A 72089-nucleotide genomic window follows, 5' to 3' on the forward strand; every position below is an offset into this window, starting at 1 on the left:
CACACATTAGTTATGAGCAGTGTTGGGAATAACGCCGTTATAAATAACGCCGTTACATAACGGCGTTATTTTTTTTCAGTAACGGGGTATTCTAACTAATTATTTTTTCCGGCGTTACTGATGGTCAAAAGCAGTGCGTTACTTACTCTGAATATATTGAAGAAACTACCAGCCGTAGTGAGTCTACTCTGCTCTGTTTATTTGTCATCCAAGACTTGGGGTGCGTTCAGGTTCAAGAATAGCGCACGTGTTTTGTTTTGTGCTTTTTCTTAGCAAAGATATACCACACAGGACGTGCTGGCAATCTGTATCTTTAATAGCACATATAACTTCAACATTAACACAAACGTATGGCTCTCGGCAGGCCGTGTCTCTAACTCACTCCCACATCATGTAAGCAAAACAATATTGGCGCCGTGTGCACTTTAGGGTGCTTCGGATAATTCTGTATCAGAATATTACAGCACGTACTTCTTATGACTCCAGGCTGTTTGTCCCTGCTCATTCAATTAGACAATGCTTTCCAAAGCTTGCTAACGTATCTGTTTTTGCTACACCTGAATACGAGCCTTGTTCCCATCCCCCACTGTCAGCCAGCAAGAATGCTGCCTCCATCTTGAGGACGGCAGACGCTTTGAGGGTGACGGGAGGAGTAGGGGACGAGGCTACCTGAATGCACCACCTGGATAGATTCGACGGAAGTGATTGTGATTGGCTGAGAGTTAGTCATGTGTCATGGTAAGCCAATCAGAGCCGGTGATTTCACACACAAACCGGAACAGCACGTGCGGCAAACACACACACGCAAAACAAATGCATAGGGATATGATGGCAGAGCATTCAGAGGAAAATTTGTCCTTTACGAGGTGGAGATATAAACACTATTTCAAGTCAAAATACTTGAAGTACAGAAGGCTATGTCTACTTGACCAGTTGGTTGTGAGAGTTAGATTTAATTGATTAAACTCACTTTATATTGTTTACTGATGATTGTTATTTTATTATATTGTTTACTGTTTATTTTTGTTGTACTTCAAGTGTAGGATAAATCTGTTGCTGGTGAGGTGCAATAAATATTACAAGGTTCTATAACACAACTACCTGTCTGTTCTTCTCTATTCAACTGACTCGAATACTGCTCAGAAAATTTCAAATTCTTAGACATACAACAACTTCTTTTTAAAGTAACGGAAATAATTACTTTCCCTGGTAACTAGTTACTTTTACTATAGAGTAATTCAGTTACTAACTCTGTTACTTTTTGGAAGAAGTAGTGAGTAACTATAACTAATTACTTTGTTAAAGTAACGTGCCCAACACTGGTTATGAGTTATGTCAACTTAAACAATTAATTGAAGCCAGAAAAGAGCTACAGTTATATATTTTGGACGTTGACATTTATTAAACTCCATACAGGACTTGAATTACAGTAATAACAGTTATAGGTCATTCTCCGAGTAAAACTGTAAAACATTGCCTTTTTTTACGTTCAGTACGTATGTTACGTCATACGACAGAAGAAAAAAAAAGTTTTTTTGGATGGATGGGCCATGTTTTAAAACCTCATTGAAACGCACATCACCAAAACATGGAAATCAAGCAAATCCGTGCAGCGCGGTGGCTCCGCCAAGGGGGTACAATTTTTGACGAGGGTAAATATATTGGCACGATACCGCCGAGAGTACTAAATACAATGGACGAAGATCGTGGCGAAAAGTATAGCTGTCCTTAGCAGCCTAATTTAGAATTCAACCTCAAGAATGATCGGAAACAAAAAAACGCTCATTTTCAACTTGTTATTATAAATATTTTTGTGAGTTAATTTTATTGCTGACACTGCGTTTCGGGGTCATCAACATGTTGTGCCCCCACTGCCCCAAAAGTCAAACTTCGCCTATGTTAATGTCCCGTACCCAGCAAGAAGTGTTCATGTAGGTTACAGGGTGACCCCAAAAAAAGTTTACACAGCCATAATACAACTTAAATGCCATGTTTATTCATCTTAGAATTACAATTTAATCACAAATTATACATTATTATAAAGAACATGTACAGTACACTCTATTTTTCAATGTGTCCTCCCTTAAGTGTCACAACAGCCTCCAGGCGCCTGCGGAATGCTTGACAGGTCTTCTTTATGTAGGATGCTGTCATCTTTTCCCAAGATCTAACAATGGACCTCTCCAAGGCTGCCACAGAAGTTTGTGGCTTCTTACAGGCACTGTCCTCCACAGTTGCCCATATGCTATAATCCAGGGGATTGAGATCTGGACTCTGGGGTGGCCACATATCACCTTGTCAATCAACTTTTTGGTCCGCACAGATCGGCACTTCCAGACCCAGGTTTTCGTGAGGCTGTTCCAGTATCTTTCAGCTTCTTTTTAACTTTGTAGACTGCACATCTGGATATTCTCAGATTTGCTGCAATCTCAGTAGGTGTCAGACCGGCATGCAGCAATTCAGGTACAGCTAAAGTTTTCTTCATTTTCAGCAGAAGCACAGGAATTGTAGAGACGAGAGCTTACCAGCTGCATTGAGTGACCTTAATGAATCACTTAAGCATGACAAACTATTTAGATATGTTTCAATGGCTTTTAAACATGCAGTCAACTGAGTGTAAACTTTTTTTGGGGTCACCCTGTATGTTACACATGCCCTTGCTCATTGGGTGACATTAAAGTGCGGATGACACCAAAAAGCATGTTTATTTCATATTTCACACGTGTTTTATGCTCCTGAATGAAATGGACCACTTGGATGTGTGGAGAAGCAATCATTTTGTATATTCAAATTTTGAATCCCGCGCCATGAAAATGAGTGACTTCCGACTTCAGTCTCGGGTTTAGGACGAATGCGAATGTGACATCATTCGGGTCAGCATCTCACAATACAGCATTGCTTTATAGCATGCAGAGGGATTGCGGATTCAGCTGATTTTGCGGATTAATTCCTTTATTTTTTGCATCACGCCAGCCAAACGGCTGCAGAAAATTGTTGCTGTACCAGGGAGAGGCGTGTGAGCCTTTTTGGGTTTCAAAAAGTTCCCGCTCACTGCGGATATTGGCCAAAACAAGCCTTACTACTGTCGGACCATTGGGCTTACGAGGAAGGAAACATCCTATTTTGTATTATGTCAAATACTGGGATCATGGCACACATTTTATTACGGAGGTGGCTTGCATTTTGTTGCTGATTGGCCAGAATCTGGCAGCTTGTTTGCACCCTCCCCCCCTCCATACTCGGCTTATTGCCCTCTTTGTGTGCCCGATGTTCTGTCAAATTTTCAACCCCATCAGAAATTGCAACTTTGTGTTATAAATGGCTGCGAATACAGCGATTACAAAGTAAACACTACAAACTTTCTTTAAATAAAGGACTATTTACTTACGTTTGATCATGGACTGAGACATAGAGAAGTTCTCGTCAGACATATCCTGCCATGTTAGCTGCAAAACAACTGCAAGTCGCTCTCTGTTTAAGTCTTCGCCGTGTAGTAAAGCATTATTTTACGCAATACTCGTGGTGACCATGTGGCATCTACACACTCCTCTGATGTCGGCCGGTTTGTCCGGTGGTACTCTCCAGCTGTTTCCCCGGCGAGCTCTCCTGTACGTAGCAGGGCACCGAGCTATAACTTGCTCGCCGCCGGGCAGTTTGCCAATCGGCGATCCCCATCAACCGCCCTGCCGCCGTGTTACATGTTCCAAGCTAGCTTTGTGTGATTTTTCGCTTCGAAAAGCGAAAATAACACTTTGAGACGCCACTCTGTTCGGGTTAGCATGTCGGCTAGCTGTCACGCCTCTTGGTTTGTTTACATTCTCCGAAGCCGGGGCAAGGAAATGACAAAAGCCTGACTAACTACAGTGGCATAAAATTATAAGAATATTGTTCGGGAGGTGCGACAGTAAAGGTGAAGTCGACAGTTTTGACCATTATGGAGTAATTTTGCCATGTTGTACTGAATAAATGCATTGTGGTGACCCATTATTGTGTGACATAATTCACCCATGGAACTTGTGTCCACACACACGCACTGACCAAAAGAAAATACAACATGTCGCCAACATGCCGCCTCATCCGCCCCCTTCAAAGAGGAGGGATATTAGGTTTTTTTTCAGCCAGCAGCAGCCACTATAAGTAATGTAAAAAGACGTCAATGTTATGCAGGTGGGAAACACCCCACTAATTTTTCTCCTGAAATTTTGCTACAACCTGCATCAGAGTTTGCATAACATTAAACTGTGTGAATTTGCTAACCTGCAAAACTCGAGTAGGAAGCTGCTTAGAGAGAAGTGTCCTCTACTTTTGTATGTATTTTTGCTGTTAACGTTAATTAAACTGTGAGAAATGTAGTGAACCGAGGTTTACCCTCCTTCTACCCAATTTTCATTTTTGTTCTGTTTATGTGGGTTAAAGCAACACTTGGTAACTTTTCAGTTTTGGTCATTTTTAGCGACGCTGGTGGACATATGCGGTAGTTTTTTGAAGACTGCATTTCCCATGAGGACCTGCGCATGAGCGCATAGTGTCTTCCTATGAGGGGCGTAACAGAAAATAATTGAGAAGCACTGGTATAACTCAATACAGATTTATTTTGCAATGATGTGTTAGCCTATAAATTAATTAGGATAATATTCGTGAGAATTGTAGCCCTGGCCCGTTTTTACCCAATCTGTTTGGTCTTATTAATGTCCCGTCCCTAGCAAAAAGTGTACATGCATGTTATGCTGTTATATCGTTCCTACCAATGTTGAGCCCAAACCTACACCCTTGGCTAGATGTCTACTCTGTTTGACTGGGAGAGGTACTGAAATATTAGTTATTTACTCCCAGTCTTCAAAGTTTAAATAAACTCTGTCTATCATTGTCCATGGGAGGCAATGAGTTAAAGGTGAAAGGAAAAAGAATAACACACATAAGCGGATTTTAAGGGGGGCCAGGCCCCCCTGGTGGCCAAAAAGTGTCATTGCATTTCCTATATATATATATATATATATATATATATATATATATATATATATATATATATATATATATATATATATATATATATATATATATATATATATATATATATATATATATATATTAAAAGTTGTAAAGCAATAAAACTGCAACAAAAATGGATGAAATGAGCAAAAAATTATTATTTTAGAGCACCTTAGACAGTCATTTGCTTTGCATATAATTAAAAAAAAAAAAGAATACATATATGTGTGTGTGTGTGTGTGTGTGAGAAAAAATATTTTTTTAAATGATTTTTTTCTTTGATTGAAAATATATTTTTTTTTTGATTGAAGAAACTTTTTTGATTGAAGACACTTTTTTGGGGGATTGAATGATTTAGACACAAATGTCCTAAGAAACTTTTTTGGGGGATTGAATGATTTAGACACAAATGTCCTAATCATAATATGGCCCAACCACAAAAAGGATTGCTTCAAGCAAAGAAAACTTTTTCAAGGAAAAATTAAGTTTTCAAATGCAAATTTTTCAATCTCAAATATTTTTTTGCATTCAAAACTTTTTCCTATGATTCAATTTTTTTTTGATTGAAGTGATTTTTCTTTTTGAAAATCTTTTTTTGAAGCAACTTAGTTTTTGATTGAATAATAGAGAAAAATGTCCCAGCCAAAATGTGACCCAAACACAAATCGACATTACTTCAATCAAAAAGTTGCTTCAATCCAAGAAAAAAAAAAAAAAAAAGAAAGAAAAAATTGACTTAAATAAAAAAAATAATAATAATAATAATAATAAAATTAAAACATATCTAAGAAAAATAGCTTTCACATGCAGTTTTTTGAGTTTCAAACACATTTTTTTTTTTATTAAACAACTGTTTTTGGTTGAAAATATATAGTTTAATTGAAGCAACTTTTTTTTTTTTTTTTTTTAATTGAAGCAACTTTTTTGGGGGATTGAACAATAAAGACACAAATCTACCTCCATATGGCTCAGCCCAGGGGATATAATTTTTGACTGGGGTAACTACATTGGCACGACACCGGCGGGTGTACCAAATTCAATGGATGACGATCTTGGCGAAAAGTATTGCCTAAGCAGCCTGATTTAGGGGCAGTTTTATGGTGACTCTGCGACACAAAGACGCAATGACTGAGTTGCGGAGTCACCTCGCGTGCATATGGTGTCGGCGAAGACGAAAAATTCTGAATCCTGCCTCCAAAGTGGAAGAATCCAATTACGGGGGGTTGAGGGGGGCTTCCTCGGCGTGCATATCAAAGGCTCCTGCGGCGCGAGACCGCGCTGTCAACGTCAGCACTCGTACACGTCACACTGGGCGTGCGCAGCGGTGCTACTAAATATTAAAAACAGCAAATATGGTGGAATGTCGGCTTTAATTTTCTGTTTTAATAATATTTTCAAATTAAATATGTTGAACGTTTCAATTTTTGTGCCTTTTCGAACAAAAGAAAAATGACATTGCTTCGAGTGGGCGGGGATATTTTTTTCCGGGCTAAGGGAGCTTGTTGGGGTCAAAGTGCATCATTCTCTGGTGCACAGTAAATCTGCACTGCCCCCTAAGGGCCTGGCATGTATACTACATCGTTTTCATGCGGAATTGCGACATTGTTCAAATGGAGACGCAAATGCACATTTGAAATTTTTCGTATTCTCGGAGAGTCACCATGTAAACGGCCCCTTAGAATCCCCCTCAAGAATGATGGGAGACAAAAAATGCTCATTGTCAACTTATTATTATAAATATTCTTGTGAGTTAATTTTATTGCTGACGGTGCGTTTTGGGGTCATCAACATGTTGTGCCCCCCGTGCCCCAAAAGTCAATCTCCACCAAAGATTACACATCACAATTACAATACAATACAGCATATGTGTGTAATATTTACATGAATACATTATATTTTAATAATATAAAAATTCCATAGAGGATCACATTTGGAGGGGTGGCGGTCTCCATGGAAAGGGAGGGTATAATATCTATGGGAGTTGTTTATTATTTTGCAATTGTGCACGATAGCTAGTCGAAATGTAAATAAGTTTTTGGAAGTGGGTTGAAGTTAAAGCTAGAGGCGACCGTTTCGCCTTTAAGAGTTAAGAAACTTGAAACCTTGTTTGCGCAACAATCAGTGCAGCTCCCAGCCGCCAAAGTGTCTAGACTAGCACATGATGGTAGTCAGCCAATGGCTCCAGCGCTCTCCTCGGGGGCCCCGCGTGTGTGTGCGTGCGTGCGCGCGCGTGTGTGTGTACGTGAGCGAGAGAGAGAGAGAGAGAAGGGGGGGGGTGAAGGGGGAGTGAAAAAAGAGAGAAACGGGGAAAGAAAGCGAGCTGGCTTGCTTGCACTTTGATTCAGCTCTGAGAAGAGAAGCAGGAATGCGCTTCTTCGTCCTGGGGATCGATCGCATGGATCCGTTGTTGGGATTGTAAAGAAAAAGAAAAAGGAAGAAAGTGGCGTCTCATGAGGGCTCGGATGTTCATATCGAGTTTAATGTTTGGGGATTTAATTATTGCCTCTGTGCCCGGCTGTAAGAAACCAACCAGAAAGTGGCCAAACTATTGCAGTCTGCGACTTTTGGAACTACTTTGTTCTCAATGATGGACTCCAGGTCTTCTGCGGTGTTCCTTGCTGACTTGTAAAGATCTTCCTCACTTAATTCCCCCCCGTTGCATTCTTTTCGGAATGTGGCGTTTGGCCGTTAATGTTTTTGTCGCGAGCAGTGCGCGGTTTGTCTAATGTTGCCGTTTGGCCAGCCGTGCTCGTCGGTCGGCTGTGCATGCCTTGCACGGCGTTTCGCTCACTTCTCCATGTTGAGTGTGTGTAAGGTTGGGACAGTAACCCAAGTAAGCGAGTAACCCCCACCCCCCACCCCGAATAGATAGTCAAGTTGTCGTATGTTCAGGACGAAACGCTCAGGTCTTGTGCGGCGACTCTGGAGAAGTCGTTTGATTCCAGATAAAGAGGGGCACGATGGAAATGGCCAAAGTGGCGAGGGATGCAGAGACGATTTGTTTCCGAACAACCCGCAGAAGATTCCAAAAACGGAGTTCCGACCGGTGACCCCCAGCGGGTCTTTCGTCGGTGACCCGGTGGACGGAGGCGCCCTAGGAGTGGTGGACCAAGATGGGGGGACGCAGGACCAAGGGGGTCCCCGCTCCTTGCAGGACAGCGACTCCAGGACGGTGACGTGCTGCTTATTTAAAGAACGGGACCACTCCGAGCTCAGGGCTCTAGAAGCGGCCCCGGAGAGCGGGGACCCCGGGTCGTGCCACTTGGCGTTCCGGGGCCTTGGCCAGCGGGACGCTGGCTCTCCGGAGGCGGGCCACGAGGCGATGCCGCGCACCGTGCTGGAGCAAGAACTCAAGTCGGCCGCGCACTCGCTTTTAAAAAAACTCAAGGAGAAGGCGCTGGATACTTTACTGGAGGCGGTGGAGTCTAGAGGCGGCCTCCCCAGCGACTGCGTACTGGTGTCTCGGACCGAGCTGAGGCTGGCCGGCCATGTGGCGTCCCCGCAGCTGCTTGTTTGTAAACTGTACCGCTGGTCCGATCTCCGGCACCCGGCCCAGCTCAAACCGCTCTGTGAGTGTAAAAGCTATTGGGGCCCGGACAGTCCAACTGTATGCTGCAACCCTTATCACTACAGTCGCCTATGTGGGCCAGGTAAGAACTCCGCGTATCACAGCCCAATCGCATATAGCAGTGGTTCTTGATATGATTATTACCGTATTGGCCCGAATATAAGACGGCCCCCTCTTTTTCAAGACAAGTTTGAAAAAATACTTTTTTTTGAACACCAAATTAATTTTTATACAGAAAATAATTAGAGTACATCTGAAACAAATGATTATAACAATATATTTGAGAACAAAGCATGTTATTTCGCCCCAAATCGTAATATCTGAACATTTAAATATGTAAACTAAAGTGCAATCACATTCGTGAATGAATGGCTTCTGGTTTTTGAAATGTAAATAAACCAATCTATTGTGGTAAAAGAACAAAATTGCAATAACTGCATTTACCATCAAAGTTGGGTCTAACTGTAACTAGTCTTGAAACAAATCTGAATAAGGGAAAACATTGCAATAAATTAATGCAAACTGGTTAAACTTGAGAGTAGCTGAGAACTGTCATGACAGAACATCGCTTCAATGATATCTGGCGCCATCTAGCGTCGTGAATGGGTATAACGTCTAGACCATGAATATAAGACGACTCCCTCTTTTTCAGTCTTATTTCATTGCAAAAAACACCATCTTATATTCGGGCCAATACGTTACTATTACACCAAGTAAAACCTACACAACTACTACCATAACGACCAACATTAACTCACTGCCCGCCATTTACAACAATAGATCAATAGAAGAATATCAGTGCCGTTGACACCACTAGAAGTCCAATCTGTTTCGACTGGGATAGGCCAGCAGCGAATAATCACTGCTAGCCTCTCCCGGCCAAAATGGATTTAACGTCTAGTGTTGCCATTTGCAGACAATGAGTTAAAACACAATAGCGTAGTAGGCCTAACTGTTCTTAAATAACAGGACAGAGTTTACTCCCTAAAGTCGAATGAAATGTTGGTGTAAGCAACTGTAAAATCCTGCATGGTGCTTAAATATAGGACACTGAAGGAAAAAATAGTTTATGAAATGCTTTTACTTGTTAAATAAAAATGATGTTATTAAGACAAGTGTATTACACTGTAAAGATAAATACTGCTGAACAATATTAATATACGCTAATGGAAGCAAAATGTTTCGCAAAATTTGAAAGTATATTGTAATTCAGTGATTCTTTTGTGTACCACTAGAGGGAGCCCATTTGTAGTACAGAATCACTGGTCCGAAGCTGTATTTCCGCCAATAGTTATTGAACTATGGAACATATTTTACATCGGGGGGAAAAAAGTTTCATGGCACACCGCCAAACATAAAGTGCACACAGAGGTTAATTGCTATCTAGAACTGGAGCATATGACTGCGGTACCTCACTTTACATAGCCAGCATGGCAAGATGAACTATGATCATACAATATCTATCTTCAATATATTATTTTCACACCAGTTTAAGGTAAATGGAATATTTCGCACACTTGATGATCCCTCTTGGAACCCTGGTTGGAAATTTCTTATCCTGACTACCGACTCTTATTTCTTCTATACCATTGTAGCACTTTTAATAAAAAACTGATTAATCACCTCTTTTGTACAATTATGTTGCCTTTAAGGAAAGGATTTGTACTTGAACATTAGTCGCACCAGCCTGTGGCATATTGATCTCACAATGACAAAAGAAGTTTACATTTTGGTAGCCATGCACTAATATCTGGGACTTGTAGTTCAGTTGTTAAATTGTTATTTTTCCTGTATTTTATCTTTCAATTTAAAGTAAATATATTTAAACAGCCACAGATGTGATAAAAATTGTAATGAACACTCTTGGGCCGTTGGTGCTGGTATCATAGGGCTGAATTATGGCCACATTCAACTTGGGTAGCAGGAAGCATGTAGTTTGGCTAAAAATCTAACGCCGGGCCACTTGACCCTGCTGACGCCATGACAACGCACACTATCATGTGCAGAGATGCAAGTGTCAGTATTTCTGTCTTCTCTCTGGCACAGGAGGTGGATTTTCCATAACATCCACATTTACAAGCCAGCTGGCTGCGTTCGGCTCTTCAAAGGCATGCGTGCAACAATATCAGATTAAACGCAGCTCTGATGTAGTGCACACAAAAGCATCATTGGTTGTTTTTTATTTGAGTAGAATGCTTTAGACAAACGTGGGAATGAGTTTTTTCTCCTGTTGTTGTGATGTTTCTCACCGCTAAAAATGGGAGATGGATTTCACATTACACATTTCAGGACCCAGGCTCGTAGTAGACATAGCTCACATGCATTCATGCGTGGCCCGATAGCGATGGTATTTCTTTCATGCTATTCAAGGCCTGAGTTTCGAATCAAGATCTTAATCACTTGCTTGGATGTTGAAATGGTTGAGTCAGATATGTCGTATTTGGAGGTAAGTTTTCAGGAAATTGTTATACAACTGAAAGGTCAAACTAAAGAAAAAATAAGTAATTTTAAATCAGTGTTTTAACTGGTAACCTCTATTTTGTTGGCTGAGAGACTACATTGGACTGAATCAAACACCTCCCTTTTATTTGGCCAGCCATTGTACATTTCTAATGAGATCCGTTTCAAGTTGCGCCTTTAAAAGCCCTTTTGTCCCAAAGAGGTCCCCTCATGCTATTTAGGTGGAGGAGTGGTGATAATATAAAGTTTGCATACTGCTGGCGCCAGACTGACTTCAGTGTATCTGAGTGACTGAGTTCAGGTCGTGGCAATTACTGCCGCCACTCTTAAAGGACCAGCAACTATTATGCTTTTCTCCTTCCCCCTTTCCCTGCAGGCAAGGTCATAGTGCGCTTGGAGACTTTTCTTTCCTCTCCTGCCCTCCTTGTGCAAAGAGCTCGTCTTTTTTCCCTCTTTACATAAGATAAAACCACCCTGTCTGAAATAAACGAAGCTGAAAAGCACACATTTACTTTCGATTAACGCAACCGCTCTGTGTAAGGTTATGTTAAACACTTCATTAGCATATTAGCGCGCCAACAATTTTTGCACAAGTTGTAGGTTGCCTTTTTAAAGCTTAAAATGGTCTTTAGGGCTGCAACTAACGATTATATTTATAGTCAATTAATCGGACGATTAATTAAACAAGTGCTTGATTAATTGGATAAATGTCACTTTTTTCAAATACCTTCATAATTTAACTTGAAGTTGTTTTAGGCCTGTTTTAAGTAACAGTGAAGACAAAATGGATGACTATTTCCTTCAAAAATAATATTTTATTACATCTTCCCGACTTAACTGTAGTCTACAAGTGTAGGCCTAATATTTTAAGTACATAAGACTTGTTTGTTTTTGATAAAGGCTCTGAGTATAAACCATCAAAATAATTTTTCGGTACACAAATCAGACAAAAGTCCTGTTCATTCAAAAAAAAAAAAAAAAGTGCTGCTGACTTTTTTCTTCTTGTGGGCAAAGTGCTGATATAAATTGTGTCAATGCCCCATTTATTTTCTTTAAACAAACTAAACAAGTAAGTTAAATAAGGAGGAGGCAGGCTGTAATGAATAAGTTTTCTTTATCAAACAGTTGTTCATAAATACAATCCAAATCCAATTTCAAAGCCCACTCTCTTGTATGACAATTTACAGTTTGAATGGGATATGAATGGGTTTATGTGGGTGGTTTATTTAAAATGAAATGACACAACTTTACTATCTAACAATAACTCAATTGCTGATATGCTTCTCCAAAATACAATACGAACGGACACTTAAGACACTGATTAGCATAGTCGCTAACTAGCTTAGCGCTCCGTGCTAAGTAGTAGTGTCTCATCGACAGAGATGGAGGCACACTGGATCTAACAATACATAAGGCAATCTAACTCTTGGCACTTTGGAATAGTATTGATTCAGCAACCCATCCTGAAGGTAGTAGTGAACTCTCTCTCTCTCTTGTGTTAATCACTGGCATGCGTGCAGCCTCACATTACACACAAACAAGGACCCAAACGGGATTGCTCATAGCTGCTGGCAAAAATTGATCATCAAATGCGTTGGTGACTAATTTATCTATTTTAATCGATTAGTTGTTGCAGCCTTAAAAAATGTTAATTACAATTTCACATGCATTATTTATTGTTGCACCTAATGTTTGCGCAACCTTTGTTATACTCAGAAACAACATTAATTTCATTAATGGCTGTATTAGATTGTGAGTGTGTACTAATTAGGTGCAGAGTGAATGTTTCTGGTGCAAATGCAAAAAAAAAAAAAAAAAAACGCCAAGTAAACTTTTAGTCGTATTTTCCCAACAGGTGCTTATTTACGCCAAGTATCAATTACAGTATAAACTATGAGTATATTTTAGTCGTTTTACATAACATAAAAGGCTCTTAACATTTGCTTTACTTATTTTTTAAGGTTTTTAAACCCACTTTTAAAACCGTACACTTGTTTATACATAGGCAAGGGCAATGAATGACATGATAATATTCAAGCATAAGATTCAGATATTATTAAATCCCTAAGATATTGCTTTTTTTTTTTTTTTTGACATTATTTATTTATTATTTCAGAGTCACCCCCACCTCCATATTCAAGGCTCTCCCCTAATGAAGAATACAAGCCACTGGGTAAGTGACACTAGCGATCGCATTTTCACAAAGTGATCCGGTTTTTATCGCTAACTTTTTAAGAACATTTATCTACTATGACTTTGTAAAGTTGTTTCAATAGCATCTTTAATAGACCCTGAACTTAAAAGTGTTGGCCAGGGTCTGCTCCTTAAGAACTGGTTAAATATCCTTCCATCCATTTTTCAAAAAGACCAGATTGTTCTCAATGGTGTACAACGCGGAGTGAGTGCTGTCTGTTCTAAGGGCTTGGCTAGCACGAGAGCAGCTTCAACTGAGCTATCTGGAAGCACTTGTAGGAGGATGTCATCAGTTAAAGCCTGTTAGTAAGCCGGTGCTGTTATCTATTATGGGATGAAACTAATAGTCTTTAGTGGATGGGGAACATGATATTGACACTAGCAATGATGAATAGTACCAGGAGAACGCCTGTAGCAACATTGCAGGGAGCTTGATGCACCTAATGAGGGGGCTAATTCCTCTTTTTTCCCAACAGACCTGTCAGACTCCACATTGTCTTACACTGAAACGGAGGCAACCGGCTCACCAAACGTCACACCAGGGGAATTCTCAGGTGGGTGTGCTTCTCCAACTGGCGTCAGTTTCCAAATAAGGAGGTTATATTAGAAGATCTTTTCTGATGGAAGGTACTGAGGATCAGTGTTGGGCACGTTACTTTAAAAAAGTAATTAGTTATAGTTACTCACTACTTCTTCCAAAAAGTAACTGAGTTAGTAACTGAATTACTCAATAGTAAAAGTAACTAGTTACCAGGGAAAGTAATTATTTCCGTTACTTTAAAAAGAAGTTGTTGTATGTCAAAGAATTTGACATTTTCTGAGCAGTATCGAGTCAGTTGAATAGAGAAGAACAGACAGGTAGTTGTGTTATGGATCCCTGTAATATTTATTGCACCTCACCAGCAACAGATTTATCCTACACTTGAAGTGCAACAAAAATAAACAGTGTACAATGTTGTGAACAAACAATGTAATAAAATAACAATCAGCAGTAAACCATATAAAGTGAGTTTAATCAATTAAATCTAACTCTCACAACCTGAGACAACTGGTCAATTAGATATAGCCTACTGTACTTCAAGTATTTTGACTTGAAATAGTGTTTATATCTCCACCTCGTAATGGACAAATTTTCCTCTGAATGCTCTGCCGTCATATCCCTCTGCATCTGTTTTGCGTGTGTGTTTGCCGCACGCGCTGTTCAGGTTTGTGTGTGAAAACATCGGCTCTGATTGGCTTACCATGACACATTACTCTAACCCTCAGCCAATTACAATCACTTCCATCGCATCTATCCAGGTGGTGCATTCAGGTAGCCTCGTCCCGCTACTCCTCCCGTCACCCTCAAAGCGTCTGCTGTCCTCAAGATTGAAGCAGCATTCTTGCCGTCTGACAGTGGGGGATGCGAACGAGGCTAGTATTCAGGTGTAGCAAACACAGAAACGTTGGCAAGCTTTGGAAAGCATTGTCTAATTGAATGAGCAGGGACAAACAGCCTGGAGTCACAAGAAGTACGTGCTGTAATATTCTGATACAGAATTATCTGAGGCACCCTAAAATGCACACGGCGCCAATATTGTTTTGCTCACATGATGCGGGAGTGAGTTAGAGACACGGCCTGCCGAGAGCCGTACGTTTGTGTTAATGTTGAAGTTATATGTGATATTAAAGAAACAGTGCCAGCACGTCCTGTGTGGTATATCTTTGCTAAGAAAAAGCACAAAACAAAACACGTGCGCTATTCTCGAACCTGAGCGCACCCCAAGTCTTGGATGACAAATAAACAGAGCAGAGTAGACTCGCTACGACTGGTAGTTTCTTCAATTTATTCAGAGTAAGTAACGCACCGCTTTTGATCGTCAGTAACAGTAACGGTGTTGTAACGGCGGAAAAAATAATTAGTTAGAATACCCCGTTACTGAAAACTATAACGGCGTTATTCCCAACACTGCTCCAGATTAACAGAATAGGTCGGACTGTAAAAAGAAAATATAGCTATAGCGTAATGATAAAGAATTTGGTGTGCTAAGGATTTTTTTAGGGGGATGATGACTGTGGAGAATTTATTCATCTGTTATGTTTTGTAGGGGAGTGAAAAAATATCGAAATGGTGATATATCTTGATACTTTGTATCCCAAAAGATTATCGAGATATTGTTTTAAAAAGGTGTCAGTTGAAAAAAAAAAAAAAAATTGACGGTGCTCGACGCCCAATCCATTTAGATTGGGAACGTTGTTCGTTCATTCAAAACCAGAGCATTCACAGTCGTTCGGTCCGATTTACAGGTCACTTGCTTTTCATTTTAGGGCGTTTACAAGTCATTTCCTGTTGAGCTTGAGTCACTGCCTATAGACCCTACCCACCGACGTCACAAAATCACGTGATCGCTGTATTGTTCCGCCCCATTGTCCGTCATTTTCTGTCTGTATTATCAATGGTCTCAATTGATCGAGCAATTTATAATGCATTTCATGGAAGACCCGGTGCTTTCGGATGCCGTAAACTCACTTGGATGCGTTGCATAAAAGGCGTTATGTGGAAAAGCTTCAGTTTATCCATTCGCCAGACCCATATTTGATGCCTAAATCGATGTTTTTCGACCCGCTGTCTTCGCCGTCTTTGCCTGACATCTGCCAGCTACCCTGATATTTACAACTATCTTGTCCACACAAAATCGGCCTATTCTCACGAAAGTTTGAAAAACTTTAAGAGCTTGGAGGCTTATAAATACTTCGTTGCTGGTTGGGTGAAACAGGTCCTCGTCCACGAAAATTCGGCAGGAATCTATCTTGTGCTTGGAAAGGTGAGTTACGAAATTTTCAATTCAAAATCTTTTGTTCTTGCTAACATCCACTGTCAAGTCTAATGTATTTCATATCATTTGTCAATGGAGCTAGGGCTTTTAATGTTTATATGGTTTAGCGATAGCACTCTCACTACATACATACGTGTATGTTGTCGGCGATTAGCCTAGCAATGATCTTAATTGTGGTTGTCAGCCCAAAACCCTCTAAATATATATTAAATGCATCTTACCAGATATAAAATGACTACTACATAATCTGTGGTAATCGTTTGGAGCCCAGTTTTCTCGTCGAATTGCAGCAGCCCATCTCGCTCTCCTCACCGGGTCTCTCGGAATCCGGTAGAACTTCAAGTCTCTCCGTCTATCTTCTCTGTTATTGCAACCGACCGCCACACACGCCTTCACCATTTTGATTATTAATGTTAACGAGCAGAAAAACACGCCGTAAATAGGAGGAATGTACGTAGCCGTAACGGGTAAACACGATGTGTTGACGGACAATTGGGCGGCACCAGTCAGGAGGGCGGAGTTGTGACGTCACGTGGGTAGGGTCTATTCATTTGGGTGATTCCCACGTAGGGTTGCCACCTGTCCCTTAAAATAAGGAACGATCCGAAATTGGGAATTAAATGTTGCGTTCCGCATTGAACTAATACGGAATATAAATGAATAGATACATTTCTATGCATTTTAGGAGTTTTGGGGATGTCCCTTTTTTTCTCTGCCTGTACAGCTCTGGGCGCAAGGGGGGCGTCCCGTATTTCTTATTTCTGAAAGGTGGCAACCCTATTCCCAGGTCACTTCCTGTTTAACGCAAAATATACAGCAAGTGACCCATAAAATACCTCAAATCAACAGGAAGTAACTGAAAATCAACAGGTAAATGACCTTGAATGGCCCAAAATTACTCATTGCCTGGCATTGGCTGCCACTGACGGCCATAGACGTTCAATCCGTTTGAAGTGGGAGGGATGGCAGTGAATGTCATTCGCTGCCACCCTCCCAGTTCAAACGGATTGGACGTCTGTTAGTGATAAACTCATTCCAATTCACAGCAGAAGCTTGTTTTTCTGTTTATTAGTTTTTTTGTAAAATATCCTAGAATGATTTCCTGACCAATGTATCAAAAATTGTTGTATCGCTGTATCGTCAGATCATCGTTATTGTGAGCTTTGTATCTTATCGTATCGTATCGTGAGGTACCAAGAGGTTGCCACTCCTAATGTTTTGGTGATTGCAGTTTGTCAGTCGTGGAATCTCAGTTTTTTGTTTGTTTTTTTAATACAAATAATTCAGTTAATTAGGCACAAAGACTACAATTCAGAAATGTGTACTTGTTAAACAAATAATTTGATAGGGAGCCATAAAATTTCATCATAGGACTTACTGTTTTGTGTGGCGTGCAGAATTCCAAGTACTTTCTGTAACTATTTGCTAACTTTATTGCCGTGCCTACTATCCGTTTGTGCATTTTAACTCACATTTTGCAAACAAAGCATTATAGTTCTTTCAGGTCAGTTCTGTATATATTCCAGCTGTTGAGCGTGTCTGAATGAATGCACAAACCTACCAGGTTTCATTTTGGCCTTGTGTTTTATTCCTTCTCATTAAAAGCTATCAAGAGCATGAGCTGCTCAGATAAAGGTTTCATTGTAAGTAGCAGTTCCACAGGGCGTGCGGGCCTCCCCACCCTCTGTTTTTCTTTCAGAAATATTTGAGTGGGATAAAACGGTAATAAGAGCCGAGGCTCATTCAGAAACACACTCACGCGCACATACTTGTGCACATGCATGTGTGCAGACGTGCAAGAGTCAGTCTAGCGTGGCTGTCGTGGAAGGGAAGGTTCGGGGAAATCACTAAAGGAAGTAAGGAGAAACAGACAGACTGTCCTCTGATTTGAAATGAAACACTCCTTTCTGGTGGTGGCGTGAGCTCACAACCCCATCAGCCCACCCTACCCTAGGTACTAGTGCCACATCATGTAAACAGGGTAAGGGTGTAACGGTACATGTATTTGTATTGAATTGTTGGTACGTGGTGCTCGGTTCGGAACGGGGGTGTACCGAACGAGTTTCTGACGTAATGTAACCCTTACTTTTCGAGGCTGTGAGTCGATCGGGTTACAGCTTCTTTGTGTAGATTATATTTACTCCGTCTTCTCTACTGTAATGAGGACCAACACGGTACGACAGTATAACCCAGAAACGTCAACGGCGCGACAACGTGGCCGCCGCGAGAACGAAGTGAAACGCGGGCGTTAAGGTCAATCAGCCAATGCACACCAGTCGCAGTGCGGCCGCGTGTTAGACGCGTCCCAGAAGCGGCTCAACACGACGCACACGAAAAGAACGGCAGAGTTTATTATTTGACGCGAGACGCGACCCTCCTGCATCAATACTACTACCGGTAGCTAGGATCAGGCAGACCGGAAGTCACTCGTATAAAAATACGGTGGATCCGGTCGATTTTCAAACTAATATGCAATCGTAACCCACTTTTGAGTCCATCAGATCTCTTGAGTGGTGGATCAGGGCACAGTTGACTTGTCTTTGTTGATTTACTGCTGTCTTCTCTGCTATAATAATAAACAACACGGCCATGTGTTCAATACAAAACCTTCCTGCCACAACAAAGCAAGTAGGAACTAATATTCACATAGGAACTAAAGTTATACAACATAAAATATACAATATAAATGAATACTACATCACTTTTGTAAAATATAAACTCATAATAAAATAAATAATAGCCCATTTAAATAAAATCAATTGAAATTAGCTAAAACACCTGTAATTAAATAATAATAATAATACACAGATCCTGCTTACACAATTACATTTATTAATTTCTGTGTGGCGCTTTAACTTGAGAAAATCCACCAATAAAGCTTTTGAAAACCGTTCATAAGAAAAAAAAAAGATTCATTGAGAGAGACATTTCATTTGTAAAATACATGTTAAAATCTGTGTCATTGGGATTGCTTTTCTCGTTGGCACAGGACTTCTTTTTTCGTCTGTCTTTCAGAAAGAAAGCTGACCAATACGCGGGGTCTCAAAGGCACATTGTTGTTGGAGTATCTTTAAATACCTGCTACTTTTTGAGCAGAATTCTAGCTTTGTATAGGCTAATGTTCGTATTGTTGAAAGCACAAAGGTGTGTAATAAACTAGCACATTTATATTTTGCATTTTGTTTTCTTACTGTACCGAAAATAAACCGAACCGTGACCTCAAAACCGAGGTACGTACCGAACCGAGATTTTTGTGTACAGTTACACCCCTAAAACAGGGAGTACGGGCCCTCGTTTTGAGGGTTTGCAAAGGTGTGCATTTCCTGTTAGACGGCTCGAAGGTTTGAATAGCTGGTTACCTGGCAGTGAGGTTTTCCGTCAGAAAGGAAGCTCCACTGCTCCCCTTGTAGACTGCTGTCACCACCCAGTGTGGCCCACTGTGGCGACACTCCCTGAGTCAACAAATGAGGGACTTGTCAGAGCGTGCGCCGCAATTCCTCTGAGACTGCGGTGAGCAGGGACTTTCTAGTCATGCGAGGCTTTGGTTTCTTCCTACTGTGTTGTCGCTTGCACATGCCGCACTCGGGTGAGAGGCTGACCAGTGGACCAGACGGGGATGTTTTTTTTCCATGCTGTGCACTAATTATCGGAGCCACCCCAGCTCCTGTTGTGTGATTCAACTTTGCGAGTGAGGCTGACAGTGCGGTTTGTTTTTAACATACTGAATCAAGCAAGTTTCTCCCCATGAGTTAGTTTCAATTGAAGAGTCACTTAGAAATGTAACAAAAGGACTTAGAAGCAGAAATCAGTGCGCATTTTTAACTCGGCTCACTTCACGAGAACCAGCAGTTTACCACATAATGAGCAATTCTTCAAAAAAACAGGATTCCGGATATTTTTATAAACTTAACATATAGCAAAGAGAATAATTCCACGTGGTGTATCTCAATAATTAATGTGAAATAGACAGGCTAAACGAATTGACTCTATATGGGAATGCAGACTTTCTAACAGAGTGTAAAAAGACATATTTCCAGACAAATATACCATAACATAACTTGCTGGGATATGTTTTTTCCTTCTAGATGACTGAATCCTATACAGTGTTTAGGTGAAATTCTTTGCAAAGTTGTGCAGAGATAATCACTGCACACAAAAAAGTCTATTTTTTATGTTGTGTTTTATTTTGTTAATACTGTATGTTTTGGTGTAATGATTTTTTTTCTATGATATTCATCAAAAAACATGAAACTGGGCGAAGTTGGGGCAAAGTGATAGTATTTCTATTCATTTTGACAGTTAAGAGACCTAATAATGAAAAAATGTAACTCATATCTCATGCCCCATTGACTACGATTAATACGGTGTATATTTGTAGAGATGAATCTGCATGTTTTCAGATATGAGGCATCTAGTTCAACTTAGTTTAGTTTTTTTTGTGACCTAGATATGGTTACTTTCTTTTTCAGTGGCTATGAATTGTTTCAGTTAGTCACTACATGTAGAGCATAGAGAAACATTTTTAAAAAGATGCATTCTTCTGATAATCACAGAAAATGTTCAAATGTTTTTTGTTGTTGTTTTTTTTTCGTATTCAAAAAATCTTCAATACACTAAATCTTTGACCTGGTTCTCTATCTGCTTTGACACCAAAATACACGCCTCCCACACGCAAAATTACATAAAATCAGCCGCCCCCGGTAATTCTGCTGAAAGATTCAAACATAACCTCCCTGGTGAAGTTGATGATGTAAAATATCACGAAAAGACTCAAGGGACATTTCATAAATCAGCACTCAGATATACAAATTACACTGACATCCTTAACTTTAGTGCTTAATGCTCATCAACTTCTCAAATCTGACATTTGTGCTGTCTCCTACAAAGCACAACTTACTTTAAGCCCCAGCCTCGCCATGCGTTTTGTCAAGTCACCCTACATTTAGCATGTTGCTGACCTGGAAATCTCACTCCATGTGATCCGCCTCAAAACTCAGCTCGAGAGTGTGCATTGTGTCTGTATGGGAGCCAGACTTCAAACTCTGACAGGGGAACAAGTAAACACAAGTGGGTGGGGTGTAATATGTCGAATAATCAAGCGTGGTGTGCGGCCTGCGGCTACAGAAATGATCGATGTGCATTCTTCTGTGAAGCATAATTGTGCAAAAACACATTGGAAAATGGTTATTTTGGTAATGAATCTATTCTGAATGTTTTCAAATAATTTTTATCATTGACGGCGATAGTCCAGTTCAAATAGATTAGATGACCATTGCCGTTGTTCTGCCAAAATATCCTACACGGCAAAACGTCTACCAATGCCCAGTGCGCTTGCACACGCATGTGCACATCAGTTAAAAGCAGCGAGTACTTATTATTTTCATTTTTATTGAGTCTTTTCCTTTCTTCCTTCTTTTCCACCGTCAATGGTAGCCAGTGTTGTTAATCTTACTAAAAAAAAAAAAAATAATAATTCATTACAGTTACAAATTACTTCTCCCAAAAAGTAAATGAGTTAGTAACTCAGTTACCTCAAAGTAACAGTAGTTAGTTATTCGGCAAAATGATCGGCATACATGATCCATTCTACAATGTCTTTCACATCAAATATACTTTATTTATAGTAACTGATAGAATTCAACTCTTTTTCTTTCCAAAGAACACACAAGTCACCCTTTTTACATTTTTAAAAAATTTCACCTGTATCAAAGTGTAATGGTATACAAACTTTAACTTTCAAACGCTGTGAGAAACAACCCTTTGTCCTGTTGTACTTAACCGTGACTTGTGTTTACCATCACGACCCTAGTATGAATAGATATATTCTTCAATATGCAGGCAAGGCTTGAATCTCTTCCGTCTTTTATATTTGCTCTAGTTGCTTTGATTAAAAAAAAAAAAAAAAAAAAAAAAAAATCGGACACCATTTATGGATACGTCGTTCAAGAAAAGTCTATTTTTGGTAATAAAAAAAATTAAAAAAAAAAAAAAAAAAAATTATTATATTGTAGCATCTACAAAGACAACCCCCCATTTGGTGATAATAATGCATACTGAACATGAAACAGTCAATTATTTTCAATTAATTGTACCCACATGAACGCCACAAACTGTATGTAAAAAGTTTCCTGAGCGTTTAACATGACGCTCGCCACTCTAAATGCTAATGCTAGCAAGAACGCGTATGCTATGCTAACGCTCCGAGCCACCTAGTATCGCATTTGCAACGGCGTCACAACCCCAGAGAGCCTTGAAAGGTGGAAAAACGCTATACAAGTATAACACCTTTTACCATTCCACCCCCTCCTCGCCTCTCCGTGTCTCTCAGACATTTTTCCCGTCATTCAACCAGTGTTGTTAATAACGGCGTTAGAATATAACGGCGTTACTAACGGCGTTATTTTTTTCAGTAGTGAGGAATCTAATTAATCACTTTTCTCATCTTGGCAACACCGTTACCGTTACTGAGGTGGGAAAGGCGTGCGTTACTATGCGTTACTAAGTTGGTTGAATAAAAAAAAGTCTGAGAGAGACGGACTCACGGAGACGAGAGAGCACAGCAGGAGTGGGGAAGACGCCGTTGCAAACGCGATGCTAGGTGGCTCCAATAATACCTGACTGTAGCCGATAGCCTACAAACTACGCCCACATGATACGGTAAATATCACATATTATAGGCCTAGATGCAAATGACAGACACGGCTGCATTGGCAACATGTTTTAAGGACTACATGCGTTAGTAAACAGCTGCCATCTTAAAGCAGTAGACCTTTCAGGAAAGCTCTGTTGTAGACAACCTTCCCTAGTGAACCTAAGTAACTTTTTAATCTAAAATGCTCCTAAATCGGCAAAGTCTTGACTGAAATCTATCTTTAAATGATGAAACAGTTTTAAAACTTACACATGTTGAAAGCAGACAGAAGGGAACTAATGCAGTAACGGGAGCAATTTTAACAACTTTAACGGTTGATTCACAACATTAAATGACTTCCACACATAGCAAATGTTACTATCTAGTTATCGCAATACCCCTGTGTCTATTTAAGTGGAGGGTAAAGAATTGGGCTTGGCCCAGTTGTCCCAGAAACCCTTTAAACTTCACATTGTGTGACCTGTTTTTTTGTTGTTGGTTTTTTTTTTTTTTTTTTTTTTGAGAAAAAAAAACAAAACAATTATCACTAGTTACTTTGCCAAGTAACTAATTACTCTTAAATTCAGGTAACTGAGTTACTAACGCAATTACTTTTTGGGAGAAGTAATTTATAACTGTAATTAATTACTTTTTTAAAGTAAGATTAACAACACTGCATTCAACTAACGTAGTAACGCATAGTAACGGACGCCTTTACACCCTCAGTAACGGTAACGGCAAAGATGGGAAAAGTAATGAATTAGATTACTCACTACTGGCAAAAATAATGCCATTAGTAACGCCGTAACAACTCTGATGGTAGCCAATGAGTTAAAACTGAACATTTGCATAAGTACGTCATTAACAAAGCATCAAAGTCCACGTTGCTATTATCAATAGCTCAGGCTTGTCGTCCTATCTTTAGCCAATATGTGCTCATAGCCATCCGGACCATTCTCAGCTTTTTATTTGACACGGCAGCGTCACATTGTGGGAGAAAGACAGCCACCAGCAGACACTCTGGGATGTCTGTTTACGTCAGGTTTACTTGGGAACCACATAGTATTCTGTGTGTGCATGTGTGAGAGAATGCGCCTTTGCCTGCGCTGCCCTCCCAGCGTGCCCGCACACCTGTTTCCTCAGCGCCTGGGCCTCATCGTGCGCACATCAGAATGAAAGTCTTTGAAGTAGGTCTCATTGCTTCCTGTATGACTGTCTGAGGGCCGTTTGCTCCCTACGCATTCACTTTATTATAGCACTCTCATTCAGGGAAAACTTGATTTCACCAGCTGGATTTCTCCTGGTGAAAGACAGTTCCCAGGCAATGAATGGAGTGGCACCTGCTCCAACACTGTAGTTGCGAGCACAATATTCAATAGCCATGCACAGTAGTACTACAGTATAAAAACAATATACAGTGGTGTTTTGCAGTTTATTTATTTACATTGTTTTTGTATTTCTAAACATTAAAATGCAGTGTTTCTTTGTTTAAAAAAAAAAAAAAAATCTTGGTCAGCGTGTAAGGATTGTTCAAGTCAAAGCGCTACTGTATTTTCAGTAAATATGACTTGGCAGAGGATTGCAGTTTACTAAGTTGTCACGTTATAATGATGCTTTGCTCCGAAAGTGCAGACATGCCGACATTGTTTTCCTACAATAGAGAGCAATATTTACGATCAATGAATGATGCAATCCTTCGTACTGTTCCTGCTTTAGACCGCTGTAATATCATGGCTCCAGTCTGCCGACATTCTTCCGTCATCACAGGTTGTGTGCCCAATCAAGCCATGGAATTTGTCAGCATAACACTCTGTACACGTACACACACACACATACGCACTCATGCTGGTGTTACTGCAGGGGCTCCCTCGCATTTATAGGGGTCACATGACCAGGAGGACATACAAAGTGACCGAGTCACTGTCCTCTTTCCCTTCTTTTCTTCCCTTTCCTGAGAGTGTCGGAAAGCTGGGCACAAGTAGCGGAAAGACTGCGTACTCGTTCAGTAGAGGGCTTTGAGAGTCAAAAGTTTTTGCTCTGAAATCATTTCTCATTGTTCACAATATGCCCGCCTGTCCCTGGAGCAAAGTTCATGTATTGGCAGGCAAAAGACCATTAATAGGAACCGGCCTCATGTTTGATTGATCAGGGAAATTGAACTGTGCAGGTGCTTGAACCACTAATGGCTTTTGCTTAAAATACATTATATATTTTATTATCATCTTTCTCATGCCAGCACATAACTACATTTTTTAATAACCACGGCATATCAACAAGGAGCTTTTAAGCACTGACAGCTGAGCCAACAACGGAGTCTTCTAAAGCGACCACACCAGACAAAAATCGGGTCAGTAGTTACCTAACATGATTAAACTTTATGAAATTAACCTATGAATTTGGAGTGAAATATTTATGCAGTAATTTTCATTTGAAACTAAACCCGGCATGTAGTTACCATGCTCTTAAGTTGTCACCAGGGGGGTCGTGATAATGTTTTTAGGACCACATATTTTACCAAAAACTATAGCGATAAATGTTGGTATCGTTGTTGTTTTTTTCCTGCTGGCACAGTATTACAACATATACATTAATCATCACAGGTCATGAATAATGAGATTTAAGGATTCGATTAGCCATGTACAGTACCTTAATAATAAATAATACCTGTATCGTATCTGTATTGGCAATACTGGCTCAGCAGTAACCTGGACTACATCAATGTCAAAATATGTCTTATTGCACAGCGTTATTCTCCACACCGTGTTAGAGCTAGTTTTCTTACAGATGAGAAGACAGAACAAGGCAGTGCGAATGAATGTTAGTAACTAATTTGCCCACCCTGAAAAACAAAACTGTTGGCCATTTTATATCCAGGTAGTTCCTGGGTTGCACCATGCCCGACTTATGCGATTTTGACTTTATGACGCCTGAGAGTCCAGCATTTTGTCTCCAGTCGTTATTTTTTTTTTTTTCAGTCACATAAACAGTGGCTAGTTCCTGTTGCCGTTCTTCACGTCAGGATCCATTCTGCCCCAAGCAGCGTTGCTGCTGTCCTACAGTTGCTTTCGACCGGGAGATCACTTACTCCTCTTGCAGGTCCTGATCCGTTTTTTTGAGTTCGGACAGTGGGCTCTCGTTGAGAGAGGCGACGCTGGTGACCTGAGTGGCCATGATATCACCCCTCCCTCACTTCCCCTTCTTCCTACAGCACCCTTTTCTCTCAGCATGGCAACTCAGTCGCGAGAAGAGCTGAAACAAATACTCGAGTAACTCGAGTTTAAAAACTGATCCGAGTAATTTTATTCACCTCGAGTAATCGTTTCATTTTGCCAGCTCTAAGCATCACGTTTTGCCCGGACTACTTTTAATGTGGGACAACGCGCTGACGTCACGTGCATAGAGGAAGAAGCAATAATTAAAAAAAAAAAAACTTACTGCAGCCGACAGCGACTACAAACTACGCCGACGTTGCTAAAAACTACGCCCGCATGATGCTATTGTGGTAGCAGGTAGTGTCCGATGCGTCTCATAGATATCGCATGCATTTAGGACTAGATGCGAAATGACACTCGGCCGCGTCTCAGCAGCGTTAGTAAACAGCCGCCATCTTTAAGCAGTAGACTTCTCAGCACTAATAAATATAACGTTAGTATCTCTCGCTCCCGTAATGTTAGCCCTTCGGAGGGCTAGGTTTCTATTGATTATGACCACTGTCGAGGCGTGGCTAACGTGTCTTACATACAGGCTTTATTTAATCTGTAAAAACACAGCGCAGTAGAGTGATGAGGGTGTAAAATTAAAACATAATAAAGCTAACTGTCAGTTTTTAAAACACCAAGTAGCACTGGTCCCTAATGTGCTCCAATACAGCAGGTAATAAACATTTATTTTGAACACTGCAAAAACTCAAAATCCTATCAGTACTTACAGTTTAGACTAACTTAAAACTTAACTAGAACTTAAAAATAGCTTGACACAAATAGAAATTCAATTGAAACACGTGGGAAAAACACATAGCTTTCAAGTGATGTGTGATATCAAGCGTAATTACATTTTTAGGTAGGATTTTTTTTTTTAATAAGATCTAGAAGTTTTTGAGTGAAACCAGTGGATTTTTTTTTCTAGTCACATCTGAGATGCAATTGTTGGCTGTTTTCAACAATGTACATCGAAAATAAAGACATTGATTGACTGAAAATGGTTCAGTATTGGATTAAATGTCTTTTTTTTGTCACGTATATTTATAATTGCTTTTTACCTAAAAAAAAATGTTTTTATCCGATTACTCGATTAATCGATAGAATTTTCAGTCGATTACTCGTTTACTAAAATATTGGATAGCTGCAGCCCTACTCGTGTTTAAAGCCCGAATTGTCATTGAATATAACGGGATTTACCACCATGTACCTCACAATATCTTTTTTACTTTATTTTATTAAAATAACATACAGTATAAAACATGTTTTTGGATAGTTATTTTGAGATATCGGGGTAGCCGACTTTTTTTTTTCTTACTTAAAAATACTTTAAGGGTTAATTCGGACTTGCGCGGAAATTCGGGTTACATCGCCAGCGCAGGAACGGAACTTCTTTGTAACCTGGGGACTACCTGTATTAGACAATAAATTGCTATAGAAGTTATCGTGACAGGCCTAGTTCTCACATAGCAACAATTGAATTAACGGCTTGTAGTTTGGGCTCATCTGCCTGACATATCCTCAGGTTTTCACAGCAAACTTGAGTATTTCCCAGTGTCATCCCAGCGCCTTGCCGCCCACACTCCCTCAGGAACCCCGATGCTCCAGGATACGGGATGTGGAAATAATGTGACTGGAGTGCTTCCACCCTGCCTCCTGAAATCAGGTTTTGTGGATTGTTTATTTGAGGGGAAGGAGTCCTCAGACAAACATCCTGTTTTAAAAAAGTGGCCTGGGTTCTGTAGCCTTGCAAGGACGTGGACTGCCCCTCTGACAGTGGGGGGCGCCTCAGGAATGTTGGAAAGAGGAGTGATATGTTGGAGGGTCTCGCAGGGGCTCTCGTCACCCCGTTTGTCACGTCCAGCTTGATGGAGGCTTGTAGCTGTACATCCTTCTGAGCCATTCTCTGTGTAGTGGTGTAAAGATCTTACCCACAATCCCTGTCTCAAGTATCTGTTCCTGTCCTGGGAGGCTGGCTTCCGTTTCCTCTTACGTAACAACACACACACATACACAAAAATGAGCCATTGATAAGAGCGATAAGCACATTTTTCATTTTCCCTTTCTCAGCATTGTTAGACTGCCATCAGAAATCCACTTTCAACATTTCCTCTTGGGGGCTATTATGCTCAATGTCCTCACCAGAGTCTACAGCAGCGGTTCATTTACATGGCCTATTGTCTTGTATGCAAGTGTGTATTTGTAGTTGTTTTGGTTATTTGTGTTTTGATTGCAGTCCAGATTGTTTCCACAGACAAAAAAAAAAACACGTCATCTGGCTTTTAGATCAAGGCGTTTCCATATGTTTGCCCCCAGTTCAAGATGTGTAGAGTTAAAACTTAAAAATAAACACTGAACTAAATTTAAAATATTTTATGGTCTTTCAGGGTAGGATTCCATAACTGTTTCCACCAAGAGATCTAGTTCAGTTCATCTGACGATGGGACTATGCAGCCCAATAATTTTTGATGTGACTTGTCGTTCCCCTGCGGGGGTGTGTCAGCAAGATGGCAATAGCCCTGTCTACTCTCTAATCAGTATAGCATCATGGCGGCGCGACACCAAATTATGAATTCCACAAAGTAGATGGCAACTTGTCATCATGTGTCTGCTTATTACAAGACAAGCTTTGTTTGGGGATTAAGGCACAATTTGGGTTCTACCCTTTCCGGTTGTCAAAGTGAAGTTCTTTGTTGATGAAATCTACTCTCTGCTTTAGACCAAGCTGGTATAGTATACTGCTGTTTTAAGACAGACATAGCTCTATTGTGATCATGTTTATTTATTTTTTGAAAGCAGTCATGTTGACCTAGCATAAAATAAAGTAAATAGTAAGGTAGGGCTGCAGCTATCGAATATTTTAGTAATCGAGTAATCGACTGAAACTTCTATCGATTAATCGAGTGATCGGATAAAACATATATTTTTAGGTTAGGGGAAGAACAATTATACATGAGAAAACAAGACATTTCATCTAATACTGAACCATTTTCAGTCAATCAATGTCTTTATTTTCGATGTACATTGTTGAAAACAGCCAACAATTGCATCTCAGATGTAACTAGAATAAAAAAAAGACTAATTCACTGTTTTCATTCAAAAAACCTTTAGATCTTATAAAAAAAAAAAAAAAAATATATATATATATATATATATATATATATATATATATATATATATATATATATATACATACATATACACACATATATATTTCTTACCTAAAAATGCCATTACGCTTGATAACACACATCACTAAAAAGTTAGGTGTTTTTCCCACGTGTTTCAATTGAATTTCTATTTGTGTCAAGCTACTTTTAAGTTGTAGTTAAGTTTTAAGTCCTGATAGGATTTTGAGTTTTTTCAGTGTTCTAAATAAATGTATTATACCTGCTGTATTGGAGCACATTAGGGACCAGTGCTACTTGGTGTTTTATCCAGCAATGACTACTAAGCTAAAATTGACAGTTAGCATTATTACGTTTTTATTTTACACCCTCATCACTCTACAGCGCTATGTTTTCACAGATTATATAAAGCCTGTGTGTAGACACGTTAGCCACGCATTGAAAGTTGTCATAATTAATAGAAACCTATCCCTCCGCAGGGCTAACGTTACATGAGCGAGTGACAGTAACGTTAATATTGTTTATTAGCGCTTAGAAGTCTACTGCTTAAAGATGGTGGCTGTTTACTAACGCCGCTGACTCTGTCATTTCGCATCTAGCTCAACATACATGTGATCTCTATGAGACGCATCAGACGCTACCTGCTACCACCGTAGCATCATGCAGGCTAGTTTTTAGCAACGTCGGCGTCGTTTGTAGCGGCTGTAGGCTACAGTAATTCTTTTTTTCTATTGCTTCTTCCTCTACGCACGTGACATCAGCGTGTTGTCCCGCATTAAAAGTAGTTCGGGCAAAACGTGATGCTTAGAGCTGTCAAAATTAAACGATTACTCGAGGTGAATAAAATTACTCGGATCAGTTTTTAAACTCGAGTTACTCGAGTTGCTCGAGTATTCGTTTCAGCTATATAGTAAGGACATATACATTGGTGAGACATTTCACCAAAGCCAGAAAGTTTGATTTTTCTGTCATTATTGTGCTTTTTATGAGCTTAGAAAATAGAAAGACATGTTTGGATTTCTAATGCCTTTACAAACCATCATATATTCATGTTTGGATTTCTAATGCCTTTACAAACCATCATATATTCAAATTAGTGGACTTGTAGCTGTCGTTTTGATGATTTGTGGAAAATTGACACCAACACCTAGGAGTATGTGTCTTATCTCAATGCTTAAGATTGGTTTGCTTTCAAGAGCATGCTTGAACACAACTCTAAGATGCAACTCTTAAAGTGAAAGTATAAGAGGTGGAGGCTTGGGGACAACTTTGTCCTAGGGAGCTAACGATGTCCCATCCACTAGGGCCGCAGGTGTATGTGGCACATTAAAACTCTTCCACTTATATAGACACTGTGATTGCAATTTTACGTGTCTACGGAGTTGAACGGGACAGGCGCTAAAAAAAGTTTCAGAAGTGAGTTTTTCAATGAATAATTTTTAAAAATCACCACAAAAAATGTTTAAATACACTAGGGCTGCAGCTATCGATTATTTTACTAGTTGATTAATCTATCAACTACAAGATTGCACTTTCAAAGGAGCATTAAATGCGAATACGAAATAAAATTCCCAAGTGTTTCCTTGCAATTTTACTTTCTTTTTTTTTTTTTTTTTTTTTTTTTACCTTTTTATTATGACAAAGCAGCGAACAGGAAGGGATTATGGGGGGACAGAAGAAAAGAAATACAAGAGAAGAAGGAAAAGAAACACATACACAAACAACAACTAGATATACATTGAACATCTAAACTAGTTACTAATATGCTGGTGCTATCGTCAGCGAGATGTATTTCCGGTTTACACCATGTGGGGGCCTATTGGCCAGTGAAAGAGGAGAATGGGGGTGGGGGTGTCTATAAGCCTATAAGCTAAGTGATTGAAAGGGGTAGAGTGTACACAAATCAGTTCTGTGATCTAGAACCCAGTAATCGTGTGAATCTCTTATGAGTAAGCCCGTTGGCGACCAACCCTACGCCGCCGCATCGCCAATCCCGGCACCGGGACCCCCGACCCGAGAATGCCCTACCACATCCAGCAGCACGCAGGCCCCACAAAATACCTGCGCTTATCTTCAAACGGTATAATTTTTTTTTTTTTTTTTTTTGCAATGCTCTTAACAAATCATTCATACACATATTCCCACAAAAATGGCTACATTTACCTATACACTAAATTACAAATTCGTAAAAAAAACATATTAGCTCAAACAAAAACCTACCTTATGTTGGTCTTAACAGGGAGCAGCTGGATTCAGCCATGTTAAATAAGTTGTCATATTCACTAGAGGGCAGTGTATCCACCCCAATCTATAAAACTAAATGCAAACACTTTAAAAACAAACCATTACATCACCACGAATTAAACGAATACTCGAAGCAGCAAAATTTAATTTGAAGCTGTTTTTCTAATCGAATTGCTGGAGTTAATTAATCATTGCAGCACTAAAATAGGCTCATTGCATCAAAAGGACGCTGCATCTAATTTTGACACTACGAGAGGTGGCCGCTTTTGGTGGTATGGCTAACTAGATTGAGTCACACTGACATTAGTAAACCCAATGTACCTTGCAATTTATTAAATGGCACCGCAAGTAGTTCTCTTCCATGTCCGAGGAAGTTCATTGCTAACTAACAAACATTTGGACAGAATACAAATACATTACACTTGTTTCCCAACTGTTAACAGTTAAGCCTTAGTGCGGATCTGAGCACATTTTAGCTATAAAGGCTATTTAGAGTGTTTATGTGTTTGTGTGTGACCCACATTTTAAGTTTAACATTAATGTAGCAGTGAATGAGTGACTGATTGACTGAGCAGAGCTGAGAGGTAAGGCTAAGTGTTGAGTGTTCGGATTATGGTGGGTGGCTAGATGGGTCTGAAAAACCTATAAAGAACTTGTGCAACATTCTTTTGTCTTTGCAAGCATATCATGAATAACATTTGATTTGATATGTTTATTAAATCATTCAAACAGTGCTATACTCACAAGAAAGCACCAAATTGTACTGCTTGGTAGAGGGTTTGGGCCTCTGCCTTTTGATTTAGTAATAAATATAATGTTTCCCGTGCACGTATCTCTAATCCAAAGCATTCCTCAGTGTGGCCTAAAACCTTTTACATGAGAAACAAGCATGCGGGCTTGGCATTTATCTTGCTTTTGGCCAGCCAGTATGGTGCCAGCGCTGTCGGGTGTTTGACTAACTTCTGAAGGGCTCGCAGATAAAGATTAATCAAAAACCTCATGCATGACTCTGACTCTAATCTGCCGGCACTACGCTTGTCATTCAAGGTAACACAGTGCGCTGTGTTCAGCCAGAGTCAAATGTGTGTATGTGTGTGCTGTGTCAAAGTAAGGCTAAGACTTTTGCCCCATTTTTTAGCCTGGCTAGTGACCTAATCTTGCGGAGGGATGCTGCTGCCATCTTCACACCACAGCACAGCAGCAATAGCTCCATTCATTCAGCTCAGGGCATGGGGTTACAGCAACAAATAAGAAGCGTGCATGCCATTAAAAATGTATGGAATGTCCAACTGTTAGTTTAGTGTTTTAGTGTGCCTCCTCTCAAGGCTGAGAGGGGGAACAATGCTCCCTTTTGAGCAGCCACAGTAAATGTGCTTGCCTGGCAAAGACGGATGGAGGAGGTGCCAGTTGCAGAGGCTGTTTTTATTTTTTGACCATTTTACCCACAATTATAAATCCAGACACTGGCCTTGGTCGGCTATGATTTAGGCCTGTGGTCTGATTGCCGGCTAAAATAGACTCAAGATTTTTTCCCTTCCTCCCCAGAGAAGCATCGACAGTTGCGACTGAATCTATAGCTGTCCGTATTTTTAAAACTCAGAATAGCCGGTGCATTCTTTGAGCCACCAGAAAGCTGTGTGCGGATTAACTGCAGAGGCCCGTGTCAGTCGACATCTCCAAACAAGACTTTTGCAACAAGAGGGGAAGGACAGAAGCTCATTGTGGACAGAGAGGAACAATAAAGTGCCTCATTTTCTCTGCCTGTTCACATGTAACTGGAGAAACATGATTTTCTCTCCTTCATTATCTTAAACTTGATCTGCTGAACATAAATCTTTCACATTGCTTCGTCTGAGTGTGGGACTAATAGTAGACATCAACATCATTTTGATAAAATAGATATATTTCTTTGATGCACAGGCAAAACACCTTGTTTTTAATCCTACTTAAGGTACTCTTTTAACTCGTTGGCTGCCACTGATAGCGCTAGACATCCAAACCATTTTGACTGGGAGATGTCCAAGCCATTTGTCAAAATGGCTTGGACATTTAGAGCCGTCACTGGCATTGTAAGATGAGCATTCACAGCCAGTCCTCCCAGTTTAAATGAATTGAATCTCCACTGTTGTTCATTGCAGGCAATAAGTTAAATATTATTAAATAAATAAATAGATCAACTTTTGAGTGTTATTCGGGCCACAGACACAGTGTATTTCTGTTTTTATTCTTAGAAAAAAAAAAAAAAAATCAGTAGTCTTCAGCCGATCTAAGTGTGCGTCAGTTTAGTTGATGTACTAAAAATAGTGCAATGATAAAGGTTTGGGGTTGTTTAAAGGTTGCTACATGACCCAAAATTTGATGTGCACATATGTGAATAGTAAAGTTAGGTTTTTTTTGTTTGTTTTTTGTTTTTGTTGTCTTTTTTTTTTTTTTTTAATAAACAAAATTAGTCACTCTTTTGACCCGCCGTTCTCATAATAAGATAAGACTTTATTAATCCCTCATAGGGGAAATTCAGGCATTGCAGCAGCTCAGACAGTGTACAATCAAAAGAATAACATACAAACAAAGTGCATCAAAAGGTATATGGCGGAAAACACTCAGGGGACTTGAAGTTCCGCTCTGAGACCCCCAATTTGGCCAAATTTCAAAATTGTCCTATACACACGTCATTGGAAAGCTTAAAATCTCAATTTTCTGGGGGAAAAAAAATTTTGAACAGGAGGGCATTTAAAAAAAAAAAAAAAAAAAAAAACAATTAAACAGCAAAACCCTAACTGGAGGTGTGAGCACGCGCGACGAGCAGAATTAAAGACGCTATGATTTTAATGAGATATTAAAGCGTACTTATCTTGTTTCGATCCAAAAACTACACGTAGCATATCTCACCGAGTGTCAAGATGTGAATGGCTACAGCCGGATTTTTGGGGGATTTTAAGGGTGAAACATGGTAATATAACAAGGGTCGTGATGCAGAAATCGCAGACATCAAGCAGTGGTTGAGATTTTCATTTTCATATATTTACCCTTTTTAACGTTTTTTTTTTCTTTTTAATTTTTTCAATTTTTCTTGGTTTGGATCGATTATTGATCATCTGAAATATTGGGGAAAACACAACAGTAACGGAAAAATACAGTTATGCGATAGTCATGAGGTAGATATCCGTGACTTATTTATAGACGCCAATTTTTTCAGTGTGACATAATTTGTTTAAAAGTTTAAAATATGCGCGTGAATGTCTTTTTTTTTTTTATTAATTATTATTATTATTATTTTTTAAACGAAATACTGTATTAGACATCACCTAATTATTCTAAACTAAAATGACATTTCGAAGAATAAACACAAGTACTTAGTTGCTTTTTATGGCTAGGTTGAAACAAAAGCGGTTGCGAGACGTCTGTAAACGGGGGTTTCCAGGGTCAAACGGACAAATTCAAAATAGTTTGAGGGCTTAATGTGCCATGAATATGCTATGGCAGCATATAGACATATTGTTCTATCAAACAACAGTTCTTTTGGCTTAAAACACAGCAGTTTCTTTTAAAGAGGGGTGCAAGAGCAGAAACTACTTTATCAGTTTTGTCTGTGTTTTCTGCCCTATACAAGTTACCTACGACTAAGATACAAATGGAATCTAACATAACTGCAGATCGGCACTATGTCAGAAACATACAAAAAAGAGAGTACCTGTCATTGTTCTTATAATTAATGTACATTTCATCACGAACACAGACACAGTTACACACGTAGGGACTAATGTATTGAGACACCTGACTGTTGCAAATATAGAGTCCCTCCTTCCTTTGCTTTTCATTCCAATTTTCCCAATTTTTGCTGGCTTCTTCTGTTAATGCTCCCCTGTGTGCTTTTTCCATATCAAAAACTACCACTGATTCTTCCAGACGAGTTTGCAGTGTCTGTTGCTGTTTCTCAAAAAAATGTTGAATAGTGGTCAAGTCAGGGCTACAGTCAAGTGTTCAACACCGGACCCCGTCAAGCATGTATTTATTGGCCCTGCTTTGTGTCCGGAAACATAAACAGGCCTTCCCCCAATTGGTCCCACAAAATTCCTTGTATTTTGTTCCAAATGTGGTAGAAAAGTAATAGGTTTTCAATTTCAAGTCAGTTTTATAAGATGCAACGTGTAAGATTCCCCTTGGTTTTGTCCCTGCCCTCGGGTTATTAAAAAATGTCTTCGCATTTTAAATGTTTATTTTAAGTATCTTTTCTATCGAGAGCCTTTCTTCAAGTTTTTCCTGTGCGGCTTCAGTATACGCAGTCAGGCTGTCGCGTTTCAGGGTACGGTTTAGATTAGAGGTCTGGCTGGAACTTCCCCCTCTTGCCCTTCATGTGACTGCCAGCACATCATTTTCATAATGAAATCCTGCCATTGCCTTTAACTTCAAGACTTTCTGCAGATGTTGACAAGGAATGGCCATGCTAGTGATTGGAAATGTTCACTTCTACTTTTTTAATTTATGTCTTGCTTGTTTTGTGAATGGACTCCATTGAGAAGGGCGGCGGTGTTGTTGTCTGTGTTTGGGGAGCGGGTGTCTGGATATTCATGGCGGAGCAGTGTGTGTTACACCCCAGCAAGTGTTGTGATTGAAACAGAAACTCTGGTGCCACATTATCCTGACAGAAGACATTTCCCTTACAGACTCTGATTCACTAGGACCGATCAATAGGGAAGCCTTGTTTGGACTACAACTTTGACCGTCATAGCTCCTCGAAACCAAATACCTGCCTTTCATTTTAATTCGGTTTTGCTGACATGACTCAGAATGATACTTTCTTGTTATTGTTAATTTGACACGCAATGAACATGCGTGTGAAGTGTTCGATGTAGATGATCAAAACAACAGTTGATTGATAACCGGTGTATATTTGTGCAGTGACACTTTTCAACATTATCTGCTTGCTCATTTTTTCTCAAGTTGATGTTTTCAATATCTTGAATAAAATTTGGCCTGTAGGACAGAAACATTGTTATTTTCGTCAACGATGACGATATCAAAAAATATATCGTAAACGAGCAATTTTTTCATGACGATTACGTCATGACGACGCGCTGAAAACGTGTCTCGGGAGACTAAAACATAACGAGATGGATGCCACTTGTCGTCTGAAGACACGATAATTTTCGTCATAAATTCACAATGTGTGAAATTTTCTAATTGTATATGTAGTTAGAACGCATATAGCAGTGTTTGGTCGTGTCACTTATGTGATGTGCTGCGCCTTCCCCCGAACACCCCCTGCCCCACACACACGCTTGCAGTGAGTAAGCCTGTGGCCATTCTTGGCTCATTTTGTGAAATATATGTGTCAGGTGCTGCTTGGTAAGTTTTGCTTTCTTATTTGGCTAGGTATGCCATGTTGCTTAAGCCTAAAAAGATTATTGCTGAGTGATCATCACACAATAGACTAACTTGTAGCATTAGCATAGCATTCGTGTTAGCATAGCGTTCCCGTTAGCACTAGCATTTAGCGCGGTGACTCAGTGAGTGAGTTCTTAAACTCTTGGAAAACGTTTTACATACAGTTCGTGGTGTCCAGGTGAGTTTAATTAACTGCAAATAATGTGCCGTTTTCCTGCTGAGTGTGTATTATCATCATGAAAACGGTGATATCCTTGTAGACTACAGTTATGTGCTCGTCTGTCATGTTCATTGTTGGAAACCTTATATTTATGTATTCATGGACTAAAACTTTTGAAGTTCATAGACAAAAAATTTTTGAGAATTGTCGGCTAAAACTAGACAAAATTTGTGTTCGTTGACTAAAACTAGATGAAGACGAACACATTTTTAAATGACTAAAATATGACTAAGACTAATAAGTACTTTTGTCCAAAAGACTAAGACGAAAATTAAAATGGCTGCCAAAAACAACTCTGGACAGAAATAAATGTTATCTAGGACCATTGTTGGCATTACAATTTCTACGTAGTTCCAACAGGTATATTTAGGTTAAGTTTCCTGCCGGTTCAAGTGGAAAACTGGCCACCTGTAATTGAATAGAAGTGATTGGAAAATCCATCAGGCCAAACTCCTCACAAGAAAGCTACAAGTGAAATCTAAACTCACACCCTCAGGTTTGAGGCTAGTGAAGCTAGTGTTAGGCTGTATGAGACTAGTAATATAGTAAGTTCCCACGGATCCTTGACAAGCCTTAAAAGGCATTGAATTTATTATTTCTAACTCATAGGCTGCCATTGACAATGATAGATATCAATGTAATTTCAACCGGGGATGCTGCCTCTGAATGCTCCTCTTTTAGTGCCGTTGACGTAGATGTCCAATCCATGTTAAATGGAGGGGGTGAATCTGTTTGTTTTGATTTGTTGTCAAGCTGGTCATAAACTTAATTTCAGGTGGTATTAAAACGTCTGGAATTTAACTTGCCATAAGTGTTAGGAAACCTTGATTAGGAAAAGCTCAAAAGTAGAAATACATCATTATTATTACTCTGCACCCTGCCCCCCTCATCCTAACCAGAGTAGGAAGTTAGGAGGCGCAGGGAAGAGGAGGGGGAGTACAGGAATGTGAAGGGTCCTCTTTACTTAAAGGCTCCAGCCTACTTGGCTGAAATCTGCCTCGCACTTTTGCAAACAAACACTAACGCGCACACACATGCACACGTAGGTTGTACGAGGAGGTCAAAGAGCGCAGCCACCCAGCAGGATGTTCACTGAATGTTTTGCTTTCGGTGCTCAGCAGCCTGCACTCTTCCACGTCTCCGGGCCTTGAAGGCGGTCGGGACATGTGACCTTCCTAAACCGCCCTTACCCGTAGTTACGGCTAAGGTTTGAGAGGAACTGAAGGACTCGACAACACAACTTGCTCGAGTGTCTCGGTTTTTGGCGCTTTTCAGCGCTTCAGAGGAAACTTGAAGGAAGCGTGTCGCACGTTGTCTTCCTTGCTCCATCCCAGCACACATTGCTTCCATGTTAGCCTCTGTAATTTATTTATTGGCTTTATGATTGTGTAGCTTATCTGCTCTATCAAGGGTGAAGCACTTTTCCACTCCAGGGGTGTCTTCCCAGGGACAATGTTCAGTCCTTCGGCTGTTATTGAAGACAATGGACGTCCAATTTATTTGATGTATTTTAGTTTTCGCAGAATTTGTGTTTTTGTAATAAAAGAAGACATTAAAAACACACGTTTGTGACAATAGACAGGAGGGGCTAGCAGCAATGGACGTCTATATGAAATAAATTGAAAGCAATTACAACGGTAGGAAGGTAATTAATCTGTTTCAATAATTTGAGTGTTTCAATGTTAATATTCCAAAATTACTGTGTGGTGAATGTAAAAACGGTTCATTTTTAGAGCAGATCTGGTTTGGCTATGACCATCAATGACAGCCAAATAGTTAATTCATGACAAAACATGCAAGAAGTTATAACAGTTGGAAGGTTTTTGACCTCTTTCCTTAGTTTGAGTGTTATAAGTGGTAATATGCCAAAGTGTCTTTGTAGTCAATACGAATGTGTTTCATTTTTAGAGCAGATCTGGTCTGGCTATTACCATCAAACCACTGGTGCATTGTAAGCCTTTATTCAAGAAATGTTGGGGTTAAAAGAAAAAAAAAATCTCCTGTGGTGTTAGGGGGAAAAAAAGTTGAACGCATTGTCCATGATGGTAGTTATTTTTCTTTAACATTATGACGAGCCAGGCTTGATTTCCTAGATTCAGTTTCTCAGTTTTTGCCCTGGCCTTGTTTTGCTGGAGTGCATATCTCTCTTTCTCTCCCCCCTCCCTCCTTCCTTATCTCCCTCCCCCTCTTGGTCGAGAGCACCAGACCTCAGGGAGCGTTAAAAAAAATCCATAGACATATAAAAGCAGCTTCAGTTGGCGTGTCTGACTGATAAAGCTGACTTTGATGGCAGAGATAGCCCAGACGCCAGCCTAAATGTTGCCTGCTCATGGTTATAGTCTGCCTGTGGGAGCCATTGTGCACTCATTGAAGGCCAAACATGGTGGGTTGATGAAGTTTTTGTAAAGGGTAAAAAGAAAAAAAAGAGTAATGTAAGGGAGAGGTGCTACGGAATGCCCCCAAAATGTTACAAGCGCATTGCAAAGCACATCCAAGTCCTCCTGCAGGTTTTCCCCTTTCCCCAGCCCCCCTTCATCCTATCAGTTCATTGGGAGAGACTAATAGCCGGAGGGGAATCTAATCCTTGGCACAGGATGAGAGACTGCTGCCCCCCTCTCTTCCCTTTTCTCCTTGCTGCCCCCTTCCCCTCCACTGGGCTGCTCAGAGCTGGACTGGAAACAGTGTTTTTTTTTTTCCTCCTTTCCCTCCCCTCCTCTGCAAGCTTGCGGAGGAATGAGTTCATGTGTGTGCTCCTCTCTGGATTAGCAGAGATGAGGTGGCCTAACGGGGAAACACTTGAAGAGCCATTTAACTTATTTTTTTCCCATAGACGGCAATAGACGTCCTATCCATTTTCACTATCAAAATATTGAGATGTCTATTATTGTCAGTGGCACTGAAAGATCAGAATTCCTATCCGAGATGAAGGCAAAATGTGCTTTTTCTGGTATTTGACCTGCTATAAGTTTTTTTGCGAGAATGTATTAAAAATTTATCAATCTTTTCTGAATGCAGGGTCTTGAAAGGCCATGGAGCATGAAGCAGAAGAACAAGTTTGCGTGTTATATATATATATATATATATATATATATATATATATATATATATATATATATATATATATATATATATATATATATATATATATATATATATATATATATACACACACACACACATATACAGTATATATGTACATATAAATATATATATATACATATACACACACACACACATATATATATATATATATATATATATATATATATATATATATATACACAGGGGTGCACATAAGTGGTCCGCATGCGCGCATGCGTACTGAACGTAGACAAACGCGCTGGCCCTCAACGGCTTCCATACGCTTTTGCGTACCGATGGCTGACCACTGTATTTGCGGCGGACACGAGAAAATAACTTCTCAAAATGTCGAAGAGGCAGGCCACACTGAGTAATTACTTCCGTGTTCCCCCACCCCCGTCAAAAGACAGACAGACGACAGAGACGTCACTGGAGCTACCGAAAAAAAGGACTTTTGCTGAAAAGTGGCTACAGGAGGTACCATGGCTAGAAGCAAATGATGCTCGCACGGAAATGCGGTACAAAATATGCCGTGAGAATCCCAATGTCGCTGATAAGAGCAGCGCATTTTATGTAGGGTCAAAGAATTACAGCCATCCAAACTTTGAAAAGCACAATAAAAACAGAGACCATGTGGCAATTAAGCAAACTATCGATGTCAAACAGGACCCCACTCGCCCTATGGACAAGTGGTGGAATAGGGCGGAATAAAGGTAATGAACAGCGACATGCACTGACAAACGTGTTTTTGCTTGCATTTTACAAAGCTAAACATGCACGTTCAATGAGGTCTTATGAGGAGGACATCCCACTTTTAAAAAGGCTTGGAGTTAATGTGGGAGCCGCATAATGCCCTTTATTTTGAATTGATGCTTTTTATTTCTTTACATTTCACTTCAAAGTAATGGCAATTTTGTTGTGCCAGTTGATGTTAATCAAGCATTAATTGTTAATATAATTAATTAAAGTTAATTGGCTCTAAGTAAAGCTTGTCATAAATTTATCGCATCAGGCGGGTCGGCTCTCAAGTTCAATGAGGACCAAGTCACATCTCCAGGTACTCCTCTGAGAACCTGGGCAAAAAAATTATGTGCACCCCTGTCTGTATATATATACTGTATATATATACTGTATATATATATACATAATATACAGGGTGTCCATAAAGTCTCTTTACCATTTCAAAAATTTATTAAAAATGCAATTGATTAGATATTTTATTCACATTTGTTGTATTGTATTCAGCGTTTATTGAAGTTTTTTTTTTTTTTTTACCTCTTTTCATACACTTCTACATGGGCACCATTAGTTGCACAAAGCACATTGAGACAGTTCTTCATTTCTTGCCATGTTATATGTGTGGCACCATAACTGAATGACCTTCAATCAACCATCATTTTTCAGCAAGATGGTGCACCACCACATTTGCATGTTCGTGGGTTCCTCGAGCAAACATTTCCAGACTGATGGATTGGAAGGGATGGTTCAACTCCTTGGCTGCCACGTTCACCAGATATCACTCCCCTGGACTTCTTTCTATGGGGCTATATTAAAGATATCGTGTATCGAACAAAGATAAGGGACATTACTGACCTTAAGCAAAGGATTACTGATGCCATTGCCACAATTGATGAGGCTATGCTACAGCGAACATGGCATGAAATCGAGTACCGTCTTGATGTGCTTCGTGTAACTATTGGTGCCCATGTAGAAGTGTATTAAAAGAGGTAAAAAAAAAACTTCAATGAACGCTGAATACAATAGGACAAATCTGAATAAAATATCTAATCAATTGCATTTTTAATAGATTTTTCAAATATACACATACATACATACATACATACATACATACATACATATATACATACATACATACATACATATATATGTATGTATGTATGTATGTTGTGCCCCCGCCCCAAAAGTCAAACTCCGCCTATGCAAAAAAGTGTCCAAGTTGAGGTTGCACGGGATGATGTATGTAGTGCTGCAATGATTAATCGATTAACTCGAGTATTCGATTAGAAAAAAATATTCAAATTAAATTTTGTTGCTTCGAGTATTCGTTTAATTAAAGTGGCGTTGTAATGGTTTATTTTGAAAGTGTTTGCATTTAATTTTATTGATTAGGGTGGATACACTGCCTTCTGGTCTGCCTCTTTTCACATGGCTGAATCCAACTTCTCCCTGTTAAGACCAACCTAAGCTAAGTATTTGTTTGAACTAATGTTTTTTTATGCATTCATAATTTAGTTTATAGGTATATTTTTATTATTATTATTGTGGGAATATGTATCTGAACCATTTGTTAAGAGCATTGTAAAAAAAACTTTAACATTTCATAGCATTTAAGCTAGCGGACTTTTTTCAGGTATTTTAATTTTTCATGTTCCTTATCCGATTACTCGATTATTCGAACTAACTAGTCCATCGATTAATCGACTACTAAAATATTCGATCGCTACAGCCCTAGATGTATATCAACTCTAGTTCTAAGTGGTTTTAAACAGGTGTTAAAATTTCACTTAATGAAACCTCTGTGAAACAGCAAATTAGATCTTAAATAGGAAATAAAACAATTTGAAAGCGCACTATGTTGAGTTTAAGTTTTTGAGAAATTTCCGTGTTTTATTGGCCGATCATTTTTCTTAAATCAAGTACCGTATTTTTCGGACTATAAGTGGCAGTTTTTTTCATAGTTTGGCTGGAGGTGCGACTTCTACTCTGGAGCGACTTATGTGTGAAATTATTAACACATTATTACATCATTTCACATGTTATTTTGGTGTTTTGGAGTGACACCGATGGTTTGGTAAACTTGTGAGCATGTTCTCTATGCTATAGTTATCTGAATAACTCTCAATAGCTGTGTTACGTTAACATACCGGCCACGTTCACATTTCGTTGTTCATACATCATGTAGTATTATCATACTGTACACTTATTCAGCATGTTGTTCTCTTTTGTATTTTTATTTTAAATTGCCTTTCAAGATGACATATCTGTTCTATGTGTTGGATTTTATCAAGTAAATTTCCCCCAAAAATGCGACTTATGCTCAGGTGCGACTTATAGTCCGGAAAATACGGTAATTGCTTCCTAAATTCATTAATTCTTTTGCAGTAAATGATGGGGAAACTTTACACTACTAGACACTAATAGGCATGTTTGAGTGTCATTGAATGAATTATAAACTGCATTTAACCCACACACTGCAGTGATCATTCACTGCCATCCCTCCCAGTTCAAATTGATTGGACGTCTATCGTCGTCAATAACAGTGAAGATGATTGGATCATTTGAAGTTTTCAAACATAGAAACCTTTTATTACAATATCTTCCTTGGCCATTTGCAACTACATTTCAAAAGCAAAAAGAGCACTTTGAGGCACGTTATGTAATGCTTTGCCGCTGATTGACTCTTTTGCCCGTTCAAGCGCGTCGTCAGAGGAAGTGCAAAGGCTGCGGCTGGGTGCTTGGACTCTAAGAGTGACACTAAGAGCAGAGGCTTTTGAGAATAAAACAACAATAATAACATGTGCTACTATTCTAATGGGTAAACTGAGCTCTTAAAGGGCGAAAGGGTTAAATGGATGCAGAGCAGCAGTAATTGCTCCCATCCTGCCACGACTCCACCCTGAGCAGACCCTCTCAAAGGCTAACATGGATTCAAAGAGTCGGGCGCCTGTGCTGTGGTCAGAGGGGAGGAAGACACACGCCCTCCCCTAATTCGCCGCCTCGTGTCTTGTTTGAACGAGGCCTTTCCTCTCTGTCTAAATCAAGCCACCATTTTCAACGTTGAAGGTCCAGTTAAAAAAGTTTCTGATCCCTGTCCCAATTCAGAAACATGACAGGCGAAGACGTCAACTAGTAAAATGTTTATTTATTTTTCTTTGTTTTTTTTAATTTGTTGATGATCTTTTTTCTACTATTTATGTAACAATTAATTAATCTGGATTCTTATATCAATTTGTTAAGCAAAATTGAATCGAAATTGATCAAAACATTGATTAATATTGTAATTTTTGGAGATGCCTTTTTGTTAAAAAGATTGTTTCCTTTCAAATGTCAAATCTTTCAGCAACAAAATTGTCAAATACGTCAAAATTCTTTTGTATTATTTATTGCTTTTGGTTAAATGGACTGATTGTGTTAAACGCGTATTAATAAAATTGTGTTAAATTGATTACAGGCCTTTGAATGTAATCATGAGAGACATTGTAATATCGGCAAACATCGTATCAATGTACCAAGAGATAATATTGTATTGTCATGAAATTTTAGAAACTTTAGACCCCCTACTTTCTAGAGTATCGATGTATACTGAGGGAATTTTAACATATTTTTATTGGATGGAAAATCCAGAAATAAATTATACTTTCAAAAGATAACGTCAAATTCAATGAAAAGTGAGGCAAGTTGTTAAAAATTCTTGGAAAATGAAAGCAAACTAAGGAAATTCTCGCGTATATGGTCTTTTATAATACAACCCCTCTTGTTGAAATTGCTTTTTTTTTTCATGAATGTCTCCCACTCCGGAATACTTTCCCAAAAACATTTCCTCAAATCCTGAGTTGTACCACGTCAGAAATTCCACTGAAAAAGAACAATTCCATTAAGCCTAACTCATAAAACGTACGTGGCCAACGAAGGCGTGCGGTCGCCGTGGTGATTTTCCAAGCGTTCAGCTGCTCGCCTATGGTGGAGTTCAGTCAAAGGGATCTTAATGAGTCCTCTTCTCAAAGCTCTCACCTCAGTGCCCCCCTCCTCCTGTAGCCAAAACACACAAGTTAAGGAGAAAAACACAAACATGTCTACTAGGCGGACACGTGCGCAAAAGCACACATAGATGCTTGACACGGCAGAGAAACAAGAAAAAGGCCTGGTTTGCGCTGCATTTGTTGTCTTCCCTCTGAGTGAAAACAACTCGTGTCCTGCTCCTTCCTCTTCTTGGCTTATTTGCGCGAGAAAATTTAGTGTCCAGAAGTTTCCCATTGGGTGTTTGTGTGCAGCATAATTATTCGATTAATCAACAACTGATCGATTATTAGACTATTTGTTGCCATGTAGTACTATTTTGATAGTCAAAATCCTGTTTTTTAAGCCTTATTCATTTTTATGCTGTGATCATTAGCTGTAGAATTCTTCCTTATTTATCTGGTTTAATATTTTAAGTGATGTTTTATTTAAAATATATGTATATTATATATATTTTTTCACACACACACACACACACACACACACACACACACACACACATATATATATATATATATATATATATATATATATATATATATATATATATATATATATATATATATATATATATATATATACAGTGCCTTGCAAAAGTATTCGGCCCCCTTGAACCTTGCAAACTTTCGCCACATTTCAGGCTTCAAACATAAAGATATAAAATTTTAATTTTTTGTCAAGAATCAACAACAAGTGGGACACAATCGTGAAGTGGAACAAAATTTATTGGATAATTTAAACTTTTTTAACAAATAAAAAACTGAAAAGTGGGACGTGCAATATTATTCGGCCCCCTTGCGTTAATACTTTGTAGCGCCACCTTTTGCTCCAATTACAGCTGCAAGTCGCTTGGGGTATGTTTCTATCAGTTTTGCACATCGAGAGACTGACATTCTTGCCCATTCTTCCTTGCAAAACAGCTCAAGCTCAGTGAGGTTGGATAGAGAGTGTTTGTGAACAGCAGTCTTCAGCTCTTTCCACAGATTCTCGATTGGATTCAGGTCTGGACTTTGACTTGGCCATTCTAACACCTGGATACGTTTATTTTTGAACCATTCCATTGTAGATTTGGCTTTATGTTTTGGATCATTGTCCTGTTGGAAGATAAATCTCCGTCCCAGTCTCAGGTCTTGTGCAGATACCAACAGGTTTTCTTCCAGAATGTTCCTGTATTTGGCTGCATCCATCTTCCCGTCAATTTTAACCATCATCCCTGTCCCTGCTGAAGAAAAGCAGGCCCAAACCATGATGCTGCCACCACCATGTTTGACAGTGGGGATGGTGTGTTCAGGGTGATGAGCTGTGTTGCTTTTACGCCAAACATATCGTTTTGCATTGTGGCCAAAAAGTTATATTTTGGTTTCATCTGACCAGAGCACCTTCTTCCACATGTTTGGTGTGTCTCCCAGGGGGCTTGTGGCAAACTTTAAACGGGACTTTTTATGGATATCTTTGAGAAATGGCTTTCTTCTTGCCACTCTTCCATAAAGGCCAGATTTGTGCAGTGTACGACTGATTGTTGTCCTATGGACAGACTCTCCCACCTCAGCTGTAGATCTCTGCTGTTCATCCAGAGTGATCATGGGCCTCTTGGCTGCATCTCTGATCAGTTTTCTCCTTGTTTGAGAAGAAAGTTTGGAAGGACGGCCGGGTCTTGGTAGATTTGCAGTGGTCTGATGCTCCTTCCATTTCAATATGATGGCTTGCACAGTGCTCCTTGAGATGTTTAAAGCTTGGGAAATCTTTTTGTATCCAAATCCGGCTTTAAACTTCTCCACAACAGTATCTCGGACCTGCCTGGTGTGTTCCTTGGTTTTCATAATGCTCTCTGCACTTTAAACAGAACCCTGAGACTATCAGAGAGCAGGTGCATTTATACGGAGACTTGATTACACACAGGTGGATTCTATTTATCATCATCGGTCATTTAGGACAACACTGGATCATTCAGAGATCCTCACTGAACTTCTGGAGTGAGTTTGCTGCACTGAAAGTAAAGGGGCCTAATAATATTGCACGCCCCACTTTTCAGTTTATTATTTGTTAAAAAAGTTTAAATTATCCAATAAATGTTGTTCCACTTCACGATTGTGTCCCACTTGTTGTTGATTCTTGACAAAAAAATTAAATTTCATATCTTTATGTTTGAAGCCTCAAATGTGGCGAAAGGTTGCAAGATTCAAGAGGGCCGAATACTTTTGCAAGGCACTGTATATATATATTAGAGCTGTCCCGACTAGTCAACATAGTCGACGTCATCGATGACGTAAATCCGTCGACGAGCACAACATCCCATCGACGGTTAATGAAGGGTTAAAAAATATAAATGCGTGGAAAGTTCAGAATGTCGGACGCTTGGTATGCAAGAGGGGAAAGCGGCACAAAGCCAAAAAAAAGCGCACCAGAGAGTCCAAAACATTGACTTATTTTTAAAGAAACAAAGGAGGGTACACTGTTGTGCTCTGTCTCTTCAATGCCACGCTTGGCTGCACGTCGGCCATGAATGATAATGACAGGAGATTGTAAGTCCATCTAACTAACTAATGACATGTATTATTAAAGTTGCTAAGCCTGTTGCGATATGCAATGAGTCAATTTATCGCATGGTAAATAAAAATGAGGGCGGTCATTTTCACGGCTGCGTTTTATCGCTGCGCGCGTGCGTGCGTCCATTTGTGCGTGCGTGCTGATGGCATATGAGACTCCAGTTCTTTTCTCTCATCAACACGCTGTAGAATTAAAGTTCAGACATACAAAATAAGAAAAAACATCTATATTAAACACTATATACGTTAGCATTGCTATATTGAGGTGAATGGGGAAAAAAGACGACCTACTTTAGCCGGCTATTAAACAGGCAGCCTTCTCCAAAACTTGCAGTCAAAAGGTGACACTTCAAACATGAAAAATCGCTGGTTAACAGCATTTGCAAAAGGAAAAAAAATCTATTACTGACACCACATGCAATCACAAAAAGTGCTTTTTTTGCGGAGTGTAAAGCTTGAAGTAGCGGTTTAGCGAATGTACTTCCGGTGAGCATTTCAAAATAAAAGCATCTCATGTTCGTCATATAAATAACGATTTCTGGAGTTAATCCCACATACTTCAGATTATACACTAAGAATACCTTTAAACTGACACACTTTATGAAAAGTCTGATTGGCAATGAATAATTATTATATTACTATTATATATTGTACTACAGTATACTATAATATTAATGCTAGGTATTTTTTTAAGAATTGTTTTGAATCATGCTGGAAAGGAGAAGTCAGTGTTCTGAATCTGTTTATATTCCATTCTTTTGCACAAGTTAATTCTATCAGCATTTGAAGTCAATTCAAATAATATGGGACCTTAATGGAAAAAAAGAGAAAAATCCAACCTTCAATACAAGTGCATTCATTCAATGGGGAAAAAAATCCCACATAAAGAAAAAAATTATTTGACATCAAATAATGTGTGTCACAATTATTAGCACCCCTGGTGTTAATACTTTGTACAACCCCCTTTTGCCAACAAAACAAGGTCTGGGGACTGAGATGGCCATGGGAGGAGCTTGATTTTGTGTCCGGTGAACCATTTCTGTGTAGATTTGGCCATATGTTTAGGGTCATTGTCTTGCTGAAAGACCCAATGACGACCCATTTTCAGCTTTCGGGCAGAGGGCAACAGATTTTGTTTTAAAATGTCCTGGTATTTCAAAGCATTCATGATGCCATGCACCCTAACAAGGTTCCCAGGGCCTATGGAAGCGAAACAGCCTCACAGCAACACTGACCCACCCCTATACTTCACAGTGGGTATGAGGTGCTTTTCAGCATGCGCATCTTTCGTGGCACGCCAGACCCACTTAGAGTGTTTGTTGCCAAAAAGCTCAATGTTGGTCTCATCTGACCAAAGCACACGGTCCCAGTTGAAGCTTGGGACCGTGTGTATTTTTGTGTGAGACCAAGATTGAGCTTTTTGGCAACAAACACTCTAAGTGGGCCTGGCGTGCCACGAAGGATACAAATATATATACAATAAATAACAAGATTTAGATATGAACTGAGTAGTCAACCACCGCAAAATAATTGGCGATTAGTCAAGTTAGTTCATAGTATGTATTCTCTTATTTATTTATTAATTTTCAAAATGTTTATAAATGGAAAGGAGAAAACGTAGATGTGTTTATTAATTTATTTTAAAAAGCATGTAAACAGAAAAGTAAAATAAATTATTTAAATAAAATGTAAATATAAAATAAAAAATATTCTCTTTTTCATCTGTCATTAAAAAAAATTGTTTTATTTGAAAAAAAAAAAGGAATTAAAAAAATACAGTAAATATTCCCTGAGTCGTGCAATATAAATAAAAAAGACTGATTTATATATGAACTGATTAGTTGAATAATCGCAAAACTAATCGGTTAGTCAAGTTAGTTTATCTTGTCATTTATTTTTTTTTAAATGATCGTACTTCACTTTTTTATAAGAAAAAAAGAAAAATCGGTAAACGGTATAACATTTATTTTAAAAAAGAAAGTAGGGAAATCAACTAAATGTTCACTTTATCCATCTTAAAATTTCTAATTTTGTTTTAATTAGAAAAAAAAATCCCCCCAAAAAACAGTAAATAACTGATTAGCTGACACAAGCAAAAACTATCAGGGATTACTCAACTATCAAAATAATAGTGGCAGCCCTGGTGCACACTTTCAAAGTTTACCTTGATGTGAGGGCTCTGTTTGATATGAGACAATAGAGGGGGCTGTAAACAAGTTGGGTGCGACTTCTTTGTAAAGGCCGCTCGCAGTAAACGCCGAGTACGGAGCGGAGGAGTCGCAGTGTGGAATTCACTAATGGCACATGCATGTCGGGGCCCCTGATGAGAGGGTGCGGGGCGGGGGGGGGGGGGGGGGTCATTTTACCCACCAGAGTGTGCGCAAACACACTGGGAGCCTGTCTGCGGCCCCCCGACTCCCACTCAGTCCCAAAAAAACCTTGAGCGAGCATGCACGGTCGCGTCTGTGCACGTCTGGCTTTTTGTTAATCTTTTCCACAAACTTCATTAAGGCAGCTCCGGCAGCAGAGAGGCACTCGGGCGGGAGACGTCTTCACCTTAAAGGCGTCCGTTAATGTGGCGGGCGGTCATTACGCTCCAAGCGCGCACAGGCTGAAAGGAATGGGGCCGCGGGCCTTGGGCTTTAAATCCTCTGCGCCAATAGACTCCGTGAAACAAAATAATGGCATCACTCTGTGTGTGAGTTAATGGGAGCTGATAGCATGAAGGCCGGGGGGTCGGCGGGTCACGGGCTTGTGCTAAGTTGTCAGGGAGCTGAATGCCGTCCCTGGGCCCGCAGCGGGGGGATGAGTTGGGCGGCGGGGGAGGGGGACCCCCTGCCTCACGCCTACCGACCCCTCCTCCCTTACTCCTGTGGAATGTGTGCAGGGGAGGAAGACATGCTCGTGTTTTGTAGGTACACAAAAAGTTGTGAAAATCTGCAAACAACTGACACCCATCAAGAATGAATTGAAATTTTGTTGGGTTCTTTTAAGCCACAGAATGATATAGTTAAACTAGGGGAGCTGTTTTTTTTTCAACCCCAAATATTTCTTGAATAAGTGCTGATAAAGCATAACTAAGCAGTTTCCACATGTTGGTTCCCGCAAAAAAGTAAAAAAAAAAAAGTTTTTTAATCATTTGCTGCTTTTGAGAGTAAAAAACAAGCTCGATTTGCTAAAGTTTTACATCAGCTACATAGTAACTTTCGCATATTACCACTTACTGTACAGCGCTGAAACTAAGGAAACACTTCATTAGCTTTCCTACTACCGTAATTTCAGGATTATAAACCACACCTGCGAAATTTCACAAAATTTTAGAAATAAATCCACATAAATTCCGTACCTGACAATAAGCCACAGGTGTCAATGTTTTAGCATTGGATATTTACATAGATGTTACGCAAAAAAAATTTTGATTGTTAAAAAATATATTTATTAAGTACACACACACCACCAACGTGTGTTGTCTTAGTGCTTAAAAACAAACTAACTTTAAAAAAACAGGTCACCACCAAGATACCGTATTGGCCCGAATATAAGACAATGTTTTTTGCATTGAAATAAGACTGAAAAGAGGGGGTCGTCTTATATTCGCGGTCTAGACATTCTACCCATTCACGACGCTAGATGAAAGATAGATAGATAGATAAAAACGGTTAATGGCTAGCGATAGCGCTTATATAGTAGCTTTTTTGTAACATACTTTGGCAATAAAGTCCTTCAAGTGCCAGTTGAAAATGGCTAATCAACGCTATTATCGTGTTCTCTTGTCATAGCAAATAGTGGATGCCCATCCATTTAAAATTCTTTTGGAGCAGCATATCGTATCAAATGGAGCTATATCCATCAATAAAATCCAGAGTTTTTGAGTAACTCTGTCAAGTTTCTGGCAAGCCTTATCGGTGCAAGTGCAGCGGCTGAGAGCTATGTCATTGCAAAATTTGGACAGCCATTCTTTTAAAATATCTCTAATCCAATTTAAATTTTTTACAAGAAAATATGAAACGTGTTTGTCCCTCCTCCAAAAAAAAAACCATAAATAAGCTGCTTCCTTATTAAAGTCGCAGGGTATAAACGGCGAGAAAAAAATAGCGGCTTATAGTCCGAAAAATACAGTATTCTAACCGCTTTACTATTATATCATAGATTATCTTACTTCCTACCTGACAGTGACAGTGATAGATGAACCGAATCTGCTGTAAAATGGAACTTAATTTAGGTGCCGTTTACATGGTGACTCTCCGAGAAGGCGAAAAATGTCATGTTTGCATTTATATGGGCCCGTCTCCATTCGAACAATGTTGCAATTCCGCATGAAAACGATGTAGTATTCATGCCAGGCCATAGGGCGCAGTCCAGATTTAGAAGGCGACAGCGAATGATGCACTTTGACCCCACCAAAGTTCCTCGGCCTGGAAAAAAATATGCCCGCCCACTCGAAGCGATGGCATTTTTCTTTTGTTCAAAAAGGCACAAAAATGGAAACATTAATTTAAAGATATTATTAAAACAGTAAATTAAAGCCGAAATTCCGCCATATTTGCTGTTTTTAATGTTTAGTAGCACCGCTCCGCAGCGAATGAACATTCGTTCATTCGCTGCCATCCCTCCCACTTCAAATGGATTGAACGTCTATGGCCGTCAGTGGCAGCCAATGCCAGGCAATGAGGTAATTTTGGGCCATTTAAGGTCATTTACCTGTTCATTTTCAGTTACTTCCTGTTGATTTCGGGTTATTTTATGGGTCACTTGTTCTGAGTTACAGAACAGGAAGTGACCTGGGAATCACCCAAATGAATAGGCAGTGACTCAAACTCAACAGGAAATGACCTGTAAATGCCCTAAAAAGAACCGCAGGTGACGTGTAAATGCCCTGAAAATCGGACAGAATGTCTGTGAATGCTCTGGTTTCGAATGAACGAACGTTTCCAGTCTAAATGGATTGGGCATCGTGCACCGTCAATGCAGCCTTAGATTAAAGTGAGACACTATTATGGTGGAAGATTTTGGGAGCAACTTGTTGGTTCCGTTTTATTTATTTATTTTTTTAGACATTGACACCTTTTTAAAACGATATCTCGATTCTTGGCAGGAGCATATCGATAACCTTTTGGGATACAAAGTATCACGATATATCACCATTTCGATATTTTGTCACACCCCTGGTTGTAACTGTGTCAATTCTATTATTTCACAATCTAACTGCTGTCATTGACTGTCTTTGATCTTTGCCAGTTGCCGGTATTCTTTAATAGACGTTTTCTGTACTAACTACCATAACACATACCCCATGAAAATAAAATAGAGTGGACGTCTCTCCCTGTCAGTAGCACTATAACATGATCATTCACGCGTTGAATATCTATCGCTCTAAGTCAGGGGTCAGCAACCCATGGCTCTGGAGCTGCATGCGGCTCTTTAGCTCTGCCCTAGTGGCTCTCTGGAGTTTTTTTTTTTTTTTAAATGTTCAAAAATGGAAAAAAACGGGGGAGTGAAATATATTTTTTGTTTTATTATGGTTTCTGTAGGAGGACAAACATGACACTAATTCATTAATATTACAGAGTTGTCACGTGGCCCGTCATTCTCTATAGCAGTTGTCCCCAACCTTTTTTGCATCATGGACCGGTGTTATGCGGGCCTTTTTTTCACGGACTGGCAACGTTTGGCAGAAAATTACAGTAAATGTAAAATAACACGACGGGACAAAAAACAAACATGATGAGGCAAGGGCGTAGGTTTGGTCTCAACATTGGTAGGGACGATATGGCATAACCTGCATGTACACTTTTTGCTGGGGACGGGACACTCATAATGATCAGTGCAAAATAAATCTGTATTGACTTTTACTAACTTTTATGTGTATTGGTTCAGCCTACATAGTTCAATTAAAATTTTGTTTTCAAAAACTACTAAAGAACCATTTTGAAAACTTCCAGAAAAAATGTCCGGATTTTATGAGCAAATTTAATTTGCATTATTTGAACATAAATTATATTGACATACACAATAAATACAAGTTTACTAATCATCTCTTAACTATCCAGGAATTCAAAAAAATAAACATTTGTCTGAAGACCCCTCAACATCGTCTAAATAAAGAAATCAAATATAACTGAAAAAACGTTGTCAGGGAATAACAAAAAGAAATAAAAATGGAGCTGTCCTTCAGGTAAAACACGATTGCTTTTGTCCACAAGCACAGCCAAACTCAACAATAAAAATGAAAGCTCCTTTGTAAGCTGCTTTAAGACCACATCAATTAAAGAAAAAGCATAATTGGGGAGAAGGGGGTAAACCTCGGTTCACTACATTTCTCACAGTTAAGCTAACGTTAACAGTAGAAAATACATACACTTCTCTCTAAGCAGCTTCCTACTCGAGTTTTGCCGATTAGCAAGTTCACACAGTTTAATGTTATGCTAATGCGGATGCAGGTCAGACTTTCAGTAGCAAAATTGTGAAAAAAAAAGTGGTGTGTTCCTCACTTCCACAACATTGACATATTTTTACATTTCTTACAGTGGCTGCTGCTGGCTGAAAAAAAACAACTAATAATATCTCTAATATCTAATGCCACAATCAACTATGACGTCAATTATTCAACCAATCAAATGTGCGTTTAGGAGGGAAAAAATGGACCGGCACATTTAGCAAGTGAAAAGACGTACATGTATGTCTGAACAAAATGAAAAAAAAATGAGTAATGGTGGGGTCAATTACAACATTTAAAACATATGGGAAGACAGTCTAAATGACCTATATAACTGAAGTCATTATTATAACACAAATAAGGTTGCTTAAAAGTTGGTGTGGACAATTTGAGCAACCTGAAAAGTTGGTAGTGTTTTGTCCCTATGCAAACCTACGCCTTTGTATGCGGGCAAAATGTAACCCACCATACGCCGAATAAATCTTTTAACGGCAGCCTCTCCTAAAACTTCACGGTACTTATCCTTGGTCGCAGGCATAAAAGTTCTCCAATCGTGAAAGGTCTTTTGGCTTTAGCTATACGGATCGCCACAAGGTATGATGCTCTCAGTGCATTTGCTTTTGTTGCCACGTTTGCTAGCTTTTAGCCACATATTAGGCAGAATGGACTTGGTCGTAGGCTCCTATTCTGGCTCAGCAGGTGGCATTTTCCCCCATACAAAAAGCTGTCCAAAGATGTCGCCGCCCGCAGCACACAGCCAAAAGCAGCTAACGTGACTGTTTACATTGACTGACGCTGGGCTTCTATAGGTGTGCAAACACCCCAGTAATGGCGGCCAACCACTAGATGTACACAAATCTCTACTCGGATTAGTCAGTAGAGTAGACAGGCATAGTAATATGTCAAGAGGCACAGGCCAGATTGTGGTCCTTAACAAATTATTTATTATTTCTCTGTGCCACGGACCGGTATCGGTCCCCGGCCCAGAAGTTGGGGATAACTGCTTTATAGGATGCACTGCGGGGAAAATAAAACTTATTTTCCGCACCATAAGGCGCACCTAAAAGCCTCAAATTGTCTCAAAAGCCAACAGTGCGCCTTATAAATCGGTGCGCCTTATATATGAATCAATATTGAGCCGCAAAAGGTTTTACAGCAACTCTAATCTAATGGATGCGTAATGTAACCCCAACCTCTACTGTAGTGTCTATTCTATGCGCCTTATAATGAGGTGCACCTTTTATATAAAGCTTTTAAGTTTTTTGTGGCTCCAGACATATTTGTTTTTTGTTTGTTTGTTTTTTTGGAGGGGTTTAATACGGCTCTTCCAACATTTTTGGTTTGCCAACCCCTGCTCTAAGTCGTAGAGAATGCCAAATAATGTAGCAAATGCTTCGAATAGGTGAATCTGCGGGTCCCGAACCACAAATAACACGGGGGTCCACTGTATTTCACGAGGCATGCAAATAGACAGAGTGTGCGTGTGGACGAACGTCCACCGAGGGAGCACTAAGTCACGAAGGCCGGTCGCTGTAAAGACTTCACAGACGGCAGCCATGAAAAGTGAATTAGCGGGCGGATTTACTGGCCATTGTGAGATGCCAAATTCATTCCTTTGAGGCGAGGACGTGTTTTGAGCGTCTTTTGGAAAGCAAGAGTGTGGGTTTCAACTGTGACGGCGCCCTCATGAGGCGGTGTCAGCAATGGCCAGTATTCCCCGCCATCGACCTAGATACACCCTCAGGATATGTATAGTGTGTGTCGGATGGATGTGCCGGCAGCAGTATTTATGCTAGGCTTGGATTTCAACGCAGCGCCTCCTTGAATATTTATAGCGTCGCCATCTGCCGGCAACAATAAAAAGCAGATCTTTCCAAACGTATTCTTTCCCAGTGTTGATGTTTTGTATCTCCTCTCATGTCACGCAGATGCCAGCATGTCACCTGACGCCCCCAAGCAGAGCCACTGGTGCAACGTGGCGTACTGGGAGCACCGCACACGCGTGGGCCGCCTCTACACGGTGTACGAGCGCTCCGTCAGCATTTTCTACGATCTACCTCAGGGCACGGGCTTCTGCCTGGGCCAGCTCAACCTGGAGCATCGCAGCAGCACGGTGCAGCGCACGCGCGGCAAAATCGGCTACGGCATCCTCCTCAGCAAAGAGCCGGACGGCGTGTGGGCGTACAACCGCAGCGAGCACCCCATCTTCGTCAACTCGCCCACCCTGGACGCACCCGACGGGAGGAGCCTGGCGGTGCGGAAGGTGATGCCGGGCTTCTCCGTCAAGGTGTTCGACTACGAGCGCTCGTGCCTGCTGCGCTACGCGGCCGAAGCCGACTTCCCGGACGGACCGTACGACCCCAACAGCGTGCGCATCAGCTTCGCCAAGGGTTGGGGGCCCTGCTACTCCAGACAGTTCATCACCTCCTGCCCTTGCTGGCTGGAGATCCTCCTCAACAACCACAGATAACACGGACAGACCCCTACGCACCATCCCAAATATCATCTACCTAGATTTAATATAAAGTTTTATATATTATATGAAATATATATATATTCTACATGTAAATACGGAGTCCTTTTTACAATGTCGTTATTTATGTATGGTGCAATGTGTATATGGACAAAAGGAAAAAAATGGAAAATGCACTTTGGCTTATCTATATTATATATATAGAAATATATATAAAGATAAAGAAAATTTCAATACCAACTTGAAAAATTATACAGCAAAATTAGGACTGAGCCTGGATTTGGTGTATAGTTTTTATATACTATTAATATCCAGACGAAAAGCTAACCATTCACACATTGATAATAAAGTATTCGCATAATACGTTCCTTTGTGTTTGTCTGCTTTTACTGGTGAAGTAAATCACCAATTTCAAGATGATAGAATATTGTTTGTTTGGACAACGATGCGATATTTGCAGATATTAGAAAGTCTACTATTATACTATTAGATTAGAGTAATTTTCGCACAAACCAATAAAAAATATAAAGCAATTATGATGTTTTTTGCCAATTGTGATGCAAAAATATTTCTGACATTTTTACTATTTTTAACATCTAAAAGCTGCGTTTTTATCCATTTTTGTTTGTTATTTCTTATTCAATCAAAATATATATGGCGGAAAACAGACAAGACTGAAAAAGCAGTTTCTGCTCTTGCACTCCTCTTTAAAAGAAACTGCTGTATTTTAGCCAAAACAACTGTTGTGTTTGATAGAACAATCTGTCTATATGCTGCCATAGCAGATTCATGGAAAACTAAGCCTCCAAACTATTTTTAATTTGTCCGTTTCACCCTGAAAACCCCCGTTTACAGACGTCGCGCAACCGCTTTTGTTTAAACCTAGTACTAAAAAGAAGGTGTGGAATTATTTTGTTCAAAATGTCATTTTTAGCTTAGAATTATTAATTGATGTCCAATATTTAGTTTTTTTAAAAAAGTCTTAAAAAAATTATTCACTCTCATATTTTAAACTTTTAAACAAATTACGTCACAATGAAAAATTTGGCATCTGTAAAAAAGTCGCGGATATCTACCTCATAGCTATCGCTTGACCCTATATTGCCAAACGTATCACATTTGATACACCTTCATGATTTTGAGACGAATTCAGAATTTTGACTTTTTTTTTTTTTTTAATGATGGCTGCAAGTCAACACATTCATCTGCTGGTTCTATGAAAAAACCAAACAGGATTTAGCAAGGGTCATAGATATCTGAGTGCTTATTACACATATTCATTTTGACTTTTCTTTATACAAATTTGAAAAAAAGGTTTCATTAGGACCTTATTTTTCAAATTTTGGGATTCTCTGATAATTGCTTCATATTGATGGCATTAAAGGGTTTTTAATTGTATTTTTTTTTTTTGTTACTGTCGCATTTTCCCCGATATGTTAGATGATAAATAATCGATCCAAACAAAAAAATGGGAAAAATAACGTTTAAAAGCCTATTTATATGAAAAAGAACATCTCAACCACTCGTTGGCTGCGATTTCCGCAACGTGACCCTTGTTATATCACCATGTTTCACCCATAAAATTAAAAAAAAAAAAAATCCAGCTGTGGTCATTCACAGGTGTGTCTTGACACTCGGTGATACATGCTACATCGAGTTTTTGGATCAAAACATGGTATGTACGCGATAATATCTCGTTAAAATCGTGGCGTCTTTAATTCTGCTCTCGCGTGCTCTCGCCTCCAGTTAGGGTTTTGCTGTTTAATTATTATTATTTCTTTTTTTTTAAATGCCCTCCTGTCCAAAATGTTTATTCCCCCAGAAAATTAAGATATTAAGCTTTCCAATGATGTACCACACATGCATATTGGACAATTTTGAAATTTGGCCAAATAGGGGGTCTCAGAGCGGAACTTCAAGTCACCTGAGTGTTTTCCGCCATATTCATATCGATGATGATCGACAAAAGAACATGAAACTGAAAGAACAACTACTATGAATGACCATGTTTAAGACCATTGCTCAATTTTTTTAATTGTGCAAATCGCGATTTCTAATTCAGGCCTCTGCCAATGGAGAAAATCACTCCACTCAATCATTTTAACAGACAACATAAGCGCAGCCATTGTGTGACCAACGTGACGTCAATTACACACACACGCGAGGCAGAAATAAACGCTGATACACTCAAAACAGGTATAAATTACCTGAAAGGGAATACAGTTTTATCTAAGACGCAGACAATCAAAGCAAATTTCACCTCTTGGGTCTAATAAAGTGCAATATCCTTCTTAAAGGTGCATAGCAGAGTGGATAGTAAATACCTGATGAATAGGCGGGACAGTCTGAGATTCACATTTGATTGGTTAAAATCGTACTGCCATTTAAAATGCTATCTCCTCCACAGGAAATATTAGCCTTTATTTACCTTATTCTCAATTATTGCACACCATTAAACAAAGTTCTTTTTGCTGGGATGTATATGATAAAGGTGTTCTTTTTCCATTGACAGTGTTAGTCGTCCAATCCATTTTGACTAAAGAACCCTCCCAGTCAAAATGATTTGGACGTCTGCTGCCGTCAATGGCGGCCAATGAGTCAAAAGAGCCAGGTGGGCGACCCTGCAACTTGAGACACCTTCTGAGAAAATGGAATGTACACTTTTTTTCGTTTTTACAAGCCTACTGGAATCTTCCAAACTGCTGCCAGGGTGGATGTGGTTTCTCTGGCTTCCTTCATAATTGCTGGTGTTGGGTTGGATTGCTGGTGTGGCGGTGGTGAGCGCGCGTCCACGTTTGCCAGCATTCAAGCAAAGGAGCCATTCAGCTACTCTCCTTCCGCCGACAACTGAGCGGCTTTTAATAGACGAGCACGGACGAAGAGCATTTTTTAAAAGCTCGTTACAATGAGTAGCGGGCTTTAAATTGATAAAACCATTTTCCAATCCAATGTGCTGCTGAGAGAGGCGTCTTGGGCTCAGACAGGCCTCCTCCGGGCTGCTGCCTGTCTGGAGCCGACGCTGTGGCTCCACTCTGCTCACTTCCCTACAACTGGAGGCCATTATCCTGTTTCTTTGTGTCTATGTTATGGGAAAAGGGTCCACATCACCATTGGATAGGAACTAGCAGACAATTATATACTCTTATACGAGGGTGGGAGAGGAGTTAGGACTTTGAATGTGGCAGTGAACGGTCATGTTTCAGTTCCATTGTCGATGTTAGACGTCCAATCCATTTTAACTGCCAATGAATGCTCACTAATTAGGTGGAGTTGGAAGGACCAGTGGCATTTAGTGCATACATCTTATTTGTTGATCGGGTTGCAGAGAAAGTAGGGTTGTTCCGATCATGTTTTTTTGCTCCCGATCCGATCCCGATCGTTTCAGTTTGAGTATCTGCCGATCCCGATATTTCCCGATCCGATTGCTTTTTTTTGCTCCCGATTCAATTCCAATCATTCCCGATAATTTTTCCCGATCATATACATTTTGGCAATGCATTACGAAAAAAATGAATACAACTCGGACGAATATATACATTCAACATACAGTACATAAGTACTGTATTTGTTTATTATGACAATAAATTCTCAAGATGGCATTTACATTATTAACATTCTTTCTGTGAGAGGGATCCACGGATAGAAAGACTTGTGACTTTGTATATTGTGACTAAATATTGCCATCTAGTGTATTTGTTGAGCTTTCAGTAAATGACACTGTGGCCATCCCAAATGCATGATGGGAAGTGGTACCATGACTGTGCGTCGTGCTACCAATTGCCATATCTTCTCTGCGTTGGGAAATGACATATGGTGTTAAGACAAAGATCAATTGCCACCTTGCTTGCCCACATTGCTTCCTATGATATTTCTATACATAGGTAGCGGGATTGCAAGGCTTTAGCCAATTAAAAAAAGACTCCAAAGGCTGGCAAAATTCACTCTACTCATATTGCGCTGCTTATTATCTCTCTATATAGGTAAAACGGCATCATTACAGATTGAGCGCGTCAATTAGTAAGAGGGTCATGCAGCGCATACATTAATTGCGTTAAATATTTTAACGTGACACATTTTTTAATTAATTAATTGCCGCCGTTATCGGGATATTTTTGATAACCCTACCTTAAGCCTAAACTAAAGACTCTGGATGAGTGTAACATATTATGTCCGTAACGTTAAATACAATTAGAAAACAATTTAATTATTAAAATATATACTGTATATATATTAAAAAAAAGGCATGGCCGATATTTTTTTGCCGATTCCGATACTTTGAAAATGACGTGATCAGACCCGATGTCCCGATCGATCGGGACATCTCTAAGAGTATTGGTTTGCAAGCTTTAATTATTTCCTGTAGAAATCACCCCAAAAATAACAATTCACCTTATTATTATGTCTGCTATTATGTCTGTCAGCCAATTGCCTAAGCACGACTGCAAATTGGCAAAAGCGCCAACCACAGTTGTCACAACACCAATGCAAGTGGCTCACAGCACAAATGCAAAAGAAAAACACACGAATGCCAACTGCCACAACACCTTCCCCAATTCCCAAATGCAAATTGGCAAAAATCACAAACCCCAATTGCCACAACACGAATGCAAATGGCTCGCAATACAAACGCAAGAAGATACTGATTATGGTGTTTTTAATAACTGCTAGACTTCTATCATAGGGATATGTATATGGCGGAAAACACAGACAAGGCTGAAAAATCAGTTTCTTCTCTTGTACCCCTCCTTAAAATAAACTGCTGTCTTTTAAGCCAATAGAACTGTTTCGTTTGATGGAACAATATGTCGATATGCTGCCATAGCAGATTCAGATCCGAACTATTTTTAATTTGTCCGTTTGACCCTGGAAACCCCTTTTTACAGACGTCGCTTTAACCTAGCCATAAAAAGAAGGTGAGTATTCGTATTTATTATTCAAAACGTCTGTCATTTTTAGCTTAGAATCATTAATTGATGTCTAATTCATTCATTCATTCATTTTCCATGCCGCTTTTCCTCACGAGGGTCGCGGAGGTGCTGAAGCCTATCCCAGCTAACTACGGGCAGTAGGCAGGGGACACCCTGAACTGGTTGCCAGCCAATCACAGGGCACAAGGAGACATACAACCATTCACGCACACACTCATACCTACAATTTAGAGTGTTCAGTCAGCCTACCATGCATGTTTTTGGGATGTGGGAGGAAACCGGAGTTCCCGGAGGAAACCCAAGCAGGCACGGGGATAACATGCAAACTCCACACAGGAAGGCCGAAGCCCGGGATCGAACCCTTGATTTCAGAACTGTGAGGCGGACGTGCTAACCACTCAGCCACCGTGCCGCCTTGATGTCTAATATTTAGTTTTAAAAAAAAAAAAAAAACGACTTTAAAAAATTATTCACACATTCAATTATTCAATTATTCGCATATTTTTAAAATTTTAAACAAATTACGTCACAATGACAAAATTGGCGTCTGTAAAAAAGTCATGGATATCTACCTCATAACTATCGCTTAATTGTATTTTTTTTTTTCATTCCCGTCGCATTTTCGCCAATATTTTAGATGATAAATAATCGATCCAAACAAAGAAAATTTGACCAAAAAAAAAGAAAAAACAGTTTAAAAGGGCAAATATATGAAAAAGAACATTTCGACCACTCCTTGATGTCTGCGATCTCTGCATCGCGACCCTTGTTAAATTACTATGTTTCACCCATAAAATCCCCCAAAAATCCGGCTGTGGCCATTCACATCTGTGTCTTGACACTCAGTGATACATATAAATATATATATACATATATATACAGATACATATACAGTGGGGCAAATAAGTATTTAGCCAACCACCAATTGTGCAAGTTCTTCTACTTGAAAAGATATATATATGTATAAATATATATATATATATATATATATATATATATATATATATGTACAACACACTCGTGCATGTACTTCCCTTGCCTGTGTAGGTTTTCTCCGGGTTTCCTCACACTTCCCAAAAATATGCATGCTATGGCGAGACAAATTAATTACCGTATTGGCCCGAAAATAAAACGGTGTTTTTTGCATTGAAATAAGACTGAAAAAGTAGGGGTCGTCTTATATTCGTGGTCTAGACGTTATACCCATTCACGACGCTAGATGGCGCCACATACCATTGAAGCGATGTTCTGTCATGACAGAACCAATACGGCCAATACGGTACTCTAAATTCTCCATAGGTATGAATTCATTGAGTGTGAAAAGTTGTTTGTCTCAGTGTGTCCTGCGGTTGGTGGGCAACCAATTCAGGGTATATATGCCGCAGTTACACCACGACCATCGCGTGGAACAGAAGATACACGAATGATGAAAAAATGGTGTAAACAACTGATAATATTCTTAGATATACAGTATATAAATAAAATTTGATTTAAATGTTATGGTAGGCTGTATCTGGCCCCCAGGCCTTGAATTGCACACCTGTGCACTATGTTAATCACTGGTGCTAGATCCAAAAACAAATGTACAGTATAAATTGTACCCCTCAAAATGCAGCATTTAGTTGTATGTTTTATTATTTTATTTTTTTCAACATCACTGCACATGCGTTTGTACGTACAAGCGCACGGCTGCTTTTTAAAGCTCCATTTCCAAAAGCCTGTTATTAGGGTTTGTGTGCTGCCAAATCTTCAATGCATTCCTGACACTTCAGTCTTTCCCGACGCCAACAACCCCGCAACAAAGATCTGAGCTCTGTTCGCTTATTGCTCTCAAGTCACTTCATTGGTTCACAAAGTAGCAAAAGTTTAGTACAGAGGACACTCAAAAAGGCTTCCTTCACAGAAGTGGGGTAGAGTGAATGATCACTGATGGACCGATCAAAATGGATTGGACATCTATTGCTATTGTTGGTAGCGACTGATGTTTCTGGTTTAGTTTTTCCCCAAAACAAAGAAAAAGTCCTAAAGAGAACATGCTGCCAAGCTAGATGTTCTGTCAGTTCGTTATAACCTCAACTGGGAGTGTCCAGCCATTAACTGTCTTGTTTATTGTTCTATGGAAGTGCACCTGTGTACCTTCGTGAGGTTGGTCCCCCATTAGACGCAAATTTATATAAAAATTATTTCGTTTGTGCTACATTTGTGCTGTAAAATTTTGGTTAGTGCTGTTATAGTTTTATAGATATTGAGTTATTTTTTTGGAGTGATTACGTCACCCGCTCAACCCCATTTACTGCAAAATGGACCCGAAGGGGTGCCATTCGTTTGTGCTACGTGCCAATTGTTGGGACACCCCGCTGTTTATTGTGAGAGTTCGAGTTAGGATACCAAAGGCTGCGAGTGACGTGATGACTACAAATTAAAACAGTGTGCCCTGTTGCGGCATACTGGTGGGACCCCGATATCACCCCCCAGGCTCGGAGGCCGGCTGTCGCCTGTTGGCGAGTGGACGGCCCGCGAGTGACACGACACTCATTCAAAGCTTATACGACAGGGCTCCCGGCACGGAAACCGGCGACTCGCCGGCCGTCCACTCGCTTACTGGGCAGGCTAGTGTCGGGCCACTCGCCGGCCACTCCCGTACCAGCGCGTCGCGACACTCCGGTTGGACCCCGATTGCCAGCCGTCACCTCAGGGCAGCGGGTGAAGTTTCCCGTGTTGAATCTCATTAAGCAGCAGGCTCTCGAGTCGCCGGCAAGGCAAGGCACCGTACCGTCGCTGGCATAATAAAAATAGTTTTTTTTGATTGACGCGACTTTTATTGGGATTAAATGATTTAGACACAAATATCCTACCCATAATATGGCCCAAACACAAAAAGGATTGCCGCAATCAAATAAAACAGTTTCAATGAAAAATTAAGTGTTCAAATGCGGATTTCTGAGTCTCAAATATTTTTTCGCATTCAAAAACTTAATTTCTATGATGAAATGTTTTTTTTATTTTTGATTGAAGTGATTTTTCTTTTGAAGAAATATACTTTTCTTATTTTTTGATTGAATAATAAAGACACAAATGTCCTAGCCAAAATGTGGTCCAAATGGAAAACTACATTACAGTACTTCAATCAAAAAAGTTGTTTCAATCAAACAAAAAAAAAATAAATAAATAAAAAAAATAAAAAAAAAAAAGGAAAATTTGAAGCAAGTTGATTGAAGCAACTTATTTTTTTGATTGAAGCAACAAAGACACAAATCTACCTCCATAATATAGAGGAAGTCGGACATCCGGGCATTTAATGAAGTCACCAGCCCAGGGGTCGCGTTAACCGAATATTTTCCGTCGTTGACCGTTTTTTAAAACGGTGACGGAAAAAAATTGAAGTCCATCTGTCATTTTGACAGGTTGCAATTCACACCCCAGACCACAGGGTGGCGAGTGAGCATATTAATTAGCTATTGTCTCTCTTGATGCATGACGTCGTTGGCCTTACTCGGAAAAATGTCAAGGCAACTGAGTGTTTGCCTGGCACGGCCAGACTGTTCTCCCTGTATTTTTCAAACACTGAGAGAAAAGTCTGGGACACAGCCTCTCAAGTAGGTACAAAATCAATCGACAAATCAGATTTGTTTATTTGCGTGACGTGTTCTTCACGAGCAGCGAAAGTCGTCTCTCCAAGAACACGGATGGCGAACGGGAGAGCTGAGAATATGTTCCAATCCGCGGTAAATTCAGTTTTAAATGAGCTAAAACACATCGACACGAGTCATTGACAACAGTCTGTCTCGCGCTAGCCATGTTGAATAAACTCCGCTCTCCTCGTATGTTTACTTCCGCGCGCAAGTCCCATGTCCTGCCCTCGTCGCTTTGCTAACTGCTGATTGGTGCACTCCGCTGTCTGTTTGCCTCTTGTTAAGCTTGTTCGGACAGAATATTAATTAAAAAATGAATGAAAACTAAATACTATTGAATATGTCATTATTATCATTTTAAAAATGTAAGTGATGGGTAAAAATAGATTATGACCGGATTTTTATGACACTGTCAGTCAAAATGACAGACAACGAAAAAGTCTAGCGCAACCTCTGCACCAACCACAACAAAGCGTCGCCATATTGACAGTGGGGCAAAAGACGAGTCACAAGCAGTTGCTCTGTCTTGCATTGTAATACAAACGCATTTAACTTTCATTTTATTTGCGGTCTTTTTTCTGTCAGAATGACTAAAAGTTGCTGTGTTGCGGGTTGTCACACAAGGAAGAGTTCGGAGCCGCATTTGAAGTTCTTCATTCTTCCACGTGAGAAGAAAAGGAGAAACAAATGTCTGAGAGCAATTAATCGAGGAACAGTAAAAGAAAACAGTTCTGTGGACTATTTTCGCCTGTGGGAACCTAAATCCAAGCACATTTACATTTGCAGCCGACATTTTATCACTGGTGAGTAAACTTTAATTTTTGCCCCAATTAGCTGCTAGGATTCAATAGACTAGGCAGTGGTTATTATTACCGGAACCGGCAACTCGCAAAGCGTTATTTTTCTTTTGCCATGAACTGCTCTGATTAGTCAATCGGTATATTATTGGCCTGGTGGGAATTGGTTATTTTGCCGTGACGTGCTCACGGCGAAATAAAGCTTGGAGGCGAATTACCGGTTACAGCAGAAATAATCACATCGTATATACTACCAATTTTCCCAGTTCCACACAGTACATATTCCATGTAAATGATAAAGGTCAACTTACTGGCTGACTTTATGAGGTAGTTGTAGATATTTCCGAACTCCACTGCAGGCGATTCCTTTGTTTATCCAGCTATCAGCTGCGACTTTGTATCGGCAGCTTTGTAAGCCAATAAACGCTCATTTTAAATTGCATCGCCTCCTCGCGTCTGTCAGCAGTGACTCGTGATAATAGTAAGTCACGTTTAAGACGTATTTAGGAAAAAAAAGACGCAGAACACACCTGAAATATATGATTTTCAGACGTTTGTCTATGGAATGTTTAGCTGTGCATTCCCCCTTCACAAAATGGTGACACGTTGCTAAGCGAGATGACGTCATCGTGACATCACGCCGACTTCCTCCATGGGGTACACCCTGAAGTGGTTGCCAGTCAATCGCAGGGCACAATGAGACATATAACCATTCATGCACACACTCATACCTATGGACAATTTAGACTGTTCAATCAATCTACAACGCATATTTTTGGGATGTTGGAGGACACCCAAGCAGGCCCGGGGAGAACATGCAAACTCCACACGGGCCCGTGATGTGACCTTTACTCCCAGGATTGTGAGGCGGACGTGCTAACCACTCGTCCACCGTGCCGCGAAAATTAAAACCATATTTTAGGGAAGAAAAAAATCAACCACAAGGAAGTAGTTTTAACCCTTTAACACCGAATGTGTCGGCAGCGACGCGATTACGTATGTCGTCTTTGAAGCTTCGTCACGCTGTAATTACGTCACCCACGTGCCGCTGGTTGGTCTCATTTGAAAGTACGGAAGTTGATGTCCACACCAGTTTTTATTTGAAGTCAATCGACCAAGAAAAACGGGAGATAATGTCATTTGAGTTTTATGGTTTTATTGCACTCATAAATATGTATTAAAACGCTGCATGGACTATGTATCTATCTCCATATTTCCATCATTTCTTGTCCTTTTTCAAAACCGAAAGCAACACAAAAGACTACATATCCCAAGAGCCGTTGTGATGTCAAGAAGGACGAACCGAATGTGGACATTTTTAATAAATTTCCGAGCGAGGCGCCAACTAAGGAAAAGGAGCCATGCGAAGCAAGCAACGGCCGGTTGGTTTGAGCGAGCGACTTTGAAACGTGCAGAAGGAATCTAAAACTAAATTTAGCGCAAGCTAATGCATTATTTCATTAACTCAAGGAAGAAGATGGGCCGTATTTGTCGTTGTTTTCCTGGGATGAGTCGGCGTCTCGGCGAGTAGAAGTGACAGGCTGACAGCAGCGCGCAAACGGCGAAAGAGTAGGCTGTATGACTTTGTGTGTGACGCAGCTCCGTGACCTGTTCATGCAGCTTTATTGAGTTCGCAAAAAAACAAAACAAAACAAACAAAAAAACTTTATTGGGTCGTATGCCAGAAAATTTTTAATTGAACTGAACTACTTGTCAATATTTTTGAAAAACTTTTTTTCAATGTTATATATATTTTTTCTTCACTATAATCTTTTCAATTTTTATAAAGATGAATGTTTGAGAAGCTTGATTGCATGTACGTATATACTTTAGATAAGGTGATGGGTATAATACCTAACTTCACAAAGAGATATCCTCCAAACCCTTTTTGTGTTAGATGATACAGTATATATTATGTTTTTTCTCACCATTTTGCACTGTATATAACCCATTTTGACCATAGTATGTGTAAAGGCCAAAAACGCCTATGACCATACTTTCTGTTTGTGTTGAATTGTCAAACATAAAACTATTCAATCTTATTTTTTTCTATTGAATGTTTATCCTAACAAGTAGAATAAATATTATCAAGCTTCAAAATAGTTGGTCGAGCATGTTTGGTTGTCAATGGGACATCAACATTACAAATTTTGAAAAAATATTTTGGGATTTTTTTTGTCTTTTTGGGTCCAAAATGTGAATTATAATTGGACAGTGAAGAAAACAACAGTTTGGACATGAAGTTCAAGGTGTCCTTAAAAAAGGGACCCAACTTGGCCATTGTGAACAATTTTTTTTAACTTATTTTTTTTTAAATATAGAGGCAACATCAAATGCATGCAAATTTGGCCAAAATAGGCTTAGGTGCTAAAGGGTTAAGGTACAAAAAAATAGAACAAAGTAAAATAGAATATCTGTAATAAAAGATAATACATAATAATATAATTTTAATAATATTCAAAACATCGGGAAAAAAAAATAAACATCTGCAGTTCTGGACCATCCGTATTTACAGTTGTGGTCAATAGTTTACATACACTTGTGAAGAACATAAATGTCATGGCTCTCTTGAGTTTCCAGTTATTTCTACAACTCTGATTTTTCTCTGATAGAGTGATTGGAACAGATACTTTTTGTCACAAAAAAACATTCATGAAGTTTGGTTCTTTTATGACTTCATTATGGGTGAACAGAAAAAAGTGATCAAATCTGCTGGGTCAAAAATATACATACAGCAGCGCTAATATTTGGTAACATGTCCCTTGGCCATTTTCACTTCAATTAGGCGCTTTTGGTAGCCACCCACAAGCTTCTGGCAAGCTTCTGGTTGAATCTTTGACCACTCCTCTTGACAGAATTGGTGCAGTTCAGTTAAATTTGATGGCTTTCTGACATGGACTTGTTTCAGCATTGTCCACAAGTTCTCAATGGGGTTCAAATTAGGACTTTGGGAAGGCCATTCGAAAACCTTAATTCTAGCCTGATTTAGCCATTCCATTACCACTTTTGATGTGTGTTTGGGGTCATTGTCCTGTTGGAACACCCAACTGCGCCCAAGACCCAATCTTCGGGCTGATGACGTTAGGTTATCTTGAAGAATTTGAAGGTAATCCTCCTTCTTCATTATCCCATTTACTCTCTGTAAAGCACCAGTTTCATTGGCAGCAAAACAGCCCCACAGCATAATACTACCACCACCGTGCTTGACGGTAGGCGTGGTGTACTTGGGGTTAAAGGACTCACCTTTTCTCCTCCAAACATATTGCTGGGCATTGTGGCCAAACAGCTCGATTTTTGTTTCGTCTGACCACAGAACTTTCCTCCAGAAGGTCTTATCTTTGTCCATGTGATCAGCAGCAAACTTCAGTCGAGCCTTAAGGTGCCGCTTTTGGAGCAAGGGCTTCTTTCTTGCACGGCAGCCTCTCATTCCATGGAGATGCAAAACACGCTTGACTGTGGACACTGACACCTGTGTTCCAGCAGCTTCTAATTCTTGGCAGATCTGCTTTTTGGTGATTCTCGGTTGAATCTTCACCCTCCTGACCAATTTTCTCTCAGCAGCAGGTGATAGCTTGCGTTTTCTTCCTGATCGTGGCAGTGACAAAACAGTGCCATGCACTTTATACTTACAAACAATTGTTTGCAGTGTTGCTCTTGGGACCTGCAGCTGCTTTGAAATGGCTCCAAGTGACTTTCCTGACTTGTTCAAGTCAATCATTGTTCAAGTCAATAATCACTCACAAGAAATTGCTAATTCGTGTTGCTGTATGTATATTTTTGACCCAGCAGATTTGATCACTTTTTCTGTTAACCCATAATAAAGTCATAAAAGAACCAAACTTCATGAATGTTTTTTGTGACAAAGAAGTATCTGTTCCAATCACTCTGTCGGAGAAAAATCAGAGTTGTAGAAATAACTGGAAACTCAAGAGAGCCATGACATTATGTTCTTCACAAGTGTATGTAAACTTTTGACCACAACTGTATATTAAGTAAAGTCTACATAACCGCAATTCTACCTTAGTACAGTAGAGAAACATTTGCTACGTTCGGGTCGCTTCACAACACGTGACGGAAACACAAAGCAGACATTTCCAAACTGTGCGAAACTAAACTGGAAAGCTCAGGGGAAACATGGCTGTAAAGTCAATTGTTTAGTTAAGTCAGGCAGATGTGGAGACGCTCTCTATCACTCCATTTGATGACCTCGCCGTGCTGCACATCTGGCCCTTCTTTAAGGAAAAAAAAAAAGCACAGTGCCTTAATAGCACCTTTAGAGATTACAAGAGATTACACGGAGCGTCCGGAACTACTTCCTGCTCTTCTCCTTGTCATGAACCTCACAAAGCATCTTCTTCTCACCTCTGCACAGAGTGTTAATTAGGGCTCCTCACAGCTGCCGTGCTTACCACTTAGAAGGCGTGCTAACACATGTCAGTGCCGGAGAGCTGTGCTCTCATGGGGGGGGATTATGGGACAGCAAGCTACCATCTTGATTGTCCAACATTGTGGTTCAACTTTAAATTCAGCTCTCACGGGCAGGATTTGAAGGGTTTCCGTAATACGCCACTGTTTTGTCAGCCTTGGACACGCGACTTGAACTTTTTACCACTTTGTAAGAGGCCAAAAAGCAAAGCTGGTGGTGATGCTCCTTTACACATCTCCTCCCTCACTCACTCCGACTCCCCTTCCCGCCCTCGGGTAATTACAGGGTGCAACAGGGGCCTCTCTGACGTACGAAAAGGATTTATTTTAGTGAGTTTCCACAGAGGTTAAAAGAATGCCAGAGTGTGAGCGCACGCACATGCTCTTGGCAAAAATCAAATGGCATTTATGGAGAGCGTATCACCTTGTTTTTGTCAAATCACACTAGCACAACGAGCCTCTTTGTGGTGCTGTCGGAAGCTTTCGGAAAGGTGCCCGATTTGGACACCAAGAACAAAATCAATACTTTGCTCCTCCTACATCACGTTGTCGAGCTTATCTAAGTGAAGCCGAGCATGCAGACACTCAACGTGATACAACACAGGCGTCTGTCTGTATTTGGTGCTCACAATTCAATTTGCTTTTAATTACACCTATGCAGAAACTCATTGGATTGCATTAACTTGCAAAGAACGTGTGCTTGTTTCCCTCTGTGAGCACAAAGAAGTTTCACTGATGAGAGGCGTGTGTGTGGGGGGTTGTGTGTGTATGTGTGTCAGAAAGGCCTTGTAATTTATAGGAGCCTTTAATAGAGCTTCTTTGCAAGCTATAATCAAGGGCCTGCCAGACCCTGCTATCAAAATTGTGAAGCAATAGCACATGAATGTGCCCGTGCACACACTCATCCTGCCTGTGGGCACTTTGGGAGGGAAATTGGATTTTCTTTTTTTTTTTTTCTCTCTTCGGGGGGGCACCATTGTGCAGTGGTAAGGAGTAATAAAGTACACATAGTTCATTTCTGCACTTATTCTAAATTGCAGCGCTAGTGCCAGTTTAACCATTTGTAAGGTACTCTTTTAACTCATTGGCTATCATTGACAGTACAAGAAGTGTAATCCATTTTGACTTGAAATGATCAATAGGGTTTAAAAAAGCTAGTGTTTCCTGGAGGTGGCTACCTGACATTGGGAGAGATATTTTTTAAGGTCTATACTAAGACTGCAACAATTAATAGATTAAAATTGATGAATAAATTAGTTACTAACGAATTTGATAATCGATTTTTGTTGGCAGATACAGTGGGGCAAATAAGTATTTAGTCAACAGCTAATTGTGCAAGTTCTCCCACTTGAAAAGATTAGAGAGGCCTGTAATTGTCAACATGGGTAAACCTCAACCATGAGAGACAGAATGTGGAAAAAAAAAAAAACAGAAAATCTCATTTGTTTGATTTTTAAAGAATTTATTTGCAAATCATGGTGGAAAATAAGCATTTGGTCAATACCAAAAGTTCATCTCAATACTTAGTCATGTACCTTATGTTGGCAATAACGGAGGCCAAACGTTTTCTGTAACTCTTCACAAGATTTTCACACACTATTGTTGGTATTTTGGCCCATTTCTCCATGCCGATCTCCTCTAGAGCAGTGATGTTTTGGGGCTGTCGTTGGGCAACACGGACTTTCAACTCGCTCCACAGATTTTCTATGGGGTTGAGATCTGGAGACTGGCTAGTCCATTCCAGGACCTTGAAATGCTTCTTACGAAGCCACTCCTTTGTTGCCCTGGCTGTGTGTTTGGAATCATTGTCATGCTGAAAGACAATGCTCAAAATCTTTCAATGCATGGCCCCATTCATTCTTTCCTTTACACAAAGCGCAGCAGTGATTAGAGCAAGAGAGAGTGAGTTCACCACTACACTCAGGTTGGGTTGCTGAATCAATAATATTCCGAAATGTAGAGAGTTAGATTGTCTTTTGTGTTGTTAGATCCAGTGTGCCTCCGTCAGAGGTGAGTAAATGAAGCCAATTGTACTCTTTGTATTCTTTGTTGATGACATGTTACTACTTAACATGGAGTGATAAGCTAGTTAGCATTTATGTTAATCAGTGTCTTAAGTGTCACATTAGCACTTGAGTTATTGTTAGATAGTAAAGTTGATTCATTTCTTTTTATAAAGAAA

The 72089-nt window shown here is 39.7% G+C and overlaps 1 protein-coding gene across 1 annotated transcript; it reads left to right on the forward strand.

Annotated features, from left to right (window-relative positions):
• Nucleotides 1–7299: 7299 nt before the first annotated feature.
• smad6b (SMAD family member 6b) lies at nt 7300–57195 on the forward strand. Its single transcript, XM_057836203.1, has 4 exons — nt 7300–8639; nt 13134–13190; nt 13687–13764; nt 55581–57195. The coding sequence occupies exons 1-4, from the start codon at nt 7874–7876 to the stop codon at nt 56120–56122; spliced, it is 1443 nt and encodes a 480-aa protein (XP_057692186.1). The 5' UTR covers nt 7300–7873; the 3' UTR covers nt 56123–57195.
• Nucleotides 57196–72089: the final 14894 nt, after the last annotated feature.

This window comes from Corythoichthys intestinalis, chromosome 5 (genome assembly GCF_030265065.1).
Source record: "Corythoichthys intestinalis isolate RoL2023-P3 chromosome 5, ASM3026506v1, whole genome shotgun sequence".
Taxonomy (NCBI): Eukaryota; Metazoa; Chordata; class Actinopteri; order Syngnathiformes; family Syngnathidae; genus Corythoichthys; species Corythoichthys intestinalis.

Bases quoted from the DNA above. Each gene is read 5' to 3' on its own strand.
- smad6b (XM_057836203.1), top strand. From the start codon at position 7,874: ATGTTCAGGACGAAACGCTCAGGTCTTGTGCGGCGACTCTGGAGAAGT. The intron at 13,191-13,686 runs GTAAGTGACACT...TTTTCCCAACAG, and splicing joins TGAAGAATACAAGCCACTGG to ACCTGTCAGACTCCACATTG. The intron at 13,765-55,580 runs GTGGGTGTGCTT...CATGTCACGCAG, and splicing joins CACACCAGGGGAATTCTCAG to ATGCCAGCATGTCACCTGAC.